Below are 70,249 nucleotides of genomic sequence, written 5' to 3' on the forward strand. Positions count from 1 at the left end.
CAGCTGGCTGGGGACATACCTAAGATCCCTGACCCTTGCCTGGAAGGGAAGGGTCTATAGGGTTCCTGCCCCAGGTACAGACAGAGGTTCTCACCTCTAAGCAGATCTCTCCTTTTCCTTCCAGTTCACACCTTGCCAAGTGGTACCCTAAAGTATTGGCTTCTGTTGCTTTTGTTGCTTCTGTGGACCCACACCTCAGGCCTTCCCAAAGTGCTGTGGATCATTTGGGCAGCTCGTGAGGCCCATTCCTATTAGAAGAATAAGCATTCAATACAGCTGCATGCATGTGAGGAAGAGACTTGGGAAGCCACACGCCCGCTGGGATTTGAAGCTCAGCTCTGCCTTATTGTAGCTATGAGGCTGGGCATCACTTCAGTTTTTCTGTTATAAAATGGGATAGTAACATTTCTTCCAGGGGTTGCCTGAGGGTTAAATAAGACACCACATAGTTTGGGGATTGTTTTGTTTTATGCTTTTGAGAGAGGGTCTCAGGACAGCTTTTGCTGGCCCCAAACTCAGTATGTGTCTGAGGATGGCTTCGAACTCCTGATCCTCCTGCTCCTGCCTCTCAAGTGCTGCTGTTACAGATCTGTGCCACCACTGTTTTGGGTTTGTTTGTTTGTTTGTTTGTTTTTTGAGAGTTTCAATACATATCCCAGGCTAGCCTGGAACGCACAAACCACAAACCTCTTGTTGCAGCCTTGCAAGTATAGACTGAGGTGGATGGAGATGGCATCACACCCAGCTTACAGAAGATAATATGTGTAAAGCCTTCTGCACAGCATCTAATCAGGACACACAGAAATGTAGCCAGGTTTATTATTTTAATTGGTCACAAGTTGAACCCCTGTTATAATCACTCCCTGACTGAAAACAGACCAGAGCAGCTGAAGCAGTAGAAAGGGTGAAGGGTGGGTGGAGTCAGATCACACTGAACCCCACACATCAGGAAGGGTCTGAGATGTTTTCCTTGCTTAGAAACAGGAGTGATAGGTATCTCTGTCAGCTTTTTTATTGTTAATGAAAAGAATTCCCAGACTTGAGTGGGGCTGTGGTAGTGCTCTAATCTTAGCTTTGGGGATGGAGAGAAAGGAGAATTGGAAATTCGAGGTTAACTTCAGCTACACAGCAAGTTTGAGGGCCAGCCTGGGCTACATAAGATTCTATTTCAAAGAAACAACAACAATAACAACTATGAAAACAACATCAAAATAAAAGGGCTGATGAATGCATCTCCACAGGAGAATGTTTGCCTACCATGCACAGGCCCCTAAGTTAAATTCCTAGAACTCCAGATGGATATGTAGATAGATAGAAAGAAAGAAAGAAAGAAAGAAAGAAAGAAAGAAAGAAAGAAAGAAAGAAAGAAAGAAAGAGAGAAAGAAAGAAAGAAAGATAGACAGATAAGGAGAAGGAGAAGAAAATAAAGAAGGAAGAAGAGGAGGAGGGAAGGAGGACTAGGAAAGAAAATTGAAAAGACAAAGTTAAATTTCCAACATAACCAAAACCAGAGCAGTATAATATAGTGTGTGTATAGTATATATACTATAATATATAGCACATACATAGCTATATTATAGTGTATATAATATAATACAATGTAGTTTAATAAAGTGTAATCATCAATGGCCACTTTACCTTCCCAATCCCCAGTATATCCTTTATTCTCTTGATTACAAGTAAGTCCCTAAGGTTCCTAAGATTCAAAGGAAGGGGAATTTGAATGATCAGGCCAACCTCTAACCCAGCAACTGGGAGGGCTAAGGAAAGAGGATGGAGAGTTTAGAGCCAGCCTGAGCTATAGAGCAAAACCTATCTCAAACAAAAAGAGGAACAGGGTAATTAAACCTCAGTGACGGACAAGTGGGGTGGGAAAGAAGTTGAGATATTGTACAAATCACAATAAGAAGCAAAAGGCAGAAGAGTCGAGTCTCTGTCCCAGGAGTAGCCAAAAGAACAGCCCAATTCTTGGGAAAATATGACTTTGTCTTATAGAGAAAGGTCAAACATCTTTTTTTTTCTCAATTCTTTCATCCTAACATTTTGTTTATCTATTGACCTAACTACCACCTATTATCTATTATCACCTACCTACTATTAATCAATCAATCTATCTATCTACCTACCTACCTATCTAACTACCACCTATTATCTATTATCACCTATCTACAATCAATCTATCTATCTACCTATCTATCATCTACTTTTGTGATGCTGGGGATTGGACCCACAGCCTCCTAAGTGTGAGGCAAGTGTCCTACCACTGAGCTACATCCCCAGCCTCCTGCACAACATTTTAAATGCTGAATGTATACTTCATGCCAGATGCCAGGCTGATCCACAGTTACCCAGGGGAAAGCCAAGCCAGAATCCTGATGCTTCAAGAAAGTAGACAGACAGATGAGATGGGAGACACTTGGAGAGACGAAATAGGACCGACCATCCAGGGCTAAAAATAGAAGAGGTTGCTTGGGAGAGAGACCTAGAAAGACAAGGAGTCTTCCAGATAAGCTGTAATCTAGCAGGATCAGGCTGAGAGATCTGGGTAAGCCAAGAGGAGGTAGAGAGTGCTGGGTGTCTCAGCCAGGGAGAACAGAAAGCCCAAAGCCTTGATAACATTCTAAAAACACTCTTCATGATGATGGCAGGGAGGAAGGCCAGCCTAGGGAAGAGGAATCTGAGCTCTCAACCAAAGGATTGTGGGAGGGAACAGAGGAGCAACAGGTCAGTTGCATCTGACTGCAGGGGCAACCTCCATTTGGAGCACAGAAGTGATTTGGACTATCCTTAAATCTGGGACAAGAGGAGCACAGAAATTACAGAGACCCGCAGGCTGTGGCACTGGCCATAAAGAGCGGAATAAGAAAGGATTGGTTAGATTTACTGGGTAGTTGTCAGAGGAAGCCAAATACATTGAAGACAACTTGTCCAAGTGGCAGCCACTAGACACTACCTGCAACCTACCCCCTCCTACTCTGGCAAGCCTGGGTTTCAGCAACCCCTTCCCCATAAAGCAGGACTGGATGGCCTCCGCACCAGACACAGCCTTTACCCTAGCCCCCACTTAATGTCGGCCCCAAAGGTGCCCAGAGTCCCGTGTGTGCGCGTCTTCCTGAAGGTATACCTGGCTACACTCCAGGGAGACTCCGCTCTATTTGGAGTTTCAGGATTCAGAATCAGCTCGGGAGAGTCTTCCTCGAGCCAGCTTCTGCAGGCACCAGCACAGCTGGATGGCGACATCTAGAGGCAGCCTCTGTGTCTGTTATTGCCTCATAACCAAAGCCGACCGCTCCCTATCTCAGTACCCTTCCTATCCCAGTACCCGCATCAAGTAGTGAGCCAGACACCAGGTGGCGCTCAAGACACCCTATTCTCTCATTCTTCCAGGCTACAGCCCTATTTAGGAGCAGCAAAATTCCAAGTAAACTTTAGATCCTCTTCTTTCACAAAGCCAGAGGCGTTCCGGCTGAGGATGACAGTCCCACCACCTCACCCACCCACCACGCTGCTTTGTCTCAGAAAGCCTTCCTCTCACGGGGCCAAAGATCGCTCCCCCGCTTCACTATCTAGACAAATGCGCCGTCCCGGACCCAAGTGAGGTTATGATTCAGCCCTCACCTCTGCGGTGAAGCTTCTCGTATCTAATTGGCCATTTCTGTCCCTCTGTGGTCTGATACCTCACGGCCAAACTCCTCTCTTCTTTTTGCTTCCACACCTCAGCTGGCTGTTTTCCCCCTGTTCTCCGACCTCCTCTTTTTTTCAGGTCCTTCTCTTTTCCTTGATGTCTATCCAGCCATCTTTCCTAACTCATTTCACAACCAGTTTTCATATCGCTGGGGTGGAACAGGAGTGACTATATGGGAGGGGCAGGAGGTATTTAACGGGCGACTGAACATGACCTTGACCTCTTTATGCTTGAACCTCCAACACCATGCCCAGATTATCCTGCACAATCCTTTTCCGTCCAGGGAAGTCACCTGAGGGCCCCTCTTTGCCTACATGTCCACATTAAGAAAGCTTTGTCTCCACATTCCTAGGACTATCCCACTGTCACTGTCTCAGAAGCCCGGACTCCAGACTTGACTGGATCAGATCTCAGACTTCAATGTTTGTGCTCCTTTCCCAGGTTGTCCCTTCCCTGTTCCAAGTTGAGTTTCTTAGCCCCTAGCTAGCCTAAATTACTAGCTCAGGAACACCTGAGCAAGGTTTGTGCATTGTGAACAGAACCACAGCCCTAGGAAAACATCCTGTTTCTCTACTGCTGGGATCTGGGGAGAGATGAGGGCTTCAGAGAGTCTGGGAAAGGCAGGCAGAGCTGTGGGCAAAGATACAGTGGGCTCCAGGGTGCTCCTCCACAGACTGCTTCCCGGGATCCCAGCCTGCTTACGGCCCCAGCAATGAGAGTCAAACGAGGAGCCCTGACAGCCTCACTCTGTTCCGATGCCCCGTCCAGTCCGTTGTTCAGACTAAGTCATGTATGTAGAGAACAGAAAAGGTCAGAGGCCAAGGACACCAAGACACTCCAGCAAACAGTCTATAAGACTTTACCAGTCCCAGATGGAGCCCGGGACCTGGCCACTGACAATTCAGAGGGCCACCAAGCTTAGGGACTACTTAGGGGAATTTAGTAACATCAAGTAATAGAATAAACATTCTAGAGATGAAAGGTTAAATCTGTGCATTTAATATTCCAAACTGGGAGGTGGTATCCATATCTGTGATCCTAATGGTTTGGAGATTGGGGCATGAGGATCTAGAGTTCAGGCCTGTTAGCAAATCTCCTGTCTCAAAGACAAACTGGGGGTGAGGGTGTTGAGGGGGTTAAATGTGGTGGCCAGCATTCAGGATGCAAAGGCAAGTGGATCTCTATGAGTTTGAGGCTAGCCTGGTTAACATAACAAGTTTCAGGCCAGCCAGGGCTACATAGTGAAGTCCTGTCTCAAAAACAACAACCAAGATTTTTTTGTTATCTTTATGGTTCTTTTTTTCCTTTCTGGTCATTTTTAGAGTTTTTAAATTTTCTCTTATCTTTTAGTGAGAGAGAGAGAGAAAGAGAGAGAGAGAGTGTGTGTGTGTGTGTGTGTGTGTATGTGAGAGAGAGTGAGCGTGTGTGTGTATATACACGCACATGCAGGTGCATTCTTGCAGGTGCACCAATGCAGAAACACCTATGCAGGTACACTCATACAGATGCACCCATGCAGGTACGCTCATGCAGGTGCACTCATGCAAGTGCATATTTATATGGGTATGGATGTGGGCATCTGTGTGAAGGCCAGGAGAGAATCTCGGATGTCATCCCTCAGAAGTAACACACCTTGTTTTTTAAGTCAGGTTGTCTCTTGGTTGGCCTGGAGCTTGCCAATTCAACTCACTAGGCAAGGTGGCCAGTGAGCCCCAAGGACATGCCATGTCTGTCTCCCCAACACTAGGATTAAAAAATGCTTGTTGTCATGTTTTACCTGTGCAGGATCTAGCCCAGGTCTTCATGCCTGTACAGACTGAGCTTTCTCCAGCCTGTGTCCTAGTTTTATGTTCTAAAAAAGTGGGAAGTTGGAGTGTGTACATTGGGGCTTTATAAGCTGATTCCTAATAGCCAAAGCAGCATCTAGAGTTAGCAGAACTTTTGATTTTATTATCAGCAATAATGAAGGGGGAAAGACTAAGATTTCTGTGCATGCATTAAAAAAGTTAGGTTTATTTTATGTATGAGTGTTTTGCCTGGATGCATATATGTACATGGTGTGTGAGGTCAGAAGAGGCCCTAGGGCCCCCTTGCCCAGGTCTTCATGCCCATGTATTAACCCTAGGATGATAGGGTTAGGGTTGGGGTTAGGGTTAGGGTTAAGCACCATGTGGGTGCTAGGAATTGAACCTGGGTTCAGATCCCCAGTGCTGCCAGGCATGGTGTGGCACACTTGTGTTCTTAACTGAAAAGCCATCTCTCCAGCCACCACACCTACAGTTTTTAATAAGGACCCACTGAACAATATCATTTTGGGTACACTGAGGCACGGTGCCATCTTGGAGTGGGGTCTTCTGGTTCCATAGCATATATGCATCCAGGCACAGTAATCTAGACAGCAGCCTAGACTTTCCCCCAGGACTGGCTTTATACAACTATGAACACAAAAAAACTGTGTTTGCAAGTAGATTCTCAGTAACGATGAAATCCTAGCAGGCCTTGTGCCAGAGCACAAGTTTCTTTTCAGTTCTCTGCCCACATGGCTAACATAAAAGAATACTCCTGAGGTTGGAGAGACAGCACAGTATTAGGCATGCTCCTGAAGAGGACCTGAGTTTAGTTCCTAAAATATAATGGGCAGCTCACAACTACCTGCTGCTCCAACTAAGAGGGCCAATATCCTCTTCTCCCCTCCCTGAGCATCTGCGGTCACGTGACATACCCACCTAGAGACACGCACACACTTAAAAATAAAATATTAAACATAAATAAAAACAAACAACTCCCCCTGTGCTTCACGGCAACTATAAGCTTTCGTGCAGTGAGCTTCTCTTTGGAGCAGACTCTTAAACAGCCCAAACTCTTCCTTGGCCAGATAAAAATGCTGAACCCAAAAGCTGGCTTGACATCCTACAGGCTTGAAAAAATTAACATCCAAACTCAAGGAAGCCAAATTTCATTTTGCCTCTTTTATTTAAAAGTTCTACTTAAATATCCTCAAAGGTTAGAAAAATCAGTGTCAGATAGGAACACCGGTACACAGTTTAAAATACAAATGCCAGTAATTATTAAAGAACTTGGTTAATGATTGTTCCAAGAAAATGCTTAGTAAGAAATATTTTCCAGGAGGCAAGTTAGACACCAAGAACCAAAGGGAGAAAACAGAGGACCTCAGAAGGCTCAGGAAAGTTACACAGTTGCCTAAACCCACCTCCTCCACCAGGCCACACAGGACCATTTACTGCACGAACCGTACCACTAACGTGGATCCTCAAATCCAACACTAGCGATGTGCTTCTACAGTGGCTGCAGCACTTCAAAGACTTGGCACCGCAATGGCTCCATTCCAGAATATTCTGGTTTAACCTGGGAGGTTACAGACATCCAACGAAGAACAGAAACTGACGGCCAAAAGGACAGAACCAGCCTCCTTTTGAATGTTGCTGTTCGACATAATTATACCCTTCTTCATCTGAAGGTCCAGTTGGCTGCATTTTTTTCTGTTTAAAAGTTGTCAACTTGATTGTGTCCCAATCAAGTTCTGTGCCTAAAAGCTTTTTTATTCTGGGGGAAAGATCCATATATTACAGCATCTCAAAGTTTACATTACAATAAATTAGCTTTAATGTTACAAATAACTTCTCAGAAAACCGAACCTTATTAACGTGATCTAATATACATTCAAACTATCGTCTTTTCTACAGCTTTATTAACTTTGGAAATCAATAGCACTGCACTGTCCACACATCTAAATTATACCATTTCCATCTGTTCCTTACCCCCTAAATCATGTCACTTTAAACACCAAGACATACTTCTTTCAAAAATTACATCTGCAATACTAAAATGGTCAATCTCATTATTTAAATTTTAAAAGTCTAAAAAATCAAAATCTCTATATGAAAGGGATGATAAAAGTTTTGGAAGAACTAACAAGGACCATGAAATCTCCTTCCTAATTTCAGTGTCCCAAAGCAAAAGCTCAAGGGAGCCACTGCCAAGACCCACAGCCAGCAAGACAGAGGCAAGTAGTAACCAGATCTCACTGGAGCAGGCGGACAAGCTGAGCTCAGAGGCAGAGAAAAAGGTAGACTATAAATTGCCCTTTCTTCTCTCTCAGTATTTCAGCTGAGAAGCAGGACATCTATTAGACAGTGAGAAAACACAGACCTCACTTGGAGATACAGATGAGAGGTCTGTGTTCTATCAACTCCAGGATAAGTTAGCGGAATCAGAACCTTTTATGACCCATGCCAGCCTCCAAAATAGTGCTCAGACACTGATCGCCAGTTAAGGCTCCAAGGGTGCTCCTGGGTTTAGCCAGCCCAGAAAGCAAAGGGCAAAGGAAAAAATTGCCAAATAGTGTCTTCCAGGCAAATAACAAGCCATAAGTCTAGAATAGTGCTTGGGGTTGTGGTTTGTTGTTCTGTTTTTCTGAGGCAAGGTCTCTCTGTGGAGCCTAGGATGGCCATAGTGCCTGGATGGGACACACTATGTTTTGTGGAAGGGTCAGCCATATCTCTCTTGAACTTCTGATGGTCTTCCCTCTGCCACTCAAATGCTAGAATTAAGACACGCGCCACCACACCCAAGTTTTTCATTTTCTGCTTTATTTTAAGGCAGCAGAGTTGGGGTTATTATTTAGGGTAGACATAAACATAAAGGTTAAGAGAAAGAGGCACTCAGAAGGTAAGCCACACCTGAAAGTGTAAGTGTGAGCCTCTCAGAAAAGTGCCACAAAAAGTATACACACCCAAATGGGTGCAGGCCCAAGGAGAGCTGCCTACATTTTACTTTAGAGTAAAAACCTAAGATATCAGATTCAGAATAAAAGGACCCAAAAGAGTTCTGTTTCTTTTTCTTTTTTAACATAAAACCATATCACTAAACAGGTACTCTAGGAAATATACAAAAGCATAAAAAAAATCAGCATATCCTGATTCTTTTGGTGGGGGTGGGGGTCAAGACAGGGTTTCTCTGTGTAGCCCTGGCTGTCCTGGAACTCACTCTGTAGACCAGGCTGGCCTCGAACTCAGAAATCTACCTGCCTCGGCCTCCTGAGTGCTGGGATTACAGGCGTGCACCACCACTGCCTGGCTCTGATTTTTTTTTTTTGACTGGCAGTCTTTACCCACTTAGCCGTTTTGCTAACCCAGTCTGAACGGGACAAAGCTGAGGGGACCAAACCTAGTGTGTGGATGGCACAGTGGCGAAGCAACACAAAGGGTCAGCTGAAGAGCTTTGCCTACAGCGAAGCGCTGACAAAAGACAGGAAATTAAGACAGCCAAAAAAAAAATATGTGTTTCCATTTAGGGATACATTTCCTGCAGTTCAATGCCACAGCCACTCCAGAGAGGAGGAAATTTATCCTCTAAAACGGATTCGTGCGGATGATTTTCAAGCAACCACCAACAGCCCATGAGGACTATGACCAGATGCTTTTTAACTTCCAATTAACTATCACACTAAATATGGTCTAGTCCCCGAGGCGTAGCGAAGGCAACTCCACAGGCAGAGGCAGGTGGCCCATCTGATAAGTCTCCCTCCTCCCTTCAAGATGCAGAGAAAGCCTCAGCTCCTGGCTGTTCTCAAAGGACCTTACTTTCACTTCTCTAGATCCAGGCTGAACTCTCAAGTCCACAAACCACTGAAAAAGTCCGTCCCGTCTAAACGCCCTCAGCTGCCACCTGACCACATCATCTTCTTTCCTCCAACCTTTGGATGAGAAAACAGGTAAGATTTTCCAGTAACGTCAGGATGAGGCTAAGCAGAATAGCAGAGGTAGGGCTGTGTCACGTGGAATCAAGAGTGTTTGAAGGCTATAATCAAAAGGAATCTAAAATTATAAATTACTAAGCAAAAATGCCAGGAGTTACGGATTAGACAGAAATCACCTCCCCGGACGGCTCAAAGGTTCAACCTGTGAGGCTCACCGGAGGGGAACAATAGCTGCACAATTAACTTCAGCTGGCCCAGGGGCCTAGCTCCTCTTGTCCTCAGCTGAGGTCCCAAATGTGCTTCTGGCAGTTCTACTTGTGAGCTTGAGGATTCAGTTTTAAAATAAACTTAACCAGTGCTAAAAGCTAAAACGCAAACAGCACAGAATATCACAGTCATTTCAGAAACACACACACACACATAGAAATAGAATAAAACATAGAAAAGTGCCCTGAAGATTGCTTTGTAAACCTAGGCTTCCCAAACTAAAAAAACAAACACTAGAAGAACCAGTGAGCCTAGAAGTCGTGTATAACAGAGCTCAGAACGATCACATCTGTAAAATTTGCAACTGGGTCTCAGAAGATCCTGAAGTCCTTTATTCTTAGACTCATGATTAAATTTATCCTTTAAAAGCACAGGGTGACACAATTTAACAGTCTTTTTATAAAGGACGTGGGCTACGTGAGCCTAAGCCAATTTTAGTCTTTATTTTGTCAGCCACAGAAAAGAGCTGACCAGCACTGACAGGACAAAAATCTCCCCTAATGTCTTTGTGGTTTTTGTGTTTGTTTTATTTATTTATTTATTTATTTGCACTAAGGCTGGCTTTCCCTCCCTTCTTTTGTTAATTACTCAGCAACCTATATCTGCCTATTCTTTTGCTAAGGTTTGAATTGCTCACTAAGGAGTGAACGTGTTCTAAAGGGCATTCGCGTTAGCCTTGGCAACAGAGTGAGACTCTTAACCCTCCTTAGGATAGGTAGCAATAGAGTCTGAGTTAAAATACACCACCATGACAGTGATGTCATCCCGGTACATCCTGGCCACATCCTCTGGCAGCGTCAGCATGGCGGCCAGCCGCTCCGGCTCCATCTCGCCATACTCATTGCTCCCGATGGCATGTCTGATCAGATGCGTGGCTGTGTTCCGGTCAGCGGCGTGGAGTCCGCTGGCTTTCCTCTGCAGCAGTAGACTCTGCATGAGGCCCAGGTTGGCCGGTCTTTGGTCCAGGTCCGGCTTCTGGCGACCAACCTTGGACAGGTGCCCCACCACCAGCCTCACCACATCCTCATTGCCCAGCATGTCCCACAAGCCATCTGAGGCCAGCACGAGGAACTTATCTTGGGGCCTCAGCCTGTGGTATGTCACCTCAGGCTTGGCAGTCAGGTAAGGTGGAGTGTAGTAGTGGGGTGGGGTAAACTGGTATATGTTGAGGGCCTCAGTATCAAAGCCTCTCTCTAGGACATTCCGCTGCAACTCTTTACTCCATTTTAACTGGACATCCCCGAAGGCCCTGCAGGGTATGAGGACACCCAGCAGTCTGTCATCTATGATGAGTGTCCTGTCCTCAGACTCAGGGTGTTCTCTCTTAAGCCGGGACAGCTCAGCCTCATTCCAGGCATTGTGGTCACAGGTAAGAGGTAAACATGACCAGGCACCATTGTCTTCCTGGACGCCAAGGATAGCCCGGCAGTCACCAGCATTTGCTACGTGCAGGTGGACTCCGTTGACGTGGGCCATGCAGGCTGTTGCCCCAGAAAAAGCAACCTGGAGGGATAAGTTCTTGGTCACCTCATCTTCCAGAGGAGCCTGAATTTCAAGTGAGATGTCAGAATCCAGTCTCTGGAAAGAGTATGTCAAGGCTTCTTCGATGCTTAGCCCGGTTTCCATATGCAGATCAAGGAGTTCCTGCCAATAGACGCGGAGGTGGTCCAGATGCACGGATGTGACATCCTGGTAAATACTGTGTCCTGGGTGCTTGAGCCACTGCAGGATGGGCAGCAGAGGCTTCATGTTCTCCACTGCTTCCTCCATCCGCTCCAAGGTCTGATGGGACATCAGGGACACAGCCGTGTAGTAGAAAAGCCTCTCGCTCACCGCCTGTGCGCAGGCGTGGCCACCGTGTCCGTCAAAAATACCAAACATCATCCCGCTCGTTTGGACGCAGGAAGCGACACCCTGTCGGTCCTCCACTGGGGAATTGGCAGCCAGCTGGTTGCTCTCAAACCTTAACACTGAGTTTGGGACTCCATTGTTGAAATCAAGAACTTTGTGGGATGACTCACCGGCCCGGAGCAGGTCATTGACCTGGTCAGGGCTGAGCTGTAAGTGGAAATCCTCTTCCTCGGTTGATGTGTGTCTGAAGGCTTTCCGCAGAGCAAAGCCACCACAGGGAGAGCTGTCCTTCAGGGCTGATGGTGCTGGAGAAAAGAGCCTCCATCTCAGCTGATCCCTACCTGAGGCAGCCCTGGAGTATAAGCGTCTCCCCCCTCGTAATATAGCAATGCGATTCCTCGCAGACTTGAGGATACAATGGGACACGGTACTTGACATTCTGAAGCAAGAGCCGCAAGTGGAGATGCGGTGGTTTTCAGCCTGAAAATTAAAGAGTTTATAAAAGCTTCAAAGTTCAAACCATTAAAAATACTGACTGAAGCTGGGCGGTGGTAGAGGCAAGCTGATCTCTAGGAGATCTCATAGATCAAGGCCGGCCAGAGATCGGCGTAGATCCAAGGTCAGCCTGATCTACATAGATCTACATAGATAACATACAGTTACTTTGTGCATTATTCTAGGCCAGCCAGCTTAACAAAGTGAGGCCATGGGAATGGGGGAGGGGGATAGGAAGGAGTGTGTGTAAGCCTTTTTAATCCCAGCATTTGGGAGAGAAAGGCAGGCAGAATTTGAGGCCAGGTACACAGAGAAACCCTGTTTCAAAAAAAACAAAAAACAAAAAACAAAAACCAACAACAACAACAAAAGGAGGGAGTCACTATTTTTGTCCTTGGGGTACATTCTGTACAGATTTTTATATCATTGGGCCAACTACTTTGAATATGAATTCCTATTAAAGACAATGTTTGCAGTGATAGTACTATTTATGGATTTTGGCATAAACATTCAAAATTACTGGTGACTTGGAGTTGGTTTCCACTAACCTGGTACCAAATTACATGGCGTTTGCTGCCACCTTTCCCTTACTTATTTCCAAAATCAGTAGGTCAAAGGGTATAAACGCACTGTCAAACCCATTTCCCAAAGCCAATACCCATCCCGCTGAACTTGGGACAGAAGAGGTCGGTCAGGGGCAAATGGCCTCAGACGCCTCTTGACCCTGCAGAAAGGACAGGCAGCCGTGCGCAATGAAAACCGTTCACCTCCAATGGGGCAGAATTTAGCACCCCTAAAGAAACCCAAGTCTCTTGATTTCTTAGCTGGACCGCAAGGCTCTAAGAACTCCCAGCCCCCACTTAGTGGGTGAGCCTTGATTTTCCAAGGTGTTAGAATCCAGTTGCGGCGTCCAGCTTAAGGGTGCTCCAGTACTAAGGAAGCTGGTGCAGGGAACCGGCTAAGCAGCCGACTCCTCTACCAGTGCGCGGGCCCACGTGGCGCGTGCGCGCGAGTGGGGTGACCATGACCAGGGACCAGCTCGTCCCGCCCTCTCACCTCATCCCCTCTCCCTCTCCGCCCCATCACCTGAGGCACCCGTAAACCAGGCTGGGGAAGACGTCCGCACCCCCATTCGTCTCCTTCCTTACCTCGTGTCCTCGTCCTCTCCTCTCCAGCTGGCGCCGCTGGCACTGGGCAAATCCTCTCAGCTCAGGTCCTGAGCACAGTTGCGCGGTTGCTGCGCCTGGGTTTTACTTCCCTGGAGAGGCCCCCCAGCCGAGGAACCAGCACTAAAAGAAAGCTCCCGCCCGCCATTCCTGATTGGCTTATCTGCGGAGGCGGGCCCTTGACGGACATTGAGATTACCCAATGGATGAAGAGGGCAAAAGGAAGGCAGAAGGGCGGGACCGGGAGGCACCACCCTGCACTCTACCCCCTGGGGTTACCGTAGCTTTTGTGCCGCCGCTGCACCAGTAGGTCGTCACGTGGGACTCTTCCCCAAGCCTGCCTTATCACCACACCCTGCAAGGCCAGAACCAAGAGACCTCTGCAGTTCCTTACAGTTCCTTCTCTCTTTTATTCAACACGGGTTTTGTTCTGTTCCCTCCAGGCGTCTCTCCAAAGTGCCACACCCTTATTATCGATCTTTTGGACACCTACCTTGAAGGCCTTTTGGGCGACTCTAGGTTCTACTTGCCCTGACCTTCTTTTCCAGCCAAACCTGCTCTTCTTCCTAAACCAGTAATGGCTCCGCCGGCTCTTGGAGACCCAAGTCCAAACAGTAGGGTCAATTTGATACTGTCACACACTTTAATCTTGTCATTCTCACCCATCCATTCGCCAGTGCCAGACTCCAAGCCTCTCCAGCGCCCTACTGCCAAGTTACCCTTAGTCCTAACCGATTATCCTTCTTTTACAGACAGCTAGAATGAGCCTCCTAATACTCAAATTTCTGATCTAAAGAGTTCATTAGCTCCTTACTAACTACCACTTTGAACTCACAATTGCATTGGCTTCTTAGTGACAAGTGATGTTCGCTGGCACCTTTACTTGTTGATAGCTTGGGAGAGTCAGAACCAGAGGTCCAAAGCTTTCCCTCCGTGCCTTCTGGTCCTAACAATAGCTGACTCTGATCTTCACCTTGAAATTGTTTTAATGGAGCCTTCCTAAATGAGTGAGTCAGTAGAGTCCTTTCTTGAACTCACAGAGAAATAAGAGATAGCAGAAAGGCCTGTGAATGCTGTCTCTGGAAAGAAAGGCACACTGGCCTACCCAAAGCCACACATGAGGTAAAAGTGTTCCTGCTATATTTCTGTGAATGATGTGCCTCCTCACTCAGTCTCAGGCCTCTTAAGAAGGTGACTGCTTGGGAATGTTTGGTTTTGTGTTTTTGAGGTAGCATCGTATTACGTAGCCCTAGCTGGTCTAGAACTAGCTAAGTACAGCAGGCTGGTCTCCAATGTTCAAAGATCCACCCACTTCTGCCTCCCAAATTCTGGGATTAAAGGTGTGTGCTAAAGTCTAGTTTTTGTTTTGGGTTTTGCTTTGGTTTTATGAAACTGAGGATTGAACCTAGAGCCTCCCAAGTACTATCAAACACTGTCATAGATAAGTCTTAGTTCCTGTACCCTGTCCTCCCCCCTCCCTCCCTCCCCTCCCATTCCACCCCAACTCCTTCCTCTTTTTAGGCCTTGAGACGGATTCTCACTAAGCTGCCAAAGTCAACCTTGAATTTTTGACCCTCCTGCCTCAGCCTCTGGAGTATCCCTGAGGTGGTTATATAAGCCTGCACCAAGAGGTAGCACTTTCTGGAAGTTCTAAATAAGAATTGGTACTAGTACTGAAGAGATGGCTCAGAGGTTAAAACTGTTCTTCCAAAGGTTCTGAGTTCAATTCCCAGCAACCACATGGTGGCTCACAACCATCTGTAATGGGATCTGATGCCCTCTTCTGGTGTGTCTGAAGAGAGTAATGGTCTACTCACATACATAAAATAAATAAATCTTTAATTTTTCTGTACTAAGTTTCTTCTGGACACTGTAGGGTCGCTTTCAGGCCCATATTAAAACCAATTAAGTAAGCAGGCAGGAGAGAACAAAGAGGCATGCTTTATTGTGCTGTGCTTTTAGTTTGTTTTACAAATACTATATCTGAGAGTATAGAAGGTTCTTCCTCACAACAAGGACAGGAAGTTGCTGCTGCAGTTGGAAATTAATATAATCAACATTTCTCCCTTCCTTTTCCAACCTCCAAACTCTCATACATGCCTCTTCTTCAAATTCATGGCCTCTTTTTATCACTAAGTGTTACCGTATGCAAGTGTGTATGTATACATACATATATGTTCCTGAATACAATCTTCTCAGTCTGTACAACGTTACTTGTATGTATGTTTTCAGGGCTGACCATTTGACATTAGACAACTAGTTAGTGTGCTCTTCCCAAGGAGGGGGAGAAGGAAGGGAAGCCACCTCTCCTGCTCCCAGATCTCCCAGATTTCCTGAGTTAACTGAGACAAGAAATTTTAGTTGTTCAATCTACAATATGATTGGTCCTGAGCTGACTCTTAGAGACATACAGATGTACTCCCTTCCCCAACCCCAACTTTCTTGAGAAAAATTATGTCATTTTGATAAGTCTGAACCCAGAGAGTTTTTCTTTTTACTTTTTTTGTTTTTTTCATTTTATAAAAGATTTGAGGGCCAGTTGTGACAGTGAACACCTTTAACAACAGCATTCAAGAGGCAGAGGCAGGCAGATGTCTGTGAGTTCAAGGCCAGCCTGGTCTACAAAGCAAGTCCAGGAAAGCCTGGGCTCAGTGACACAGAGAAACCCTGTCTTGAAAAAAAAAATTATTTGAGGTCAGGGAGGGTGGTATTTAAGTGTGTAGTGCAAGCAAGGCCAGAAAAGGGCACGGGATCCTAGGAGTTGAGTCTGTGGGAGGGGTGCTGCGCTTGCTTGTGTAAGTACTGGGATCCAGACCTAGTCCTAGTGGCTTTTCAGCAAGTGCTCCTAACTGTTGAGTACCTCTCTAGCTCCCCACTACACTGTGTGTGTGTGTGTGTGTGTGTGTGTGTGTGTATGAGAGAGAGAGAGAGAGAGAGAGAGAGAGAGAGAGAGAGAGAGAGATTAGGAACTGAACCTATGGCTTCTCACATGCGAATGTTCCAATGCTGCATTATATAAGTCCCGCTAGTTTTTCTAAGTGACTGGAAACCCCTACTTCCAAAGTAAAACTGCATCCATGAGGATACGACATACGATGCAACTTTCACTTACAAAACTATAAATAAAGGCCAGGGAGATGACTCAGTGGTTAAAATTACTAGCTACCAGCTCCGACAACTTGAGTTTGGTTCCTGGGATCCACATGGGGGAAGGAGAGAGCCAGTTCCCTTAAGTTGTTCTCTTACCTCCACAAGCAAACTATGCTCTACACGAGCCCCCTTCTCACAGGTAACTAAAAGTTTAAAAGAAGCTGTAAGTACGCCCATCATATTACACATGATTGGCGGCACAAGAAGCCTGTATGATCTATTTGTCCAAAGCTGTCGTAAGAGACAAATGAAAGAACAGGTCTTGTTGGGGCTGGAGAGATGGTTCAGTGGTTAAGAGCACTGGCTACTCTTCCAGAGGACCCAGGTTCAGTTCCCAGAACCCACATGGCGGCTTAACCCACAACCACCTGTAATTAGAGTTTCTGGGGACCCACTACCCTCTTCTGGCCTCCACAGGTGCACACATGATACACATCATCATCATCATCATCGTCAGCAGCAGCAGCAGCAGAAGAAGGAAGGAAGGAAGGAACGAAGGAAGGAAGAAGGAAGGACAGGTCTTCCTATAAGAAAGGGAAAGCAGGGATCAACTCGAACTTATAGAAAGGGGAAAAATTACAGCAACATTCAGCCTCACTCAAAATCAAATAAAAACTAAAACGAGCTATTGATTTAAGTCAATCCTCCAAACAAATATTAAACTATAATGTTGATAGCCGTGTGTGGTAGAGGACACTGATCATGAGTTAGAGGACAGTTGGGCTACATACCAAGACTTTGTGCCAAAAACAAAAAGCATCTAGGGTGGTGCCTTTAATCTTAGAACTTCAAGGTGCTCTGAGTTCAAATTCAGCCTGGTCTACATAGTCAGGACTACAGAGTGAGATCCCCCCATTTCAAAAACAAGCAAACCAAACAACAAAAAACTAATGATTTTATATATATATAAATAATGATTTTATATATATATCCTATTAGCTCCTCACTCTCAGTTTTTACAATGTCCCCCATTCCAGACCTCCAAAAACTGCCAACAAGCTTTCCAGTCATTGTCTTAGATCTGCAATCATCTCCATTCCTAGGACGAGCACAGCCTCAGACAGGTCAACCCCAACCAGGAATATCGGACAGTCAGAGTAAACAGTGAGAACTTCCTGACACCCTACAGAACCAGAACAGAGTCAGACTACAGCCTGACCAGGATTGCTAATGTATGCATAGTCTTGCCTCGCACCCCAACTCTTCCTCTAGTTCAAACCTAAGTCAGTGCTCAGACGGACTGAATTTCCAGTTTCCATCTTTGCAACATGGCTACGCCGACTGAACCCCTTTCGACCCTTTCATCACCACCAGGTCTGAAAGCTTTGCTTTCTTTTGAGTGAGTGGTCAGACCTGACAAATTGGAGCCTTGAGAGTAAGGTTTTCTGTATCATAGGACTGTGCTAGGCTTTCAACTTGTAGTAAAGACACAAAAGTGAACATTACAATGTTTCTTTTCCCTTTTTGTTGCTAACAATTTATTATGATTTAAAATCCAGACCTGCCAGTTGGTAGTGGCACACGCCTTTAATCCCAGCACTTGCGAGGTAGAGGCAGGTGGATTTCTGAGTTCAAGGCCAGCCACCATTGGTCTACAGAGTGAGTTCCAGGACAGCCAGAGAAACCCTGTCTCAAAAAAAAAACAAAAAGTAAAAAATGAAAAATTTTAAAAATTAAAATCCAGTCCTGCATTTCTAAGGAATCTCAGAACTTTTTCATATTTCATACAGGATAAAATCAACATGAGTTTATTTTACTTTGTTTAAGGGAAAAATCAGGGCCATTGAACGGTGCCACCTAAGGGCAGAGACAGCAGAGCGTGGGACTAGAGAATGCTTTAGCATTGTAGCTAATGAAAGTTCTTTAGGTTGTGAGCCTCACTGAGGTGGGAAAACACACACATGCCACCCATAGTGTGCATCTAACGTTATTTGTTGTTGTGACGTGGGGAAGCCCATTTCTCCCAGTCTTAGCATTCCTTAGGTGCCTACAGTTCTCTTCCCTCTTCCTCGATAGCATATCCTCTGTGTCCTCCTTGTTCACACCTTTTTTAGGCAGTCATGATGAGACTTCATAAGCGTAGCTTCTGACATTTCTTCCCTTTTTTTGTTTTGTTTTGTTTTGTTTTGTTTTGTTTTGTTTTGTTTTGTTTTGAGACAGGGTTTCTCTGTGTAGTCCTGGCTGTCCTGGAACTCACTCTGTAGACCAGGCTGGCCTTGAACTCAGAAATCCGCCTGCCTCTGCCTCCCAAAGTGCTGGGATCACAGCCATCACTGCCCGGCTGCTTCTGACATTTCTAGATGAACTTGCACAGCACTTCCTGTCCCTCTGGCTCTTACGAGCTTCCCTGCACCCCTTCTCTAGTGATTCCTGAGCCTTAGGTGCAGTTGTGTTCTATTTCTCTTTCCTAGGAAGACCTATCTGTCCCCCACCCTCACCCCTCAGCCTCTTACTCTATACCTAACTGGAGCAGAACCACTTTAAGCTGATCCCTGACTGACTTACAAATAAATGAGACTCCGACTATGGTTATTTTATTTGGCCTTAACAATTATTAGGGTAACCCCTAGTCTACTAGTGTACTTCTCAATTGGCCTGGCTACCTCCCCAGCAGTCTACTGTTGTAACTCAACAAACCCCTCGGGGTCTGTCCTCAGGCTCACAACCCCTCAGCACACAGCTTGACATAGATTGATGCAAAAGCATGAGGTTTATTGTTCCATGTACATGGGGTCACTCATCCTCGCAGGGAGAGTCAACTCTGAACACAGAAAGCACACATCTTTTATACCCTTTTTGCAAGGAGGGCTGGATTACTATGAGTAATATATTTTAAATTGCAGGTCAAGAGGGAACCTTGGTAGCAAGATTGTTACTACCAACAATCAGTTTGTGGAACCCAGTAGCAGGAGGGGCAGGAAAGTGATTCAGGGAACTGTCACTTTTATTTTGTCTTGTCTTGGTCAGAACGGTCAGAACAGCTTGGTCATTTTGCTCGTTAAAACTTTGTTTCTGTATTCGTAGAGCCTTGTTTAGATGCTCTCAGAAAGCTCTGTTCTCTACCCCCCCCCCCCCGAAGGTCAGAGCAGGAGCTTGTCAGCTCTTCAGCCAGGCTGACTGGATCACTCTGCAGAGCAGTTTCCCTGCCTCTCTCAAGGGGAAAGAACCTTGCTCTGCACCATACCCCAAATAGATGCTGTTTGTCCTGGCTTCATGCTCATGGTCCATCTCCTCTCGTGGAGGCTTCCTCCTCTTGTCTCCTTCTCCACCTGGTCTTTTCCTCTTCTGTCTTCTCCACACACCTACTTTTTTTTTTTTTTGGTTGTTTTGTTTTATTTTCTTTGAGGGTTTGTTTGTTTGTTGTCTTCCCCCCCCCCCCAGACAGGCTTTCTCTGCGTAGCCCTGGCTGTCCTGGAACTCACTCTGTAGACCAGGCTGGCCTCTGCCTCCCAAATTCTGGGATTAAAGGCGTGTGCCACCACTACCGGGCACACACTTACTTCTAATCCCTCTGGTAATTGGCTGTAGGCAATTTTATTTAACCAGGAGTTGTAAATCAAGGAACAAAGGTTTGCTGAACAAAAGCTTGTAAATGTGAGAATTCACTCACAACCTAGACCTTCCCTACAGGTACAGAATTTAGTTTTACAATGCATAGTAACAGACCAAACCTCAATACCTAACCTCCAAGGTTTTATGGATATAGTTTGGTTATCGTTGACTTAACAGCTAATACCCACTTACAAGAAAATAAGAGCTAAGAACCTTATCTGTCACTCTGGGTATGGGCTACCTCTCTCAGGGTAGTATTTTTCCAATTCCATCCATTTACCTGCAAATCTCATGTTTTTTTGTTTTTGTTTTGTTTTGTTTTCATTTTTTGTTTGAGACAGGGTCTCATTATGTACCTCTGACTTGTCCTGGAACTCACTCCATAGACTACCCTTGAATTCACAAAGATCTGCCTGCCTCTGCCTGCCAACTGCTGGGATTAAAGACGTGCTCCACCACCACCACCACCACCACCACCACCCAGTTTATGATTTCATTTTTTTAATGACAGAGTAATATTCCATTGTGCAAATGTACCACATTTCCAGAGTGCTGGGATTACAGGCGTGCGCCACCACCACCCGGCTAATAAAGTAGTTTTTATTTGTACTTCCCTGATCACTAAGAATGTTGAACATTGTCTTTAAGCCATTCGAGGTTCTTCTTTTGAGAGTTCTCTGTAGGCTTATATTTTTCAAAGCCTACTTTAATAAGGGTTCTTAAACACTTCAACCTTCCCTATAGCTCACTGACCAAAGGGGGCGTGGAAATGGCTAATGTGACAAGAGGGATTTGAACCTGTTTAGAAGTAGATTCCAATCTTCATTGTCTGCAGTCCAGTCTACTAGCAAAACACACACACACACACACACAAATCAGTAGCAGCAACTTAATCCAGAAGAAACCGAGCACTAAAGTGGCAAGAAGCACCTGGAACGCCACCAGAAGTCCTTCAGTGTGCTTCTCTCTACAAAGCCACAACAAGCAAAGATCAGCAAAGAAAGCAAGAAGCAAGGTGAACCAGTGCAATAGTGCAGTCAGTGAGGACCAGCATCAGCAAAGCCCGATGAAGACAAGCAATACCAGAGCGTCATCCACTGTTGATTGGATTATAGTTACACTCTTTCTAAACAACACGTGTCTCCTCAAGGGTCCACTCCAGCAAAGCATCACGTGTTCCTTCACCGTGTAGTTTCCAGAAAAACACCATGATTGTTCTCAGCAAAGCATCCTCTCATAAGACAGCTTCCAGAAAAACATCACGGCACAAATGAGTCTCTTAGGAAACCAGAAATTCCCACTTCAGTTCTCTGTTTAGATCTGTACTCCATTTTTAAATTGGATTATTTGTTCTCTTGATGTCAGTTTTTGTTTTTTGTTTTGTTGTTGTTGTTTTAGTTCTTTTATATACTTGGCATATTATCCCTCTGTTGGTCCTGTTCCATAGGCTGCCCCTTGATCTGACTGCTGGTGTCCTTGGCCTTACAGAAGCTCTTCGGTTTCATGAGGTCCCATTTATTAACTGTTGACCTTTGTGCCTGAGCTATTGGAGTTATTTTCAGGAAGTTGTCTCCTGTGCCAATGAGTTCAAGGTTATTTCCTACTTTCTCTTCTATTATCAGGTTCAGTGTGTCTGGTGTTATGTTGAGGGCTTTCAACTTAGAGGTGAATTTTGTGCAGGGAAATAGGTGTGGATCTGTTTGCATTCTTCTGCATGCAGCCATCCAGTGTGACCAATTCCATTTGTTGTCTATGTTCTCTTTTTTTTCCAATGTGTATTTCTGGCTTATCAAAATCTGGTGTCCATGTATGTGTGGGTTTATATCTGAGCCTTCAATTCAATTCCATTGATCAGATTGTTTATGTAGATGTGTGTGTGTGATGCCATGCTGTTTTGATTACTATCGCTCTGTAGTACAGTCTGAGGTCAGAGAAGGTGAGATTATTTTAGCTGGGCTCTTTAAAAAAAAAAAGATGTATTTATTTCATGTATGTGAGTACACTGCAGCTGTCTTCAGACACACCAGAAGAGGGCATCAGATCCCATTACAGATGGTTGTGAGCCACCATGTGGTTGCTGAGAATTGAACTCAGGACCTTTGGAAGAGAAGTCCGTGCTCTTAACCACTGAGCAATCTCTCCAGCCCTTAGATGGGTTTTTTCTGTTTTCATACGAAGCTGCAAACTGTCCTTTCAAGTTATGTGAAGAACTGTGTTGGAATTTTAATGGGGGGGGGGCTGCAACTGTGGCAGGGGAGGGGTCCAGGGGGCAGTGTCTGAACTCATTCTGTCCCAAGCAGGTGGAAGTTCTGCCTACAAGGTCATAGGTGGAAGCCCCCCAACCAGGTCTCAGGGATTTAAAGTAGCTGCTCTACCTAAGACTAGGCTGCCTGTGGACAGATCACCTCCGAACTTGTGTGTGTGTGTGTGTGTGTGTGGTGTGTGTACTCATATATATGTGTGTATATATGAATTGCCTCACAAACCATATACTCTCAGTCAAACAGGGATAGTTTATTGCACATACACCCAGGACTGGTTGACCAGGGTCATGGTTCAGTTCCCAGGAACTGAACCATGACCTGTAGTTATGATCCTATAAGGTTTTAAAGTCCAAAATCCACAAACATCTGCGCCAACTTACTTCACCAATCAGGACTTAGGGATAGGAAATTTCTTTAGGAACATGTCTTTGTTGTACATTTATCTTGCTCCCATTGGATATTTTAGTGGACCACACAGTTAAGAAAACTCTGAATTTTTAAGAGACTTAATTTTAAAAGATATTGGACATTTTAAAGGGGATTGAACTTTTAATATGTAAAGACTATGAGACTTTTAAAGTTATTTAGATATTGGGAATGAATAAGAAAGTAAGGGTTGAGGCTTAATAGTGTGTGTCAAGTTGACAAGGGGTCAATTGTACTGGCTGGTTTTGTATGTCAACTTGACACAGGCTGGAGTTATCACAGAGAAGGGAGTTTCAATTGGGGAAGCGCTTCCATGAGATCCAACTGTGGGGCATTTTCTCGATTAGTGATCAAAGTGGGTAGGGCTCCTTGTGGGTGGTGCCATCCCTGGTCTTGGGGTCTATAAGAGAGCAGGCTGAGCAAGCCAGGGGAAGCAAGCCAGTAAGTAACATCCCTCCATGGCCTCTGCATCAGCTTCTGCTTCCTGACCTGCTTGAGTTCCAGTCCTGACTTCCTTTTGTGATGAACTGCAACATGGAAGTGTAAGCTCAATAAACCCTTTTCTCCCGTTTGCTTCTTCGTCATGATGTTTGTACAGGAATTGAAACCCTGACTAAGACATACCCGTACACATAAACTAATAAGAAGATATCGCTTTTATTTATTTTTCCCCCGAGTATGGGCATTTTGCTTGCATACATAAATATGTGCACCACGTGCATGCCTGGTGTCATGGATCACCTGGAACTGGAGCTTCAGACAGATGTGAGCTGCCATGTGTGTGTTGGGAATTGAACCTGGGTCCTCTAGAGAAGCAGCCAGTGCTCCTAACCGCTGAGCCATTTCTTCAGCCCAATAGTGCATCTTTTGTTTTTTGTTTTGTTGTTGTTGTTGTTGTTGTTGTTGTTTTGTTTTTTGGATTTGTTTTTTTCGAAACAGGGTTTCTTTGTATAGCCCTGGCTGTCCTGGAACTCACTTTGTAGACCAGTCTGGCCTCAAACTCAGAAATCCACCTGCCTCTGCCTCCCAAATGCTGGGATTAAAGGCGTGCACCACCACCGCCTGGCTATCCCAATATGTCTAACCTTATAAAAACACACAAAGAAATGTCAGAAGCCATCCTGGTTCTCCGACCTGCGACCTCAGCCTCTACTCCAAGCTCCGCCTCCCCTTTCCTGTCCAATCACAGGCCTTCCCCTGCCATCATGTGATTGGACAGGAAACATCCTGCTACACCTTGGCGTGATTTCAATAGAGGGTGGGGGATGGGTAACCGGTTTTTTTATTCATACTTTGGAGCCACTTTTGTATTCCATAATATAGAAAGGAATCTACAAGTACACATGGAAAATAAACTTTAATGTATATACAACCGTCAGTGGCTTGCTTGTTCTGAGTTAACTCTATAGCTCGGATGGCCCCGGAGAAATATGGGTTGTTAATTAGAGACTAACTAAAGAGCCTCTCTAGAAGTGACCAACCCCGCTTGTCTCCAGACTGAGGGAGGAATTAGCAATGAGAGACATGGGTGTCACAGGTCTCAGAAATGTGACTGACCGGAGAGGCAAGCCTGTGGCCTGAATGCCTTTGTGTCCCCTGCCTAGAAAGCACACGCTGACTGAAGGTAAGAGGGGCAGTAGGCCTTAGGGTGCTAACCCACGGCTTTCTCTGACCACTGACTCTGAAGAAAGTGCAATTTAAGGATTCCGTTCTTGTCCCTGCTCGTTGGCATTGGTGTTGCCAGGCAGCAGGAGCCCCAGTATTCCGGTTACCATGCATCCTCCCTCATCTTTAAAAACAGATTATTTTCATATATTTTATGCATATAGGTTTTGTATGTACGTCTGTGCCTGGTGCCCTCAGAGGCCAGCAGAAGACATTGAATCTCTGCAGCTGGAAATACAGATAGTTGTGAGCCACCGCGTGGGTGCTGGGAATGCAACCCCAGTCCTCTGCAAGAACAATCGGATGTCTTGACTACTGAGTCTTCTCTTCAGCGCTGCTCCTATCTCCCCAACAGCTGATTGGCTCCTCCTACTCTAGCAGTTAAAGATGGTAGTTGGAAAAACTCAGTTGTCGCATATTTCTGCACAAGCTTAGGTTCATGCCTAGAGGATGAACCTAACCATGTAAATTTAGAGGAATAGGTTAATAGCTTATGGTAAACAGCACAGCTTTTGTTCAATGTCCCGTCCTGTTTTGGGGGATGCTATTTTATTTAATGCGCCCTTCTTTCCTTCTTTTCTTCTTCCTTCCTTTCTTCTTCCTTCCTCCCTTTAGATAAGATCTCCGTTAGATTTCTAGTCAGTGCAGAGACCATAATCTGACCTCAGCAGAGGAAACTTTATTTCAACCCCTTCAAGTGGAGAAGTCTGCGTGGTGGGAAGAGAATACTTGGAGTTTATAGCGAGGCTTGGCGGTGAGCACGTTAAATGCAGTCTCACAGAGCCACCTGGGAGTCTGCAGTCTCTCTTCCTGGGATTGTCCGCTCAACCGAGACAGAGCATTTTCCTAGAGAGGCTGTTTCAGCAAAAGGCCTCCTCTCTGGGGCTGGCTGAGACTGGTGTGAGCACAGCCACCTGGACCCTCCCACGAATTCTGTTTTGACAACCGCAAGGCACTCTGTCAAATCTCACTATGAGGCTCAGGTTGCCCTTGAACTTGCTGGAGTTAGCTTCCTCCCAAGCTAACTCTGGGCTCACGATTCTCCGGCCTCAGCTTTCTTTCTCTGTGTGAGACTACCCAGGAGCAAAGGCAGACCCGCTGGGAAGCATTTTCTGCCTGGGCAACCAACTGTGGTGGTTTGAATAAGAAGGGCCCCTACCAGCTTGTTTATCTGAAGATCTGATCCCCAGTTAATGAGAATTGTTTGGCAAAGATTAGGAGGTGTGGCCTCACTGGAGTGGATGCAACCTTGGGGGAAGTTTGTCGGTAGGGATGAGTGTTGAAGCTTCAATCTCATACCAGGTCTAATCTCTCCCTCCCCACTCTCCTCCTCCTCCTCCTCCTCCTCCTCCTCCTCCTCCTCCTCCTCCTCCTCCTCCTCCTCCTCCTCCTCCTCCTCCTCCTCCTCCTCCTTCTTCTTCTTCTTCTTCTTCTTCTTCTCTCTCTCTCTCTCTCTCTCTCTCTCTCTCTCTCTCTCTCTCTTCTCTCTGCCTGCTGCCTATGAATCTGCCTGCTGCCTATGGAGGTAAAGCCCTCAGCGACTGCTCCAGTACCACGCCAGTCCGGCTTGCCCTCCATGGTGACCACGGAAGTCTCTGAAAATACAAACAAGCTCCCAATCAAATGCTCTCTTTGATGAGAGTTGCTTTGGTCGTGGTGTCTCTTCACAGCAACTAAACACCAACCAAGTTGTTATTTGGTCTTCTGAGGGGAAGCCAGAGTAATAATAGGTTAGGGTGAGAGGCTAAAGGAGACAAGGGCTCAGCCCTTTTCACATGCCTCCAGGGGGCTCAGTAACCTCTTCCGCAGCGTCTACACACGCATGCGCAGGACGCTCCCCCCCCCCCCACATACACATACTTTAAAAAAATTGTAAAGACTGTTATCTTCTCTTATATGTATGAGTGTTTGCCTGCACGTGTGTGTGCATCACATGTGTGCCTGGTGCCCTCAGAGGTCAGAAGTTCCCCTAGAACTGGAGTTACAAATGGTTGTAAGTCACCACGAAGGTGCTGAGAATTGAACCCGAGTCCTCTCCATGAGCAGCACGTGCCCTTATCTGCCTAGACATCTCTCTAATCCTATCAGAAAATAAAATAAAAACTAATAATCTAAAAACTACAAAAAAAAAAAACTACTTGGAAGTGACATAGTTGGATGGGTCTTGCGGTTATCATTTGCACTCCAAGTTACAAATGACTCGTATCCTTCCATGAAAGTGGGTTTGGAAAAGAGTAAAAGAACGGCCTTGGAAATTTTGGCATGGGAAGAGGAAGCACGAGAGGCCCTTCTGAGCAGTTGAAGTGTGTGTGCCCTGGCTGCGCTTTCTCTTGCAACGTCTATAAGCAGAGGCTGCCAGCAGGGGACGCCTCAAGCTCGCTTATCGAACGGTAAAGAGTCCAGCTCAGGAACGCACACACACCCCCACCCCCCCACCCCCCGCCCCGCAGTGCTCATAGGTCAGCAAGCAATGGTCCCCAATTCCAGTTTGTGCTTTTTAACGAGACAGTAACTCCAGGAAATTGCGAGTGCCAGAGTCCCTCTCTGCTTCTCCTAGGGAAGCCCTGGCTAGAGCAAGCCCGTAGGCAGCTCCAGGCACAGCTAGGGACCAGCTGGCAGCCTGGGATGTGCATGAGGATGGGGACATGCAGGGTGTCAACGTCCCAGCCTTCTCTGGCTGGGGTAACACGGCCTTGGCCTGAGCAGCCGCACCCTGCATCTAGATGTAGGTAGAGTGTGGGGCTGAAATTGGCCAGGACAGAACGTGAAGTAGAAAAGGCTGATTGTGACCAAGAAGAAAGGACGCATTGATAATGGGCTGTGCTTCCCCGCTCCCTCCCTCATTGTGCTAGTGTATTTATCTGGAAAGAAACGTTTAACAGGGCAGGAAGTTAACAATGCTTGGATCCTGAGAACAAAACTGTAGGAACTGCCACGTTACCTTTTCATTTCGTTGACGGCCTTGCAGTGGGGAAATGGGGTGGAACAGAGCCCTAAGCCCTAATGGGGTGGAACACGGAAGAAATGGCTCAGGAGGGGCTGGGAGAGCCCTGGCCCTCGGGATGGAGACTCTGTCTCCCTGTCTTTGTCTGTATCTGTGCGTGTCTGTCTGTCTGTCTGTCTAATTCTGTGTCTGTGTCTGTCTGTCTCATACATATCCTTCCTCTACCTTCCTCTTTTCCTCTTTCTTTTCTTTTTTTCTTTCTTTCTTTCTTTTTCTTTCTTCTTTCTTTCTTTCTTTCTTTCTTTCTTTCTTTCTTTCTTTCTTTCTTTCTTCCTGCTATTTATATTCATGGGGAGGGGCTGGGCGTGCAGTGCGGCAGCTCACTCTAGAGGTCAGAGGGTTTGCAAGGCTTCCCTCCTTCCACCACTTAAGTGGAACTCAAGTCCTCAGGCTTAGAGGATAGAGCCGTTCCTAGCTGAGCCCTCTGGAGGCTGGGGCAGCTTTTGTCCTCCGAGAAATCAGGGAAGACTCTCTGGTAAGGCTTTAGCAGAGATCTAAAGTTAGAGGAGGAGAAGAACATTTCCTACAGAGCAAACAGCCAGTGCAGAGGTCATGACTTGGGAGGCCTCGGATTCTATGGCCTGCTCTGTCTCCAAGCCGGTGGGTGGGCCGGCATTGGCTAAGACTTCAGAGCACAAGCCCTCAGTGCTTGCCCTGAGTTCTGCTCTTGTAGGACTTGATCCCACAAAGTGCTCTGAGATAAAGGGCCAGGGCCTACTCCTTGGGAGGAATGGCCGTTGGGTGGATTTTCTGCTTATTATTCCTGGTTACACAATGGCCTGGTTCAGGCTCTATGGAATTCTGCAGCAAACGAATTCCAGCCCAGTTCACAGCAAGTCTGAATGCTTCGTGGTGGGATGTCTTTGTGGTGAAACCTCTCACGTCGATGGAGCTCGTGTACTTTATGCTTGGTAAGGTGCCTGTTGTGATTTTAGTTACTGTTATTAATCTCACTGTTCAGGCTGACTTTGGCCTGGCTATGTAGTCCAGGCTGGTCTTGGCCTGGCTGTGTAGTCCAGGCTGATCTTGGCCTGGCTGTGTAGTCCAGGCTGGTCTTGGCCTGGCTGTGTAGTCCAGGCTGATCTTGGCCTGGCTGTGTAGTCCAGGCTGGCCTTGGCCTGGTTGTGTAGTCCAGGCTGGTCTTGGCCTGGCTGTGTAGTCCAGGCTGGTCTTAGCCTGGCTGTGTAGTCCAGGCTGGCCTCTAGCTCATGATCCTCCTGCCTCCATCCCCTAAGTATACAGGCTAGAAGCTGGTGTCTGTCATAGGGCCTGGAGTGATGAGTGCTATGACTGTCAACCTGACTGGTGGGATGCACCCATGAGTGGCTCCTAATGGTTTTCTCCACAAAACCTAGAGCATGGTGGCCAGATGAATGACTCCAGGCCTTAATGGCTTTGTAATAAACTGGTGTTACTGAGAGCTGCTGGAAGGTGGAAGGTGGGACTCCTCTTGAGGTCTGTATCCTGCCCTCGCTCCTTTCTCTGCTTCCTGGGTGTCTTTCCTGAGTGACCTGCCCTTCTCTCTGCCATGACAACTGGACCTCGAAAACCATAAGATGAAAGAAATCTTCCCTCCTTTAAGTTGCTTTTCTTGTCTGGTTTCCATTGCTAGGAAGAGACACCCTGACCGAGGCAACTCTTATAAAGGACAACGTTTAATTGGGGTTGGCTTATAGTTCAGAGGTCCAGTCCATTATCATCAAGGCCAGAAGCACAGCAGTGTTAGGGTGCTGGAGAGTTCTTGATCCAATTGCAAACAGGAGAAGCCTCATAGCCACCTGTATTCTAATGTCTATTTGGGTCCCTCAAAATTAGTTTACACGAGAGGGTGTACATGTAGCTTCTGGGAACCTGCCCCCAGTCAATTCTGTTTAGTATATAAGGATGCCAGCAGCCAACACCTGGGGAGGAGAGAGGTGGGGGAGTACAGTTCCTGGGCTTGGGACTGGGGGAGAGAGAGAGAGGGGGGGGGGAGAGAGAGAAATAAAAGGATTAAGTGACTCGAACTGACTTCACCAGATTCCCCTCAATAACAACTGTAAATTGATGGATCAAATAAATGAATCTGAGCCCTGCTCTTTGGACTTCAAATCTCCTGGAAGTTTATCTATGTACAACTAGTCGTCTGAGGGGCAAGTTTGAGTATTTCAGAGCACTCCAAGCATCCCACAGTGGGAAAGAAGAGAGCTCCACTCCAGCTGAGGTCTCCCTGCCTGCCTTAGGTAAAGGCTTTAATTCAAATAGGACAGTCACCTCCTGAACACTAATAACTCAGTGGGTGTTCTTCTGGGCCTGGTCCCCACTGGGAGACACATGGGTGGTGTGTTGTAAGCATACCGTTTGGAAAGCCAAAATTCATTCACCAACCAAAGGCCAAATCCAAAGCCTGCAAGCGTCTACTTGATCAGGCCTCCATAGAAGACTGAGCACCCACTCTGGGTACTTTTTCTCCGCCGTAGAGGACTAGGGTGACTCCATTGACTGTGAAGCTTGTGGATGGACAGACAGACCCTTAACCACAATGCACACTTGATTCTCCAAGAGTTCAGATGCTCAGGCATAGGCTACCCTGTGTGGTGTGAGAGCTTATGAGGTGGGGCCTTAGGTCCAAATTGCCATTGGCCAGAGTCGTGAAGTGGGCAAGGGACCTCCGCTGGATTTACAGTCCCTGTTTCTTCATTCTCGTGAGTGCTGTTGGGCAGACACCTCACCTCCAGCTGTGGGGTGACTGCAGAATGGGGAGGGCATGTATGTGGGGTGTGAGGGTGGAGCTGGCCTCCTTTCCTTGGCTCCAGAGTTATTTCTGTCTGAAGAATTGGGACCTGTGACTGTAATCAGGGCACCCCCATCTCCAGGCTATGCTGAAGACTGGGTCAAATGTAATCTTTTTTTTTTGTTGTTTTCTCACATTAACCTCCAGTTTCACAGAGCCACCTCCAGAGCTTTCCTCTTCCTGTTCCTCTCCCTGGAATGTCCTCTATCCCCCATGCCTTTGGAGGATACAGCCATTGACTCTGCTCCATGCGAGCCCTTTCAGTCGGTGACACTGGCCAGCAGGCCACCATATCCACCGTGGCTACCTTGGCCAACAGAGGGAGCGAGAGCTGAGAACTCCAGAAAAAGCAGAACCAACAGCAAGAACATAACCAACAGCAAAAATTTGTCAATAGCCAACTAGCCAGTAACCTGCTGGTTCTTTCCCTGCATAGCCAGGCTCTGCAGAGACCCCTAGCGGTGCCTTACTGCCAAGGATGAACCAGAAACAAAACAGCAGCTTTTTATGTGGCCACTAGAGGGCGTAAACAAGGCAAGAAGCCCCAGAACAGCTCACTTCACAGAGTAGGGCTGTGGTGTGTGTGTGTGTGCGTGCTTCACCTGCTGCCCAAACTGGCTAAGCACTAGGAAATGACATCATTTATCCTGGTACAACATAGCAAAAAAAAAAGGGGGGGGGGAGTTTTTTCCCTTCCTTTTAAGGACACTAAAGAATGACACCAACTGAGACTTCACTTTGAGATAAGCCAATCCTGTCCCTATCTAAAGCAAGATCTTAACCAATCTATCCTCAGAGTGTCATCTGAAAAATGAGAATATTATCTTTGTCTCCACGTATGCTGGTATATGCCATTAATCTTGGGAATAAGGCGAATTCTAGGCTGGCCTGGGCTACACATCAAAATACTGTTTCAAAGAAGCAAACTGGCCAGGCAGTGGTGGCACACGCCTTTAGTCCCTGCATTTGGGAGGCAGCGGCAGGAGGATTTCTGAGTTCGAGGCCAGCCTGGTCTACAGAGTGAAGACAGGACAGTCAGGGCTACACAGAGAAACTCTGTCTTGAAAAAACAAAAAAAGAAAGGAAAAAAACACCTGTTTCAAAAAAATCATGACACACACCTGCAACCCAAGCCCTTGGGAAGTGGAGGCAGGAGAATAAGGAATCGGTTAGTCTTGTCTACACAGCAAATGTGAGGCCTTCTTCAGCTACACAAGGCACTATCTTAAAAACAAAACCAAAAGAACTAGGGGCTGGAGAGATGGCTCAGTGGTTAAGAGCACTGACTGCTCTTCCAGAGGTCCTGAGTTCAATTTCCAGCAACCACATGGTGACCCACAACCATCTGTAATGAGATCTGACACCCTCTTCTGGAGTGTCTGAAGATAGCTACAGTATACTTACATATAATATATATATATATGTATATAATATACACATTTACACATATGCACATATACACATATATTACACATTATATTATATACACAGATACAATTATATAATATCTTTAAAAATGGGGGGGAAAAGATTGTGGGTCCTGGAAGGTGTTCTGCAGGGTATCCTGTGTGATGGGCAGCAACACTCACATAGGATTTCTGAGCTATCTGCCACCAAAACCAACCTGTTCCCTCAGGACCTTGCTAGGGAAACTGAATCCTCGGAACTCTCCCCTTCCCCTCTGCTTCAGGCCAGGCCAGGGCTCCCCTCAGTCCCTAGAGTCTATCCTAGAGTGTTTAGGAGAACATAGGGGGACTGGAATATTGGGGTTGGAGAGACTTCTGGAATTTGGAGCAGCCAGGGGTGCTGGGCCCTGAGACTGTGTGGTTGCGACCTGATAGTCAAAGGAGCCATTGAATGGTCTCATGGCTGACGGATCTGGCTGTGGGGACCAAAGCCTAGATTTTTCATTCCACTTAATTTGGAAACACAAAGTAAGTTCCCAGTTTCCACAGAGAGCAAATTCTACAAGAATGCTCTCCTGTATGGTAAGAGGACCATCTAACTAGGCTTTCAGTACGGTTTGCCCTGTCACAACCTATGTAATAAGGTGTTGGCGCGTAATGAAACCTTTGTTTATTTTTCTCTTTTTGAGGCATGGCTTCACTGTGTAGTCCTGACTGGAACTCGTGATTTAGATCGGTCTCAGACTCACAGACACCTGTTTCTACCTCCCTCCGGAGTGCTGAGTGTAAAAGAGGGAGCCACCACACCTGCTAAGAGCTGATAACATTTTAAGATGTAATTAAGGGCTAGGAGTGAGTCTCCATCAGGAGAGTACTCGTGTGGTGCTCACAGAGTCCTAGGTTTGATCCCAGCCCTTTAATAACTGGACAGGATAGCATACAGCTGTGATTCTAAACATTTTGGAGGTGGAGGCAGGAGGATACAAAATGTAAGGTCATTCTTGGCTACATAATGAGTCCAAGGCTAGCCTGGGCTATATGAGACCCTGTCTTAAAAAAGAAAATTATGGTATGGATATTCACCTTCGATGAAGGATTGTCATAGTACCAGAGAGCTAACTATACCTCAGAACGAGCGGTTAAAATAGTGACCCTTTGTCTTCGACACTTTGGGGGAGGGGAGTGAGGGGAGTTGAGACAGTTTTACTATATAGTTCTGGATGTCTTAGAATTCACTAGGTAGACCAGGCTGAACTCCAACTCACAGAAACTTCTCTGCCACTACCTCATGAGGGCTGGGATTAAAAGGTGTAGTTACAGGCAGTTGGGAGCTTGGTGGGTGCTGGGAATTAAATTTGGGTTCTCTGTAAGAGAAATATGTGCCTTAACTACTGAACCATCTCTCCAGCCCCAGTTTTCCTTCTTTAACACTTTTCTATCTTTGCAACTTTTGCTATTAGTTTAATCAACACAAGGCCCACACCAGAAGTTGAGCAGATACCAGCTTTAGATTTTATTTCTTTCAGCTGTCATAACCATCAGCCAAAAGAAACTTGATTTATTTATAAACTACTCAGCCTTGGGGCATTTATCATAGCAATGAAAAACCGGTGTTTAGAATTTTACTGACTTATTCACCACCTGAGGTAAACACCCAAGGGAACACTCGTACTCTTCTGATAGTCAGCTGCTACGTAATGGAAATCTTGAATATGAATAAACATTGAGTGACTTCACTGTGTCACCTTACCATGTCCCTGCACATCACATACAAATGACATCATTTGTATATGTAAATACAGTTTTGATTATGGCTGCCTAATTGAATGTCTATGTTGTGGAATAGCATTCTCCAGGTATAACATGACCTTTGACCTCTCAAAATGAGAGCGGCCATTACTACCACAAGAGACCCTTAGGAAAATGATCCTATTAACCTTTGCTTGTGGAAAGGAGGAGGGATTAAGTGAGATACAAAGTCTGCATGAGGCCTCCATTAACTGGGGAGATAAAGGCTTTCTTTGGTGGTGTGGCCACAAGTAATCCACTCATACAATTAAACTCATTGGTTCACCAAGTTCAGCTGAGTAGAATCTTTTTCTCTGGTCTGTCCTACCATAACTAGGGTGATTAGACATTTGTTTATCTCTCCCCAGAAAAAGTAATGCAACAATATCTTACTATATGTCAGAAATTACTATTCTTGCTATTACAAATAAGACATTAAGTTGTTCTTTAAAAATGTATGTATTGGTAAATTATATATTTTGAAATTTTCATTTGAGGCTCCTACTGGGAGACAATGCAATTACTAATATAAAGAAGCATTGGAGGGGTCATTTCTCTTCAGTGGGGTAGCCACTGGTAAATTGTATATACTCCAGTAAGTAATTCCACACCATGTTCATGCAAGGAGCTGTTGCAGGATATCTGATCACACTGTGAAACCTGAGATTGTGTTATTTAGTGGAAAATGCTGTTTCTAGTTGTGGTATGACTCAGACCTAGGACACAACTTTGATCCCTCTGGCTGGAATACAGACACACCCTTAGTAGACACCTATAATCCCAAACAATGAAGATAAAGTTGGGTTGTAGAAAGAAGAACCCATGCTTGTGATGTCTAGCTGAGTGGCAGACAAAGTGACGAATCAGAGAAAGATTTGACAGAAGAAAGAGGATTTCAGGAGACGAGGAAAGGGAAGTTACTTAAGAAAGCTGTGCAGAGAGAGGAAAGGAAGGAGAGAAAGAGGTAGGAGGCAGTTTTACCAGGAGATTTGTACAGAGACAGTCTAGAGAGAGAGAGAAAGGAGGCAGACAATGAGGAGCCAGAAGATCAGAACAGATTGCTACCGTTAATTTGAGGCCAAGCAGAGCAATTCAAGAGAAACTGAGAGAAGGCAGCTTGAGTCAGTCAGCTTGGAGAGGAGGCTGAGCCAGAGCAGCCAGCCAGAGCTCGGGAGAGCTACAAAGGGTGAGCTTACCCAGCAGTAAGTCTCAGAGGCTGAGAACATTCTAGGCTTAAATAAGATAGGGGGGCTGGAAGCTTCCAGGTTAACAGAAGGAGGGAGCGAGCTCCAGAGACAACAATTACTTCGGGAGAATAAAAGTTATGTTACAAGAACCCTAATTAAGGGGCTGGAGAGATGGCTCAGTGGTTAAGGGCACTGGTTGCTCTTCCAGAGGACCTGGGTTCAATTCCCAGCAACCACATGGTGGCTCACAACCATCTGTAATGGGATCCGATGCCCTCTTCTGATGTGTCTAAAGACAACTACAGTGTACTCAGAAATAAAATAAATCTTTTTTTAAAAAAAAGAACCCTAATTAAATTCAGTAAGTCATATAAACAAATAAATAAATAAATAGCTATAAATAAATAAATAAAGCATGGAAGAAGGAGGGGAACTTGTTGGTAAGGAGCGGCCTAGAAGGAGTGGGGAGGGGTCACGGGAGGTCATGAGGTAAACAGGATCAAAATGCATCGTCTACATGTACAAAATGGTCAAGGAAAAAGAAGAAATAAACAGGCACCTGAAAACTCTAAAATAGGCTCTGAGCACCCCACACACATAATATAATGAAAGAGCTAGAACCTAAGAAATGCTGGCGTGAATGCCCTCCCCCATTGCAGGTTCAAAACCAGGCAGATGGGATTTATGCTGCTGATGGTGTGCTAGGAAGCATTGGTGAGCCCCAAAAGACCACCAAGGAGCAGCCTCCTGTGTCCTAGCGTTAGGGTCCCTTTTTTTTTTTTTTTTTTTTTTTTTTTTTTTGGTTTTTGGTTTTTGGAGACAGGGTTTCTCTGTATAGCCCTGGCTGTCCTAGAACTCACTCTGTAGACCAGGCTGGCCTCAAACTCATAAATCCACCTGCCTCTGCCTCCCAGAATTGCTGGGGGGGTTCTCTTTATTCCAAGCTCAGCTTGGGCTCCCCTTCAACCCAACCCTGACACAGCAGGACAGGAAGGAAAGGCAGAGCAGCCTCGAAGCCTCAGCAGGACAAGGTTTTAGAGGGAACGGGAGTGAGAGGGCGTCTAGCCAGGCAAGTATGGAATAGAATAACTATTGTAGGCTGACAGGTGGGTGCGCTGGAGCAAGACCACCAACAATCACAAACAGTCTGACAGGACATCTGAAACAATCAGACTAATCTTTGATTAACTGTTGCTAGGAAGTAGCTAAGGAATAGCTCTGGGGTATGGGGCAAGGACAAGCCGTGGGGTCCTTCCTGGTCCTTGGGTGCAACTTGGGTTCAGCTGTGGGTCAAGTTCTCAGGATTTTTCTTTTCTTTAAGATGGAGGCCAGACCCAAGATGGAGTAGGTTTGGCCTCTCAGAAGTCAGAATGGGCACTTCTTTGAGGAAATAGCTATTTACTGGGACTATCATAGAGCTGAATTACAGGAAAAACCTGGGTGTTGGGTATACAGGTCTGTTCAGTTTGTAAATGTTGATCAAGGGATGTACTTTTCTGTATGTAATTTAATTTACACAATTTAAACATTTTAGAATGATCAGGGAGGATATACTTGCCAAGGATGTAGGAAGCTCTGGATTCAAACTCCAGCACCACAAATAAACAAAAGAATGAATGATAAATAAATATGAAATTAATAATGCTACAAGAAATGAATCAATATTCCATACCATTGATATATCACATTTAAAATAACGTGGGGACCATTTTTTTTCTGACAGTCTAACTCTCCTTTTCTTGTTGCTATACTGTAATAAATACCTGACCAAAGCAACTAAAAGGGAAATTAGGTTTGTTCTGGTTCAAGGGTGCCGTCCATCATGGTGGGAGAGGTCAAGATGTCAGGAGCTTGAAGCAACTGCTCGAATCATAACCACAGACAAGAAGCAGAGAGCAACGGACGCATGATGGTGCTTAGTTCTCCGTTCCTACAGTCCAGGAAACGCTTCCTCCCACAGTGGGTAGATCTTCCCACCTCAGTTACACAATCAAGATCTCCCACAGGCGGGGCAAGACGTCCACCAAATTGACACCAATCATCAGACCTTGAGACTGAGTGTCACTATATAGCCCTGGCTGTCCTGAAACTCACAATCTAGATCAGGCTGCCCTTGAACTCACAGAGATCTGCTTGCCTCTGCCTCCTGAGTGCTAGGATTAAAGCCATGGGCCACTACACACACACACACACACACACACACACACACACACACAGAAGAGAGAAAGACAAAGAGAAGGCAGAGGAGGAAAAAATTAAAAGGATTAAATTGCAAGTCCTCCGGTCTATAAGTATTTGTTGTATTATTTCAACTTTACTGTAAGTCCAAAGTATTTAAAGGGTTTTAAGTACTATTTTCAAAGGTTTGTCAAGGAACACTGGGTCTGATTGTGTTCCTTTCTCTGTTTCCACAACTAGAATGGCATTTTTCCCCCTGAATATCAGTATAAAGATGGGAGGAAGCCACACTGTCTAGCCTGGCATGGTCTGGTCTTAGCAGCTGCAGAGGCTGAGGACCCATCTCTGGGCCTCTTGCCTCACACAAGGACTCAGCAAAGCTGAGAGTGAACTGACTCCTGACCTTTTTTTTTTTTTTTTTTTTTTTAATTTTTGCTCCAGGCTCCCTATCAAGCACTTCTCCCTATCTCCCCAGCATGACCTCTGACCTCAAGGATGCCAGGCTCCAGATAGGCGCCATGGAGACTGAAAAGCATAAAGAACTGGACGTTCATGCCCTGACCTGGACCTCCAGGAGTTACCAGAACTGTCAGTTAATGCTAACCTAAAGTGGCCATGTTGGCGCTGAGGTCCCCAGCCCACCCCCTTCTCCGGGTCAAAGGTCACATGTGAGTAACTCTCCTCCCCAGAACCAGAGCAAAACAGGGGTGAGAAGCTTCCCCCAGGTCCTTTGAAGTATCCCCAGAAACCACAGGCTTCTGGATTTAGCGCTGGGGCCAGACCTCCAAAGGCTTGGCCACCCCCCAAAATGTTTTTAAGCTTACCTGTCCCCACTCAAAATAACGCCATGAGAGCACCACTCTCTGGGGAAGTAATCATTTCCAGGCATTAGCTTCTTCGAAAGCACCGACCTCACCGCTGCATGGGTCAGGGTTCACAAACTTGGCTGTGTGAAAAGGAGAACAATGTCTTTGTTTTCCGTAAATGAATTAGATTTACCTCTGAGACAATGTTGCCAGAAGCTGGTGGGAGGGAAACTCAGCCCCAGCATTCTCTTCAGGGATTGGCAAAGGTCTCGAGGTCTTGACGGTGGCTCTTCCAGTTACCAAGAGGCAGCTGACTTGCCTGGCATTAGGCGTCCTTTCAATTTGGGGGTGCCCAGAGGGACGGCTCACAGCTAAGATCCGCAGCTGCTTGCCCCAGCTCAGCCCTTCATCTCTCTCTGTCTGCGGGAAATCTGGTTTCGCTCCTCCTGTAAATCCTACTTTTCCCGAGCTCTATGCGGCCCCCCCCCCCAACCTTTTTACAAGTGGGGAATCTGGCTGGGCCAGGTTCCCGTCTTTAATCTCAATACCCTGGAGGCAGAGGTAAACTGAGGCCAGCCTGGTCTCATAGCAAGTTCCAAACCAGCTTAAGCTACATAGCAAGATCCTGCCTAAAGAAAAAAATTCAAAGTGGAGAAACTGAGGCCTACGGGGCAAGCCACACAGCAGCGGCGTACAGCAGACTGAACTGGGGATGATAAAATCACCCTGTGGAAATGTTACTGTGTGTTCCTCAGGGGCCTTAAGTTCATCCAAAGCCCATGTCTTCGCTGTGAATCAGGAAACTCAAATAGAATGATTTGAGGCCCCGTGGCAGGCAAGCAGGAAGCTGTTTGGGGACATGAGCCTTTCTGATACAGAAGTCATTCCTGATGGAATGAAGAGAGACTAGGAATCCAAAACCCTAGCTCTCCATGACAGCTCAATTCATCAGGTTTTGTTCCCTTCACGGCCTCTGCCTTTATGATCGTCTGGTGTCGGGCTCGGATGCTCACGGCTATGTTCACAGCTTTATCTGGCTGAAGCCATTATACACGCCCCAAATTCTACCCCTGAATGTTAGGGAGCAGGGGTAGCAATGTCTCACTTCCCCACTTCACCAGGGAGCCTTGCTAAGCAGAGACAGGGTAGGGTGCCCTCCGGAGAACTTATAGTATGGAGTCAAAGCAGAGGGAGAAAAGGGGAAGAATTCCAAGTCCTCCTTCACGAAAACCTGACAGACCCCAGGGCTCACTGGCCCTAGGTGGTCCCCTGCTCACTGTCCCATAGTCCTCAAGACAAAACTATCTGAGATACAGCTGGAGCGATTTAAATTGCCAGGCAAGACTTGAGTCCCTCCCACAGGTTGAGAAGGGGCGCAGTAGAGTCGGCGACTGTACCTGACCAGATTGCCCTGCAGTTTCTTGTTTATATAATAGATATGTGCCAAGCAGTGACCAGTACTTCCTGAACCTTGGGAAGGGCTCTCTTCCTTCAAGCCAACAGTCCTGCTATTCTTAGATTTCTGGGGCTCCCATGGCCCATGACCAGAAGCAAAAAACCTCTACTTGGTCTGGGAGTCCCCAAAGCCTGGGAGTCTCTGAGTGCCCCCAGGCCTCCTCTTAGTAAACCCCTGCTGTGGGCTAGAGCTCTTAGCCTGTCTGCTCCATGTTCCCACCTCTGAGACTTCCATCCATCTACAAGGACGCCTCTACGCTTCCATCCCTCTACTAGGACGCCTCTACGCTTCCATCCATCTACAAGGATGCCTCTTCGCACTCTTGGCCTCTCTTCCCAGGCTGATCAAGTTGTCTCAACACAGGCAGGATCTCTTCGGGGGGACACTGCCACCACACCAATCCCCAACAGCCTTGTGTAGTCTGCTCCTTGCCTAGTCTTGGTCTTTCTACAGGGGAACCAGTGTTCTGCCAGGTGCAGAGGCAGGGTTGGCAGGGCAGGAATGACGTAAGAGGATGGACGTGTGGAGCCAAGCCTTGACACTAAATGGCTGCTTGTGAAGGGGACAAAGCCCAAGAGCAGGTCTAATTCCTGTTTACAGCCATTTTGCCTAGTTGTCTTCCCAGAAGCTGTGCCAGCCAATGACCCAGTCATGAGTGATGTATTTAAGATTGCACTATCACCTGGTGGTGGTGGCACATACCTGTAATCCCAGCACTCTGGGAGGCAGAGGCAGGCAGATTTCTGAGTTCGAGGTCATCCTGGTCTACAGAGTGAGCTCCAGGACAGCCAGGGCTACACAGAGAAACCCTGTCTCGAAAAAAACAAAACAAAACAAAACAAAACAAAACAAAAAAAGCTCGCACTATCTAATACAATCGCCCCCTGGCCACATGTGGCCTTTGAGCACTTTAAATAGAGCTCCTTCAAGTAGAGAAAAACCAGATGTATAAAGCACAACATATCTCAAAGGTTAGTACAGAAAATAATGTAAAATATCTCAATAACAGTTTATGTTGATAATACATAAAAATTGGTATGCTCGGGATACATTTTAAGTTAAAATAAAGATTTTTATTCTTTTTGCAGTGGTAGGAATTGAACCCAGAGCCTTAGGTAACTGGGCAATTGCTCTACTACTGAGCTACACCTCCAGTTCTAAAATTTATTAGTCAAATGACTTGTTTGACATATGTTTAGCATGCTTGAATTACTAGGTTGTATCTCCTGTACTAAAACAAAAGACTACTTCCGTTTACATTTTTTTATATTGCTCTAGGAAAATCTGAAGCTACAGACGTGGCTCATGTTACGTCATTTCCATTTGACGGAGGAGGAAACGAGTTTTGGAGATCTTGAATGACATGTTCTACAATGTCTGCTCTGAGATTTGTTCCTCAAAGGGACGAACATGCCAAAATGTTTCCTGCTCACAGTTGTCTTTCTCTTCTCACTGGCTCATGACAGTCTGCTTTGAGGACAGTCACAGCATTGGTGCTGAGACCCCCATGTCCCCACAAGAGCAGCCACTGTCATTTAGGATTGAACCTAGGCTGATACTATTGTTGGGCCCTTCTTCTCTGTCCCAGCCAACCCCAGCTACAGCCCAGGGGCCTCTGCTACCTCGGCCCCTATCAATCAGGACACCAGCTACTTCCAGGCGGCGACTCTTGTCAGTTTCCTTGCCACCTCACCCAACAGGAGCACCCTAGAGGGCCAAGTGTCCACAGCCAGCCCAGTCCTCAGGGCCTATTCCCAGGTTTCTGCAGCAGAAGCTATAGTAGCAGCCATGACATTGGGAGCAAGTTCTTTGTGATAAGAGCTTCAGGGGCTGTTAGCTTCATGGCGACCTCCCCTCTCCATCTCTCAGAGAAAAGACCTCCTCTGGGATCCTGGACTTGGTTCCTCTCTGAAGTATTTGGGAGGGAAGCCTGTGGCCCTAGCCAGGACACAGATTCAATAATGCCTCACATGGGCCTGTGTCTCTGAGGTCCACCCTGACTGGCCAGGGAGGGCTTCTCTGGGTCTTGTGAGCAAGCAGAACCTATCTTGTCTTGTGTTCTTGAAATGTACTGAGGAGCTTTTTCTGGATGAAGATTTAGGACCTAGTCCTGGGTCCCTGGGGGCATTTGGCATCTGGCTGGGTCATCCCATTTGGATGTAAAAGGGTCAGATTTTAGTCTGTGATTGTAACATAAGGAGGCCACATTGGGTTTTTAAATAGTTTTAAATTTAAAATGAATTAAGAGAAAGGACTTGTGGAGCGAGGATTCTTGGCGGCCTCGGGATAATTATAAAACCAGCTCCAATTTTCCAAGTCCTTTGCAGTGCCAAGCCTGAGGTGCCACAGTCCCCTGAGGAGCTGGCTGGACCGGGTCTTTGGCACACCCAACAGAATGGGGCTATCCCACCACCTCCAGGAGGACACCATCTTTCCCCACCATCTTTCTCCTCAGATCCAGATGCAGGAGGGTGGTCAGACATATCTGTTCCATCGCCTGCTCTGCTGCTTGTCTTCATAACCTCACCCATAGAATGGAGTAAGGGCAGTTCTCAGACAGCACAGAGCTGGGCCTCTGCCCCAGGCTTTCCAATGCTCTTACAGCTCACCTGCTGGCTTCACTGCCCTCTGCCAAAGCCTCCTGCCCCCACCTGGGGGAAAGATGCCTCCAGATACATCAGTTCCCCCTCCCCCCTCCCCCCACCACCATTTCTTTCCTCCTGAAACCTGGAGAAAGAAACCAGTCTGAAACCAGGGCACAGCGATGCCTGACCCTGTGTCAGGGCAGCCACTGCTGAAGGGCTTCCTCTTCCCTATTTCCCCCAACCCCGCCCACTCTGCAGGCAGATGTGTCCTGTGCGTGGGAACAGGACGGAACAGAGTAAACTTTACTTTTATCTTTTTTCCCCCTTTATTGATATATTTTTTTTATTTACATTTCAAATGATTTCCCCTTTTCTGGGTCCCCACTCCCGCAAGTCCCATAAGCCCTCTTCCCTCCCCCTGTTCCTCCATCTACCCCTTCCCACTTCCCTGTTCTGGTATTCCCCTATACTGTTGCATCGAGTCTTTCCAGAACCAGGGGCCACTCTTCCGTTCTTTTTGGACAACATTTAATATGTGGATTATGTCTTGGGTATTCAAAGTTTCTAAGCTAATATCCACTTATCAGTGAGTGCATACCATCATTGACTGTGTTACCTCACTTAGTATGATGTTCTACAGCTCCATCCATTTGTCTAAGAATTTCATGAATTCATTGTTTCTAATGGCTGAATAGTACTCCATTGTGTAAATATACCACACTTTTTGTATCCATTCCTCCGTTGAAGGGCACCTGGGTTCTTTGCAGCTTCTGGCTACTATAAATATTATGTAGCTGCTATGAACATAGTGGAGCATGTGTCCTTACTGCATGCTGAAGAATCCTCTCGGTATATGCCCAGGAGTGGTATAGCAGGGTCCTCAGGAAGTGTCATGCCCAGTTTTCTGAGGAACCGCCAGACTGATTTCCAAAGTGGTTGCACCATCTTGCAATCCCACCAGCAGTGGAGGAGTGTTCCTCTTTCTCCACATCCTCACCAACACCTGCTGTCTCCTGAGTTTTTGACCTTAGCCATTCTGACTGGTGTGAGGTGAAATATCAGGGTTGTTTTGATTTGCATTTCCCTAATGATTAATGATGTTGAACATTTCTTAAGGTGTTTCTCAGCCCTCAGAAGTTCTTCATGTGAAAATTCTTTGTTTAGCTCCATACCCCACTTCTTAATGGGGTTATTTGGTTCTCTGGGTTCTACCTTCTTGAGTTCTTTGTATATATTGGATATTAGCCCTCTGTCGGATTTAGGGCTGGTGAAGATCCTTTCCCAATCTGTTGGTTGACGTTTTGTCTTTTTGACAGTGTCCTTTGCCTTACAGAAACTTTGTAATTTTATGAGGTCACATTTGTCAATTCTTGATCTTCGAGCATAAGCTATTGGTGTTCTGTTCAAGAACTTTTCCCCTGTGCCCATATCCTCAAGGGTCTTCCCCAGTTTCTTTTCTATTAGCTTCAGAGTGTCTGGCTTTATGTGGAGGTCCTTGATCCATTTGGAGTTGAGCTTAGTACAAGGAGATAAGAATGGATCGATTCGCATTCTTCTGCATGCTGACCTCCAATTGAACCAGCACCATTTGTTGAAAAGGCTATCTTTTTTCCACTGGTTGCCTCCCTTCGTCCTCCTCCTTGTCTTCATCCTCCTCCTCTTCCTCCTCTTCTTCCTCTTCCTCTTCTTCCTCCTCTTCTTCCTCCTCCTCTTCCTCCTTCTTCTCTTCTTCCCCTCTCCTCTCTTCCTTTCCTTTTCTTTCTTTTTCTTTTTTTTTGGTTTTTTTGGATTTGGTTTTTTCAAGACAGGGTTTCTCTGTGTAGCCCTGGCTGTCCTGGAATTCACTCTGCAGACCAGGCTGGCCTGGAACTCAGAAATCTGCCTGCCTCTGCCTCCCTGAGTGCTGGGATTACAGGCATGTGCCACCACCGCCCCGCCTCTTCCTTTTCATAATATTGTGGATTGAACCTAGAACCTCATGCATACTAGGCAAGTGCTATAGCTAAGCCACACCCCCAGCCTTCTTTTTATTTTTATTTTATTTTATTTTTACTTATTCTCTGGAAACTTCATACATGTATACAATTGTGGGGCCAGGGAGCTGTGGGACCCGGAGGAGCAAGAGTGGGGCTGAAGTGTGTCCAAACCCAGGAGATCTCGCCTGAGGTCGGTAGGAGAGGATCGCTGTCCCCCCTTTCCCACTGCCCTAGGCCCGCATGTCCCTGAACGGGTAGCCCTGTGCCAGTATCCGGGCTAAACTTCCTTTCTCCTTATGAGGTCATGTCCAGCAGCACCTGGAATTCCTCCTTATGCTAATGAGGCATTCTTGGCACCCTGGCACCGGCCAAAGATGTAAACTTACCCCAGTAGCCCCTCCTGACCCCCCAAAGGTTTAAATAGCCTTTGTTCCCCCACCCCCACCCCCAATATACTGGCCCAGTTCTCCAAAATTGCTCCTCAGTGTGTGTTTTTTGCCTGTGCACTCCCCCCTCATTCATTGTCGACCAAGATCCTGCCTGCGCCCATCAGCCTGGCTAAGCTTCTTTTCCTCCGGTGCAGCTGGGGTGTGCAATGGGCCAGACTATCCCAGGGGAAGCGGACACAGGGTGGCATAGAATGGATTTTGATCTTGTTCACTCCCTCTGGGACCTACCAATCTATCTAACTCCAAACTTCATGCCACTATTCCTACTAGCCCACTGAGTCCCACGAATGTTGACCACTTGAGAGAGAAGGTAGAGTCCTAGAGTCATCCATTGGACCAAGAGCTGTCTATCAGTAACCACGCCCCCAAAGGAAAATGACTTTCCCCCTCTCATTGGCCAGCATGCCACAGCTCCCCAGAGAGGGATGGTACCCTGGGGGCCCCTCCGTCTTTTTTGCTTTCTACGTTGAGTCTTAGACTTACCAGGCTGCCTTTGCATCTGCCGTCCAGGCAGATCTTAAACTTGCTATTCTTCTACATCAGCTTCCAAAGTTGTTGGGTCTATCTGCCTGCACCACGAGGCCTCGCAAGCTCCCGCCTAACCTTCCAGAATGCAGAGCTAGAGACGCCCAAGGCCCAGCCCCAGCGGTCCCTTGTGACCTGAAAGTGCCTTTCTCGGAAGGAAAGTGACAAGAACTAGGGATATGGCAAACAGGTGACCTGCGGTCAGACTGTCAGGCCTGCTCCTAGCCAGCCTCTGTCTCCGGTGGAGCCCCTCAGCTGTCCCTCCCCACTTATGTCAAATGTGTACTATCCCAGGTCCTACCTCCCCAGCCCTCTATGCCTGGAGACACTGTCAGGCCATGCCACTCACTGAGACTCTAAACCCCGAATGTGAGCCCCCCCCCCCCCCCCCAGGAGCTAGCTCCCAGGACCAGAACTGAGACTGGTAGGAAGAGAAGGAAGTGCTTCCGGTGTCAATTTAAGGGGACACTCATTTTCAGGTTTTTGTAAATACAAAGTTTAGAGCTAGATTTTGTGCCACCTTAAATTTTCCTTCCAAGAGCTGATAAATATGGACATCTAACACAATCAATTCCTCTCAGGATTGGTCGCTTCTTGGTCTCTGCTTTTGTCTCCTTGTCACAGGCCACTGCTTCCTCCCCTCATTCTGCAGTAATCTGTCCGATTTGCACACCGGGCCCTGCCATGGCCCCTCAGTAGCCCCACCCCCACCCCAAACCCTGGCCCTGTGGATCGGTTTATAGTTAAGCTCTCACCTGGGAGCCTCACCCTTGCTTTACCTCAAACTCCTCGACATCTCACAACACTGGTTTTCTCCCAAAGAGGGGGCTTCTTACTCTGCACCTTACGCTTTTGGGTAACTGGTCCTAGCCCTGCCATGACTCCTCCCACAGCTCCTGGGTAACTGGTGCTAGCCCCTCCTTGACTCCTCCCACAGCTTCTGTGTAGTCAGTGCTAGCCCCTCCTTGACTCCTCCCACAGCTCCTGGGAAGTCAGTGCTAGCCCCTCCTTGCTCCTCCCACAGCTCCCGGGAAGTCAGTGCTAGCCCCGCCTTGACTCCTCCCACAGCTCCTGGGAAGTCAGTGCTAGCCCCGCCTTGACTCCGCCCACAGCTCCTGGGAAGTCAGTGCTAGCCCTTCCTTGACTCACTACCACTGGCTCCCTAGAGCCCACAACAGTACTGGACAGAGCACTGGCACTCAAGAACTGGTTCTGTGAATAAGTGAATTTATTCGCTAGTACATGAGTGGATTGTTATGTAGGTGGCTTTGGTGGCTGGGTGGGAACAAAGGGAGATAGTATATAAGCTATAGCCAGGGCCTGCCCGTGGCAGCAGATGGCTGGAGGAGGCCACATCGCCTCCAGCATCTGGGTGCTATTGTAATGGCCTGGCAGTGAGGTGCATGTATGGCAGAGGCCTGCAGAAGAGGTAATGCAGAGAGGGCAGCTCTGCCCACCTCTAATTATTGCTTGAGTCTTTATGGTAGAGACAGCTGCCTACCCCTGCCCCAGGGGTGGGGGGCGTGCTGTGTCTTGGCCATCACAGTGTGAACTCCAGTTGAGGCTACTGATACAGCCAGCAGGGAAGACAAGAGGAAATTCTCAGGGCCTTTGGATCTGGGAGAACAGAGGCAGCCCAGGCTTGGATTCTGCTCAGTTCCTGTTCCTCCAGCCCCCAGGGCAGCAGGAGGGTACCCCCCAACTCAAGGGATCCATCAAGAACCCTTCAACGTGGTCAAGGAGCGAGCCAGCTGAAGGAGGGCCCCGTAGCACCCCTCCCCCAACTGGGAGCGAGCCTCAGATGGTTTGGTGTCCGCTGAGCTGACTGGAAGCCCTTGGGAGGAGGATGGTGCCCCAGTGGCTGGCTGGGGAGGTGGGGAGTTCAGGCCTGGAAGGATGCTTTGACCACTCGGCCCTTCAGCGGCTGCGGTGGCCGGAAGTTGTTCACCATATGAATCCTCTCATCGTCCTCGGAGGTGAAGAGCAGGCTCCGAAATTTCTCCATCTTAAGATAAAAAGGATGGTCAGGGCGGGGACGGGTAGGGTGCTATTTTCCTCTATGATCCCAGATGGCGCTCAGGGGCGCTACCCTTCAGCTTCTGCCTGACTCCAGTCTCCCTGCCCTTTCTTTTCTTTGAGAGTCAGCCTTAGTTATTTGCCTCTTCCTGGACTCTTAAACATGAAACCAGAAGGCTGGTTCTGATCTTGTCTGGCTGAGGCATTTGGGCAACTGCAGCTTTCTGACTGAAACACAGAGATCCCAGGATCACTCCCTGCCGTGGTTGGGTCCTCAGGACTAGCAACCACGTTGACATCAATCAAAGATCCTATGGTTTAGTAGTCAAAATGGTAGCCAAATAGAGGGGCCCAGACCACATCATCTTGTTGGCTGGGAGTCAGCCCGCCAGGGCTGAAATCTGAATGTTCCCACTCGTGCAACTCTGGGAGGACTCACCTGCCTCTCAGAGATTCTGATGGGCTCCCGGAGCACAATCCAAGTGACGCTCTCACTGAGTGGTGGTGTGGTCAGGGAGCCAGGATAGGTCCAGTAGTGCCGGCTGGTGGGCAGCAGGCACTTGGGGTTGAAGCAGTTGAACTGGGCCTTGGTGTCCTGGGAAGGATGGGAGCCCAGGAATTAGCACAGAGCTTCTAACCAGGATCAGCCCAGGGGTTTCCCTGCTCATTGCTGTCAGTAAGATTTGGGCCTCTTCTTGACATGATGATTCAAACTGTAGGCAAATATCTGTGACCCTAGGTGCTACCCTCCCAGCCAGGGCCAGGCCCTCTCATTTGCTTACATGTGGAAACTGTGGCTTCAGGGATGCTCTGGTCATCCTGTTTATACCCTTGCCTTTGGACGCCCTCACTGGGGAGATGCAGGGGACCACCATGCATATGATTAGATATTGTGTGCTAGGCACCTATGGGGTCCCAACGAAGGTGGTCAGGTCCAGTGCCTGAGGAACCAGCCCTCACGCTGGGACTTAGCTAGGGGTGCAGTCAGAATGCAAACGTAAATGGGCCACTCATCCTCTCTCTCCACCCGGCTGCTCCAGAGAGGAACTGCAACCCCGGCTCGGCCAGGTCTCACCTTAAACCGGACCATGTAGAGAGCGTCTGTCAAGCGGTTCATGCTCGGATGCTCATCTCCTGTCTGTCAGGAAGAAGACAGTGTGAGCCCCCAATCCCTTCATTCCAAAACTAAGGCAGCGCAAGTCTCCCATACTCTTCCCATCCCTGGGGATCCACCACCCACCTCCAGGAAGACACCAACCACAGCCAGGCCATCAGGGGCTGCAGCCGCCTCCCCAAAAGTGCTGTACTTCTTGGCATTCCAGTGAACCAGATGGAGCTGGAGAGGCAAGAACAAGCCAGGCCAGACCAGGGCTGAGCGCCTCCAGAAACAGCAGGGGCCTGAAATCAGTTCCCCCTTCCTCCCTCTGCAAGAGGTAGGAGCTGCAAGTTCCCTAATCTCAGGATCCTAGGAAGTCCCTGGAGAACCACAGGTAGTGTCCATCCCATTCTGGGTCCTTCCTAAAACTCCAGGTGTGTAGGCAGCATGCAGACAGGGAAGGAGGTCTCTCCCAAAGGCCCCAGGTGCTCCTCCATATGTTATTCAGAGCCCTTCTGTGGGCATCCTTGAGCCCCACCCACCCCCACAGCCCCATATACCCTCCTTCCCCAGGCAACCAAACTGTAGGCATTCAGAGGGATACAGTGAAAAAGACCTCACCTCGCTGGGGAAGGACTTGCCGTCCACTGTGTGCTCTGAGCCCACGTCGTGCTTCTTACCCCAGTGGAAGTGGAGCTGCTTGAGACGATAGGGCCCTTCCAGGGGGCCCCCAGCCACCACTGTGGGTAGAAGTGGGATGTAGCCGTTCATATGGAAGAGCATTCAGCTTGGTGAGTGGCAGTGTAAGGACCCAGGCAGCCCAGTTAGGGACTCTGCGTGTGTGTGTGTGTGTGTGTGTGTGTGTGTGTGTGTGTGCATGCGTGCGTGTGTGCGTGTGCATGCATGATGTTGGGGATCAAACCCATGTTAGGGAAGCAGTGTTTTGCATGTTAGGCAAGCAGTGTATTGATGAGCTATATCCCAACCAAAGGCCTTTTATCTATTTTGGTCATCTTGGAGATTGAATTTAGGGCCTCAAATAGTCTAGGCAAGCACTCTACCTCTGAGATAATCTCTGACCCTCTTTGGACTTTATTTTGAGGTAGAGTCTTGCTAAGTTGCTCTGCTCTCTTCACACCTGCTATTCTCCTGCATCAGCCTCCAGAGTTGCTAAGATCATAGGCCTATACGACCAAGCCTGGCTATGGTCTATATTTTCCATGTGGAAAACTTGCTGAATAGGACATGGGTTTTTCCTACCAGCCCCTATAGTCTGACCCCCAAGTCAGCCTACAGAATAGTTAAGGAGCCTGTTCTGATAGAGTAGGGCTTTATACTGGTCCCTCCCTCCTGACTCCAGCCAGATTTCCTATAGAAGCTGGCCTCCTGTCTTTCAGACCCTTTGTTCCCACAAACAATAGGCATCCCATTTCTGGGCCCTGACCCGTGGCTAAATGGGAACAATTATTTTTTTGGTTATCTTGGTAGCTCAGGAGGGACAGAATTTATTTTGGGACCAATTTTTATCTTGCTTTTATTATGTGTGTGTGTGTGTGTGTGTGTGTGTGTGGTGTTTTGAGACAGGGTCTTACTAGATATCTCAGGCTGGCCTTGAACTCACAGAAATCTGCCTGCTTCTGTTTCCCGGTGCTGAGATTAAAAGAGTGTGTCACCTTGCCTGGCTGGACCTATTTGATAAGGGAGGAAACTGTGGTAAGACCATATACCTGAGGTACAGAGCATACCCACAGAGCAAGCCCATAGCTTCTGTGCCCCAAACTCCTAACCACCAGCCAGGCCACATTGCTTCCTTCCAACATGGAACTTTGCCAGAACATTCCATTGCCTTGGAATAGGAGGCCACTTCCTGAGAGCCCCTACATTCCCAGTCAGTTTCAGGGCCTCCTAGGGCCATCCCCTGTACAGAGAGATTCTTTGGAGGGCCCAGCTGTGGTGATTTTGTAACTTTCTCACCTTGATAGCTGGTGATCTAGGGCTACACATAAGGCCTCTTGGGACTGATAGAATTTCCAGCTGAAAGAGATCTGTGGGTGGAAAGGCCCTAGCTAGGCCTGAATGTGAGCTCTTGGATCAAGTGACATCTCTAAGCTCAATTCCACCAGGCCACTTCATGATCGGTGACCAGGACAAAGTCCAGAGGTCCATCGCTGCTGTTTGATGTCAGAAGCAGGCTACCCAAGGCCATAGTACAGGTGACAAAAGGAATCAGGACCTAGGCTTGGTGGCTCTGCACGGAACACTAGGCTGTTCTGTGGTCAGGAGATTTCCGGATTCATCTGCAGGGATCTACTTGTCTGAGTTTACTTCTCCTAGAACCCTGCAGGATGGTGCCGCCAGAGGGGTACCCAGCGTCTCCCTTTGTATCACTGGTTCTCAACCTCCCTAATGCTTAGACCCTTTAATACAGTTCCTCTTGTTGGGCTGACACAGCCTCCCCCCCAACACAAAAACACACCATAAAATTATTTTTGTTGCTACTTCATAGCTGTAATTTTGCTACTGCTATAAACAGTAATGTAAATATCTGTGTTTTCTAATGGTCTTAGAGGACCCTTGTGAAAGAGTCGTTCAATCCACAATTCCAAAGGATCGGTACCCACAGATTGAGAACAGCTGTCTGATATGATTACAGACGCTCTGCTGTTCACTGTGCATTCTCTATGTATTTGATGTTCTGTGGGAATCAGCCCACTTGACCTCCAGAGTAACCTATTCTGGGGATGGTAGAGCCTCACCTACCTTCTTCCTCTTTCCACTGGGCCCCTGGGGAAGCAGAGCTCCAGCCAGGCCTCTAGTGTGACTCCTCAGACCAGTTATCCAAACACTCACTAGAGACTGTTCCCTAAGGCCTGTGCCTAGGAATTTGCCTTGGTAGCCGGTCCTTAGACAAAGGCTTGTCTGAGTTGAACCTTTGAAGGCTGTTCTAAGGGACAGCCACGAAAACTGCTCTCCTATAACTGCCATCCAGGGTCATCTACAGTCCTATGTTACCTTCCCAAGACTCTTCTTAGAATACAGAAGTAGGTAATGCATTGTCTCTCTTTCCCAAGGCTCTGCTAGGCTTGCTTCTTCCAGCGAAAACTACAACCGAGTCTTTTTCCTTTTTTACTACCCAACCCGGGAACTCAGAGCTAAGTAACTGAAGTCACTCTCCTTGTGCAAGGCTTTCTTTTCTCTTGATTTTCAGCTAGACAGCTAAGTTCTCCTGAATGCTTTCACTGAGTAGGGGGCAGGGAAGAGTAAAAATAAAATTAAAAAAATCACATTTCCTTACATTAAAAAAAAAAAAAAAAAAAAAAACCTAACAGTTTCTCTTCTTACCTGGCTCACTCTCTCACAGAGCCTGTGATAAGAATGTTCCTTCACTAAAGCATTTTTTCCCTAAGGCCTCTACCTAGGAATTTATCTTGGAAACCTGGACTCTGGTCTTAAAGCAAAGAGGCTTCAGAAGGCACAGTCACAGTATTCTGCAGACTTCACTCTGCTCCATGATGGTGAGGACCTTGAAGGTCATGGATAAGCTGGAAGCACCCATGTTTCAGCAGATGTGTTTCCGGCCTACAAACTGCTTCTCCATAAGCTGACCCCTTGTCTGCGTCTGCGGCTCTGTGTGAAGAGTCAGTCTGAAGGAGTGCTTCGTCCTTAGCTCCTTGGGGATCTGCTAGGCTTTCTCTGCTCTGCAGCAAGAGCAGAGGCTTACTGAGGATCTGCTAACCCCTCTGATTGTGTGGCAGGGAGGCCCTGCTTTAGATGGGGTCACTAACCCAGGCTGGCCTCAAACTCACTATGTAGCCAAGGCTGACCTTGAACGTCTATCCTCCTACCTCCATGTCTGGAGTTCTGGGATTACAAGTATGTACTATTGAACCTAGGTTTTATGAGATGCTGGGGCTCAAACCCAGGAATTTTGCATTCTAAGGAAGGGCTATACTAACTAAGCTGTGACTCCAGCCTCCAGCTGCAGGGCTTTGTGCATGCTGGGAAAGTGCTCTACTGTTGAGCCTCAGGCATTGTAATGGGTTCTTGGGAAGACTGAAGGAGAGGCTAGCAGAATTCTTTTCATTTATTTTTGTTTGAGATAGGGTCACTCTGTGTAGCCCTTGCTGAAACTTGCTCTGTTCTAGACTAGAGTGGCCTCCTATTCAGAGATCTGCCTGCCTCTGCCTCCAGAGGAATTAAAGGCATGCACCATGAATTCTAGCAGGCACTTGGGTACACAGAGCACCCCAGTCTCCTCCTCTTCTTTTGTGGGCCTGTTCTGATCACGGTGAAGAGGGCTTGGGCCAAGGCCACAGGTCAGTGGGTAGCTAGGAGTGAAACCAAAACTGATCTGAAGCTCTGAGAGGAACGGAAGGAAGGGAGTTAGCATTTCTTAAGCATCTGTTTTATGCAGGACTACAAACACCATTTCAATTTTTCTCACTGCTTCCTCTGTGGCCCTAGAGAATAGATCTTATTGCTCCATTTTATGCAATGAGAGGCTGAGGCTGAGCTCCAGGATTTACCACAGCTGGTGAGAGGGAGAGGTTCCATTCCCTACCACAGCAAGCTGCCCTTCCTTCCTAGGACAGCCCCACCTGTGGTGCTGGCCCAAAGGGGATTGGATTAGTGTCAGGTTTTGGCAGGCACCACTTACCCGTTCTGTCATCACTGTCATTGAAGTCCACCTGGACAGAGTGGCCATTGTTGGTGATGCTGAGGGACATGCAGGCCTCATAGAAAAGCTCCAATGGCTGCAGGTTGGGTGAGTACACAGCCTGGCTGGATATGATATTGATGGGTGACTGGCGGTCTCCCTGGGCAATGGGATACAGCTTGTGCCAATTTGAAGGGCCTATAGGTAGAGAAAGGTCAAAGACTCAGGCAGCCAAGTTTTATGGGACAAGCTGAGCTGGGGGGGATGGGGACAATGGGGGGGATGGGGGGATGGGGAGGATGGGGGGACAACCCCTAATCCTAATGCCACCCTTTCATGTCTTCATTCATCCCCCCCCCCCCATTTCCTTGTTTGGGAAAGAGCTTCCAAATGTCTCCCATTCCCTTCCCCAGCATCGTTAGCAGCCCAGAGAGGCACTGTAGGGCAGGGCACATAACCCAGTCATAAGCTCAGAGGTGATTCCAGACAGTAATTCTATTCAACCCGAGGCAAACATTCAGGGAGGCCCTTGAGCCTCTGAAGCCACTCTATTTTACCTGATCCTGTCAGCAATCTAGCGTCTTCCTGTATCCCAAGGAACTTAGTGCAAACTTGGCACTTGGAATAACAAAAACTCTCATCAACCTGGCTGTCGGTAGGGGGATGTGTTTTCTCCTCACCACCACAACGTGATGGGTTCCCCACAGCAGAATGGGGTTCATGTCATTAATGAAAAACAGGTGGGGGATCAGCCATGCATGCTCACATGTACATATATGCACCAGTATAAGCACAGAGCATGCTATGTCCACTGGTATAAACATATAGCATGTATATGGACTGCCTCTACCCGTCTTCTCCAAACATGTGCTGACTGGTCCATATAGATCTTCTTGTGTACATGCATACATGTATGAATATGCAGTGACCTGGACTCAGCAGATCATGAGGGTCCAAGCTCCCCCTGCACACACACACACACACACACCCCGGCCCTGTTGATTACACCTGACACACACATATGCATCCTCATACACAAACACCTTCTATTGGGATCCCAACGAAGGGACCACAGCAGGCCACATACCCATGCACACATACTCCCAAGAATGCATGTATGTATACACACACACACACCTGCATGCACACCCACAGGCACCCACCACCTGCCTCCCAGAGGCTCCATCTGCAGTTGGGAGGCTCAGCATCTCCCCGGGGAACATCCTGAGAGGCAGCCTATTTTTAGAACTACTGCCGGCTGGTGCTTCTCCCCCTTTTTGGCTTCTTAAGTTTTCCCGAGAAAACAGCAGCAGGTGCCGACAGAGCTGTGTCCCCAATGGATGACTCAGAATGGTGGCCCAGCCCTACTGGGTTATTTTTGAAGCCCTGTGAGCGATGCCGCATTTGGGCACCTCTGTCCTCTGTCCTTCCCTTTCCTGAGCTGGAGCGCCCAGGTCTGACTGCGTGAGGGGTAGGTGCCTGGAGAGAACAAGCTGTTCAGGATGCTCGAAGCTCAGAGCTGGAGGACAGGGTTAGTAGGAAGGTTAGGTCGGGCACTGGGACTACGGGGGTGGTGGGGCGGCACTTAAAAGCGGATCCAGTGCATTGCAGACAGAAGATGGTCTTTTATGAACCTGGCTTTTCTCTCACCATCTCTGACGGTCTCTGTCATCTCCTTTTACCCTGAATGTTCCTGTCCAGTTTAGTATGTCCAAATCTAAGGTTGCCCATCCAAAACCACGGCCATTAGTCTTTGGGCGTCCCAGAGAGGGCAGAAATTGCATCAACTATGGGATTCCCTTTGGTCAGCTGCAACTTCCTACCACTGACAATAAATAGCCCAGGACGTTCGCTCGCTCTCACAAAGTGACAATCCCTGGAAACCGTGGGGTTGGAGGGATAGTACCCCCTCCAGCACTTGTTCTCCTCTCCACTCGCCTTGCCTGGGTTCCCCTCCTGACAATCAGGAACCTGTGTGATCATCTTTCTTCTCTGGGAAATGGAGAAGCCCTTCTCTTGCCCCACACCCTATCCTTGGCAAGCAACACATCCAAACGGAGCTGACCTGCCCCAGACCCACACTCAAGCTGGCTGGCTCACAGACTTCTTCATACTCTCTCGGTTTGCCTAGGAAACTGAGACAGAATGGAGGAGCGGTCCACCTAGCCAGACCCGCCGCCCATGACCCCATTCACTTAGGACGCACTGAACCACTCTCCCGGGTGTAGACACCCAGACGTTCCGGTTGTGTCCCGAAGTGCCCTCCCTCTTTCCTCGCGTACCAGCCTGCACCGCAGCTCGGACACTCCACCGGGGAAACTCTCTCGTGGGGACACGGAGCCCAGCTCCTGGGAGGTCCCTGCATACCCGTGGTGCGCTCTCCCCTCAATGACACCCGCGCATGGCACTGCGACTCGGCCACCCCCCCTCCCGCCCCCGTCGCCCTAAGCCACCTGCAAGCGCTGCGCACGCCGGGGGAGAGAGAGTGCGGAGCCGGGTGGGAGCCAGCGCTGCAGTCCCGCGCTGCGCGGAGGCGGCGGCAGGACGCGCTCAGCGACCAAGTGGTTCGCGGGCGGGCCCGGGGCGCAGCACGGACTTTGCGCCTAGATCAAAGGAAGCAGGGCAGGGGTTGGGTTCTGGGGACTGCACGAGAAGAGAGAGGTCCGGGTGGGTTCTGGAGCGTGGGGCTTGCAGGCTCCAAAAACCTAATCGGACGCGCGGGTCGCAGTGAGTCCAGCTGGGTGAGAACCAGGGGTCTGTGCCTACCGTCGTCCTGGCCGTAGCCCCAACAGTGGTGGCCGGTCATGCCGCTGCTGTCTCCGCGGCCCTGTACCTGCCGGCTCCCTTCTGTCCGCTCGCTCCGTCTGCGGCTCCGGCCCGGCTTGCCGCGGTGGAGCAGCCTCTTAAAGTGGCGGCGGGCGGGAGGAGCGGTTCCCAGGGACCCGCCCCCCAGCCCCCATCAGAGCCAAAAAGGCTGGTCCTGCCCTGCCCCCACCCACCCACTGGCCAGTGAAGTCCCAGGTCGAGATAGGAGGTCATGAAGAGATAAGCCTATTCCTCGTCTCTTATCGGTTCTGGGTCCCCACCACCCTCCTTCCTTTTTGAGCCAGCACATATATGAACTCTGGGACCGGAGATACCATCCACGCTGAGGACTGGAGGATTTTTCACACTGAATCTTCCATCCCATGTTTGTCCTTCATTGAAGACCTGGATGTTAGGTCCCCAGGTTCCCTGCTTCACTGACCAGCAAGTGGCCAGAACTGAAGCTTAGCCTGTTTTCCAGATGCTGTGGTGGGGCTGGGTCAAGCTTTAGCTGTGATATAGCCACCTCTACCAGCCTCAGTGCCTAAACTGCTGCTCTATAAGAGAATAGGGGACTGAGGCAGAGGAAGGTAGGATGACTTGCCCAAGGTCAGCTAACTGGGGCACCAAGCATTCATTCCCAGTTTGTCTCATTTCAGAAGCTACGAGGACAAGGGGACCCTGTGGATGTGAGGGTCTGGGCATCTTGGAGGAGATGTGGGAAGTAGGTATAAGATTGGCAATCTTCAATCCCTTGGCCCAGGGGCAATTAGAAGTAGAAGCAGAAAGTAAGCACCAACCAGTGTGCTGGCAGGAGGCTGGACCTGCTGATGACGTTCTAGTGGAATCACGTGTGAACTCTTGCCTCCTGGCCTGGCCTCTTATTCTCTGGAGCCCCCCTCCTTCAGGGAGTTTCTGCCAGCCTTGCTAAAGCCTGCTATCTGTGCCTTCTCTTTGCCTCTGCATAACCATCAAAGCACCTGCAGGGCACATAGGCTCTCCCCGTTATAGTCAAGGTACCTTAATACCTGCCTTGGCGCGACCTACCCCATCCACCAGCCCTGTCCTTGCCGTTCCCTCTTCTTGGTATGTCTCCTGTCTTCCACCCACTGGCTCCAATAGGCACAATCTGATTCATCTTAACATGTGGCCTTGTGCCAAGGATAAGGCTGTTTCTGGCTAGGCCTCAGCAGACAGTTTGGGGAAGATTAACAGATGGGTGGATGCAAGGACAAATAGTTGCTGCACCCAGGGCCCTATGTCCAAGAAGAGCCGACGAACCCTTTGTACAATCTCTCTGCTGGTCAGACAGTGGCCAGGGGCTGCTGCTTCCTCTTCTGCTCCTGACTGACCACTCATCTCATCTACCTGACCCCCCTACAGGTCTGACTCTCACAATTTCCTCTCCCAGGTTCCGTAGATAAAGTTGTCTCATTAATGGGTAGCTCGTCAGCTGAGCTGACCTCAGTGATTTGCTAGTCCTAGAAAGTCGCCCCTTTGACCCAAGAGCAGACAGGGGCTCTCCATACAGATCTGACCTCAGGGCAGGGGTAGAAGACTCACGCGCCAGGTATAGGGGGTGATCAGCGACCACAGAGATTCTAACATTTGTTTGCTGTTTGAGACAGAGGGTCTCTCTGTAGCCCTGGCTGTCCTGGAACTGGCTCTGTGGACCGTGCTAGACTTCAACTCAGAGATCTGCCTGCCTCTGTTTCCCAAGTGCTGGGATTAAAGGTGTGTACCCTCACATCTGGCAATCCCAACATTACTGAAGTCCTAGATCTCCAAGCCAGAAACACTGCCTACAGCTTGGCAAGGCAAAGAGGACAGCTTGGCTTTCAGGGGACATGTAGAGTCCTGTCACCTGCAGGGGATACTCTTCCCCTGAAAGAGCTACAATGCCCTTCAGGATCTTTGGATGGTACAGAATCTGTTGTCCCTTCCTCTTCACAGTAATTGAGACCTTTTCTAAATGTATTTATGATACTTAAAGAAAAAGATTGGGTGGCTGGATGGCTCAGTTAAGAATACTTGTGTTTGCAAGAGGACTTGTGTTTGGTTCCTAGCCCTGACATGGTAGCTCACAACTGTTTCTAACTCGCAGTTCAGGGATCCAACATCCTCTTCTGCCTCTTAGAGGCACCAGGCATGCAAGTGTATACACACACATATTTGGAGGCAAAAATACTCACACACAAACTATGAAATGAAGTAAAATGAAATAGTCTTTAAAAAGCATAAAGTTGGAGGCAGGTGGCCGAAGAAATAAATCAGCGGTTAAGAACAAGTATGGCAGCCGGGCAGTGGTGGAGCACGCCTTTAATCCCAGCATTTGGGAGGCAGAGGCAGGCGGATTTCTGAGTTCGAGGCCAGCCTGGTCTACAGAGTGAGGTCCAGGACAGCCAGGGCTATACAGAGAAACCCTATCTCGGGGAAAAAAAAAACAAAAAAACAAAACAAAACAAAAACTACGTGTGACTTTTGCAAAGAGCCCAGGTTGGATCCATTACACCCACGTGGTGGCTCACAGCAGACTGTAACTCCAATTCCAAGTAATCTGACACCCTCTTCTGGACTCCTCTGGCACCAGACATGCAAATGGTACACAGACATGCATGCAGGCAAAGCACTCATACACAGAAAAGAAAAGTTTAAAAAAAAAGAAAAGAAGAAAACTGGAAATTTTTACATCAACGTGCATCCAGTACCACCTGCATAGTACTCCTGGGAGAGAAATTTACACTCCATTTTACAGATGAGGATAGCAAGGCCCAGAGAGATTGAGTGATGGGCCAAAAGGACACAGCGAATGACAGCAGAGATGAAGATCTAGGCTGCTGGGCTCCTCACTCATGCCTTTGAAATCACAGCAAGGGGGAAAGTGGATTTCACATTTGTTTCTCATTCTTAGAGGCACGTGCAAGGAGTCAAGGAAAGCAAGAGAGATTCCAGGGAGGAGACCGGAGATGAGAAGGGTGGAGGGAGATACAAAATGAAAGTGGAAAGAGCATTTATGAATTCCTTCTCTGTGCTTAGAAGGTTTAGAGATGTACAATGTATCACACCAAGCAAAAGATCCAATTCATTCTCTCCTGCAGACTTTCCCAGTAATTTCCTGCTAGTGCTGGGAATTTAGGCAAGTATGAAGATCCAGTGACATCTGCCCTTTCAAGTGAAACCCCAGTGGCCCCAGCAGCCCACTCAGGTCAACTTGGGGGAGACTGTCCCCCATTGGGACACCTCCAGGTTCAGTTACGTGTTCTCTTTAAAGCTGAATTGATTTCTTTGCTTGAGAGTTTACTCTTTGGTCTCAAAGACATCAGTGGTGCAGGGGATATGGAATGTGGGAGTATGAGAAAGGGCTGAAGGAGGAGAGTGTGGGCCGCCTGCAAAGCCACATCTCACTTGTCACATAACCTTGGCCAGGTCTCACTTCCCTTCTCCAAAGTACAGTGCTCTAGAGGCGAGTGAGGGGTTGCCCCAGCCTTGCCCGTCCTTTGGGGATCTCTGTGGACACATACTGCAGCAGCAGATGTCCAGCTCCACACCAACAGGCAGAACAATGCCTCCACCTCACTCCTCGCTATATATAGGGCTCGTGGGCTAGGCTGGAATCCTTACTTTTAGTACTAAAAAGAAGCTCTTAGATTTGATCCCTAGCAACACACACACACACCACATACACAGTTCCACTCAAGTCTGAGTGTACGTGTATACACAAGGTGTGAAATAATGAGCCTGGATTTGTAGACATAGACCAGACAGATGTTGTTCACGCTCCCAGGATCATGGCTGTGCAACCTGGAGCAAATAGCTTCACCTCTTTTGAGTCTGAATTTGCACTTCCTTTATTTATTCATTAACCTATGAGATAGGACAAGCCAGCCTAGGAGGCCGTAGGGATGGTCAGATGAGATGGTAACTGCGACTTCTGGTGCCCAGGATACAACACATACATAAATAAAAGTAAGTAAGTAGAGCGAAAGTCTTTTCCTTTATCCTTTCGTTCAACACACATTTATCAAATACTTTGTAAATGCTAAGCCCGGAGACAGTTGTGAGGGATAGGACTTCGGACATTAGAGACGGCTGCTGCCTCAGCTGCTTATGCGGAGAGGCCTGAAGCAGGCAATGAGCCCCTGGGAGAAAGGCAAAGGTGACAATGACAGGCAGGCCAGGCTGGAGGTCAAGCGGCACAATATATATATATATATATATATATATATATATATATATATGCCGTTTTCTTTCTTGGCTGGTCTCTCGCAGGTTACAGGCTGTCCTCAGCTTCCCCCAAACCTATAGACCCAATGCCACTGAAGAGCAATCAGTAAGGATGGAGGAAATAACAAGACTTGAACTGGGTCTGACCAGAAATGTCAGAGTATTTCTTTTTCTAATTCTTAAGTTGAGCTGTTTCCCTCTCCCCAATACAAGCCTATTCTCTGTGTGTGTGAAGTAGGTTGAACATATAAAACCCATTAAATATTAGACTTTTCCATAAGACACTATAGAAGTTTTGCTTACAAAAGGGAATTAAAATCTTTTTACCACCCCTGCGTTGTGAAATCTCAGTGCAAATGTTTTAACCCCATCCCCCTCACACGTGGGATAAAGCTTGCTTCTAAAAGGCCCTGCTTCATTGTTTTTTGGGTTTTTTTTTTTAAGATTTATTTATTCTATGCAGATGAGTACACTGTAGCTGTCTTCAGACACACCAGAAGAGGGCATCTGATCCCATTACCGATGGTTGTGAGCCACCATGTGGTTGCTGGGATTTGAACTAAGGACCTCTGGAAGAGCAGTCAGTACTCTTAACCTCTGAGCCATCTCTCCAGCACCCCTGCTTCATTCTTTTAGCCAAAGTGACTACAGCGATAAACTCTTTAATTTTTTTCTTCCCCTTTTTCTTTCATTTCCTTTGCACCCATTCCTTTAAAGGGCTGGGGAGAAGGCTCAGCAGTTAAGAGCATGTGTTGCTCTGCAGAGGATCCAAGTTCAGTTCCCACACTGAATGTTTCACAAACACCTGTAACCCAAACTCCGGGGTGGGGTGGGTGGCCCATGTTTCCTGCACTCATGTGTGAATCCTCACACATATACACATTTAAGAATAAGTTTTCCTTAAAGAAGAGGCAGCAAAATGGTTCAGCAGGAAAATGCCTAGCTGGAAGATTGAGGTTTATCCCTGGAACCTGTGTTGAAGAGGAGAAGTGACTTCTGCAAGTTACCCTTTGTCCTCCATGAGTGCACGATGACATTCTTGCACTCACAACACCCATAAATAAATAAACATTAAACAATTGTAAGAAATGCATGCTCTGAGGTGTCCTTGTACAGTTATCAACAACTGAATGCTTCTCAAAAATCACACATTAAAAAAAAAAGCTGGGCAGTGGTGGCACACGCCTTTAATTTCAGCACTTGGGAGGCAGAGGCAGGCAGATTTCTGAGTTCGAGGCCAGCCTGGTCTACAGACTGAGTTCCAGGACAGCCAGGGCTACACAGAGAAACCCTGTCTGGAAAAAACAAAAAAAACACACACAAAAAAATCACACATTCGCGGGCAGTACAATCAATACCCTCCGCCCCGCCCCATGTAGTTATTTCCAATTACATTTGTCGATCTTTCCTTTCCTGGCGCCATTGTGCATGAGAGGCTATCTAGTGAACCTTCACCTCTCACTTTTGATCTTCTCACATTCCCTGAGTGTATATTTTATTATCTCTCACGTTTCAGCTGTCTGACTGGAGAAGGAAATGTGACAACAGATGCACATGATGAGCTGGGAAAGCCTCCTGCCTGTCTCTCCCATCAGTTGGGTTCCATAGGGGTTGGCGAGGGAGGTCACAACAGATTATGCTCTCACCCTGGTCCTGACACTGTGCCCAGGGGAAGTGCATTTGTTAGCACTGCGATATTACTGTCAAACTGAGCCATCTCTTTCGTCCCCCACCCCACAAGGCTGGAAAGATTGTGGATGTGGATGTGCGCTGATTATGTGCTGGGGTAATAATCTCAGGATGTGCATGCGGGCAGATCTGGCGATCATTAATCTGGAGACTCCTGTAGGATTTGGGATAGAGAAAGGGAAGCCTTACTTGTCAGCAACCCTGTTGTTACCTCCTGTCCTCAACTTGCTCGCAAGCTTCTTCCTTAGCATTCACCACAGGCCACCACAGGGTAGTCATCCTGTGTCGCATGAATCGATGGTGGCAATGGCAGCTTTAATTTCCTCCTTGTTAATGGGCTTCACAGACAGCCCTAACTGCTTCTCAGACCCCCCCCCCCATCCGCTTCTCGTTTGTCACCTGATGCTGTTTCATCTTCTTCAAAACACCTTTTCCACTATGTCAACACGGGGAACATTCTTGGAGGGAAGAAGAGGGGTGGAGCCCCTCTGTCTACCTATTAGGGTAGCTTCTCCATAAAAATAAATACCATATACAAGTATGCTGTGTACTGTTCCTCTTGGCGGACTCTCAGGAACTGTGAACTCAGTCAGAAGAGGACTAAGGTTTATCAGTGATAAGGATTATCACTTGATTTAAAAGACGGAGTTCTCCACAATTACTGCAGGCATGGAGAAACGTGCGGTGGAACTCCTGGTTTCCCTAGCTTCCCATTGACGCGTGCGCAGTGCAGCGTCGGCGCCCCCTACTGGCGGCGCGCGGGAGGAGGGCCACTTAAAGGCGCTTAGTGCGCCTGCGTGAGCACGAGTGGGTGGCGGCCTACTTACGCGGCTTTGCTGTTCGCTGGGCAGGCGCGGCCATGGCGCAGCAAGGGAAGATACTCAAGGAGCAAAAGTACGACCGGCAGCTGAGGTGAGCCGGGGTTTCCTAGTGAGCAAGCCGGCGGGCTTGCAGGCTCTCCGGAGGCCGACGGGGCCTAAGTGCCTAGGCCGAGTGGGCCGGCCTCCCACAGGCCTGCCGCTGCGCCCGGCCATGCGGGGCGTGGGGAGCCGGCGCCCTGGGCTCCCGCCGCTGGCCAGAGTGCGCGGCGAAGGCCGGATCGCCCAGTCCCGCACGGCCGCGCCACGCAGTGCGCGATGGGAGGTGCGCGGTGTCTCCGCGAACCTGGGCTGCGCGGTCCCGGCAGTCCCCACTCGTTCGCTAAACGAGGGGGTCGGGAGTCCCCCATCCCGACCCCGTCCGCAGTGTGCTGTGCCCTGTTGAGGTTTTGTTCTACGCTCGCGCTGTCCAATAGAAATGCGTAGGGCTAGCTTCATCTGAGCGATCTTTGTTCGTAATTATACATTTTACAGTAGGCACCTTTAAAATAAGTTAAAAGAAGCCAGACAGTAATTCCAATACTTGAGAAGCAAAGGCAGGTGGATCGGAAATTGAAAGCCAGCCTGGGCTCCATTGGAAGACCTTGAGGACCGGGAAAATGAAGAGACAGGAAAATAAGTTTTGCTGCTAGTCCCCTCCACACCCCGTTTATATAGAGTATTGGTCTTACGTAGTCCAGGCTGGTCTTGAACTCAAGCGTCTATGTCCCAAGTTCCTAGTGCTGAGATTGCAGATGCTCACTACCAGGCCAGGCACGACTTGTTTTTTGCTCTTCTCCCTCCCCCGCCCTCCCTCCCCCCTTTTTTCTGTCTTTTACATTTGAGAACCCGGACTTGCTATGTGGAGCAGACTGTGCTCAGACTTGCAGCAATCCTCCTGCCTCTTTTACCCAACACTGAGATTACACGTGTGGATCAGTACACCGAGTTTATTAATAAGTATTGAAGATGGAAGAATGGGCATCATGTCTGCTTGCCAAATTGACCTACATCCCCAATCCCAGAATCAAATTTGACAGTGTATGTTTAGCCTAGTATTCCCAAAATATTACAATTCCAACGTAATTATTGTTAAAGTTACCAAGCTATTTCTACACTTGATCTTAGCCAAAAGGCCGAGAAGCGATTTTTACCAAGTTATTTTTGTTGTTGTTGCTGTTGTTCACAGTGTCTTATAAATCAGGTATCACACACATTATAAAAAAAAGTCTTAATTCATGCCAGCTGCATTTCTGGTACTCAGTAACCATTTGCGAATACCCTAATGGACAGGGCATATCTAAACCATCAGGTGATTCCAACCGCTTCTCCTTCCTTGCCCCTCCCCACCGTATTCCTTACTTACTGATATATTCTGTGTCGGTGGAGGTTCTAACAGGGCTTGCCACCCCCTGGCCTCTCTTGAAGTTAGGTAATTTGCCCAGAGTCACACATGTTTTCAACTTTGGAGCCACCTAGCTTTTTTTTAGACTCATCCTTTTCCCCAAGCTTCTAGAGAGAGAAACAAGATAGTAGAACCCTTATAACTCCTACCAGTTCTTATGTACTCTTTAGGTCTTGTGTTTGAGTGTAGGTAGAACAATAGGCAACAAAACTGACAAGAGACTTAAGGTTCCTAAGTATCTTGGTACTGGAAGAGGATTTTTATTGAGTTATTCCTTAAAGTACTACATTTTATCTGTCAAAACAAGAACTGCCTATTGCTGTAGACGGGTCAGAGGGAGGCAGAAACAAAGTCAGGAAGGCAGGTAGCAGCCAGTGATCAAGGCCCGGCTCTCAGGCCAGCAAGAAAATGGGCGCACCTGTCCTCGTAGGCTCATTCTCCAACTACCCAACTGGGAATGGCACAGGTAAGACTGTGTCCCATTTCCTTGGCAAAGAAAAAGTCTCTTTCTGGTCTCTCTGATTCTTTCAAGCTATTCCTCCATTTGCCAGCTCTTGAGTGATCAGTTCCTGTAGGCAAAGCCCTGTGCCAGCAGTGTGGTCTGGGACCCTTCGCAGTGAAGATAGGGTGCTCAGTAAATGGGAAATCAAGCGGTGCCTTTGTTGTGATAAGCTTTATTTACATAGGTGACATGGAAGGAGTGTCAAAGTCTTTGTCAGTCCCTAGGCTTCTAATAGTACCCATATGGCAATAGCATTTTCAAATAATTTGGACTTCCCCATATTTCCTGTTCTGAAGAGAAGATAGTAGATTGTTGGTTGGTTGGGATTTTGGGAGATATGTATGTGTGTCAAGGAATGGGGTAGTAAAGATGGCATGATTGGCCCAAAAAACATGGCACATGTGTGATCATGAACTTTGTCTTGTGATGTGCCAGTATCAATCAGGTTATAAATGTGTTTCTAATTTTTATTACACCTCTGTGTTGTTTTTGGATTTGGTTTTTTTTTTTTTTTTTGAGACAGGGTTTCTCTGTGTAGCCTTGGCTGTCCTGGAGCTCATTCTGTAGACCAAGCTGGCCTCGAACTCAGAAATCCGCCTGCCTCTGCCACCCAGCCTGTAATGCCCCGCATGTAATCGCCACCACCACCACCACCCGGCTACCTCTTTGTTGTTGATGTGTGCATCTCTTAGTCATCCTATTAGAAATTAGAATGTTCATTGGCTAGTATATTTTTATAGTTTTATTTATTTACATATGTATTTTTTCAGTTAAACATTGTATCATTTTTCCTTTCCCTTTCCTTCTTCCAATCCTCCCATCTACCCTCTCGCTCCTTCTCGAAATCACACATGCACATACACACACACACAGACACGGACACATACAGACACAGACACAAATATGTAAATACAACCTGCTTAGCCCACTTAGTGTCAACTATGTGTATATGATCTTAAAGCTGATCACTTGATATTCCATAATCAATTGGGCACCCGTCTATGAAGAAGACTATTTGATTCTCAGTATTCCTTAGCTGCCGTAGTTCCTTGTCTCTGGGTTTGGCCTCCTGAGATCTCCTCTTCCATGTTATCACTTGTGTAAGTGTTGTAGCAGCCTCATTATTGCCGTGTCATGGATGTACCTCCCCTGTCATTTCTAGGAGATGTAGTCTCCCTGCAGATTTCCTGGTCCTCTGGCTCCTACAGCCTTTCTGCCTCCCTTCCCTCCCTTGATGTCCTCTGAGCCTGAGGTACAGAAGTTGTGCTGTAGGTGTATCAATTGGGGCGGGGCACCCCATGCTCACTTGTTCTCTGCTTTTTGACCGGTTGTGCTTTTCTGTACACATGATAATGATTTCCATCTGTTGTAAAGAGAAACTCCTTTGATGAATAGTGAGAACCACACTTATCTGTGGGTATAAGGATAAATATTTAGAATGCAGTTAGGAATTAGCTGATTTAGTAAAGAGGTGGCAACAGGTTCCTCTCTAACATCCTCAGTGCCTTCAGCCCTGGGTCGTTGGCTGGGTCCAGTAACAGGCATGATCTCTCTTCTGCTGAGCAAGCCTTAAGTCCTTCAGAGAGCATAAGAGAGCCGGTCTCCCTCAAGGTTGTCATGCCATGCTGGTCATCGCCTTCGTGATTCATAGTCATCACAGCGAGAAGAACTACCCATGGCTTCTCTCCCTTGGAAGTTTGATTACAACAAAAGTTGGTCTTCCTGCAGAAGGCTTCTGAGTCAAACCCAGCTGAGGACCTCTAGATCTTGTATCTCAAGTGCATGGTGTCTTCAGCAACAGGGACTGAAGGCAGCCACGGGCAATAGTCATACCTGTTATTAAATTTTAAATCCCTTCTGCAGAATTCAGTGTGAGGCTTTTGCAGATAATAATAAGTTTCCTTGGTAAAATTCTTCCTTCTTTTTGTAGATGTCACAGGGGAAATGCCTATATCAAGATCTTAGATGTACTGGATCTATATCACTTGAAGAAATGAAATTGAGAACAGACTAGGTTTTAGGTGCAGGGTGCTTCCCCTATTTACTTATCTGTTTATGTATGTGTTTGTGTATGTATTTGAAAGAGATGGGGCGTCGCCTTGTTGTTCAGGCTGACCCCGGACTTGCATCTGCTCCAGCTTCCTGAATAGCCGGCAGAATGGGCGCACGCTGCCTCACTCGGCTAACAGTGCTTTAATGTTGACGATATTCCTAGACTTTCTGTTTTATGGAATTACCTGGTTTCAGAGAAGCAACAGAAAAGGTCGGAAAGGCAAAGCTTAGTAATACTGATTATATCATGCAAAGTACAGTTTATCAAAGTTTTCAATTGTGTCGTCATGTAACCCCCACATTAATATCAGCTCCTGTCCCACGTGTTTGCTGTGGTCGGTATATGTTATTTTATGAAGAAAGAATGCTGTAAATATCACTATTCAAATAAGGAAGTCACACTTTTGTGAATTTTTTAATGTTCAGTGTGTGTTTTGTTTTGTAGGTTGTGGGGTGATCATGGACAAGAAGCTTTGGAATCTGCTCATGTTTGTTTAATAAATGCAACGGCTACAGGGACTGAGATTCTTAAAAACTTGGTACTGCCAGGTAGGGTGACACCTGTGACTGCATTCTAGGTGACTTCTTTATGGCTCTGATACAAAGTTAGATATTCCTGGGCTGACAGGGTGGCTTAGTGGGTTGTTACTTGCTGCTAGGCCTGACAAGCTGAATTTGATCCGTGGAGCCTGTGCTGTGAAGAAGAGAACCAACCCCATTGGTTGGCCTCGACTTCCTCATGTGTGCACGGCACATGCACACTCGCATTCAAACAATAAATATAAAAGCAAGCAAACAAGCAAAGGGAAAAAACCTAAAACATGTTGTGACTGCCTTTTGTCTCCCTAAGGTATTGGATCATTTACAATTATCGATGGGAATCAGGTCAGCGGAGAAGATGCTGGAAACAAGTAAGTCTGTCTTTAAAATATGAGCATGTTAGAGGAGGCAGAACACTTGGGGTGAGGCCTGAGCATTTCCCCTTGTGACCACCGGGTGTTAGATGACGGTGAAGAAGTGACTAAAGCTGGAGTGCTGAGACAGGGTCTGGCAAGCCGGCCGATAGCAGATGGGCTCACTGTCCCTCAGTCTGGCAAGCCGGCCATAGCAGATGGGCTCACTGTCACTCGGGGTCTGTCACTGTCTTTACTGCTGTCGGACAAAGCAGTAGTAGCTTTTCTAAGTGCTTTCTAAGTCCTGGAGTTAATTCCTTAGTGTTAGTGTAGAGTAATGATTGTATTGGGGGATTATAAAGATAAGAAACTGGACTCAGTCCCAACTAGGGAGGCAGAGGCCGGTGGATCTCTGTGAGTTCAAGACCAGCCGTCAGCCAGAGCTAAACAATGAGACCTTGTCTTTAAAAAAAGGAATAAGAACAATATTTTTCATTTGTATCTTTTTAGTCTGATGTATTTCTCATTGTATTATGCTGCTAAACAAAAATGCCTCTTATAGATGATCTATGTTTTGTTCTTTACATATAGTCATACTTAGATTTTTAGAACATTTCCAAATTTGATTTCATACTTATTCTTTTCAAGTGTTTAGAGTTCTAGGGATCTCTCATTATATTTGTCCTAAACAATAAGTAAATATTAATTTGAGGAAAATCAGAATTTGGTTCATATTGCCTTTGATATGTTTTCTTTGAGGCATAGTGTGTTTCTGCTATCTGCAGCACAACTCTTTTATTGGTATCTATGAAATAATAAAAGTTGCATCCCTTGCTGACTATGCAGGGTAGTCTAAGAATAATAGAATCATTGCTTTGTACTGACATTAAGGAATTCTTTTTCCTATGGAGCCATGTGTTTTGCCACAAGATTGTGTGTTGCCGCCCGCGGCCACATGCGAACCGGATTACCTGGAAGAGAATTCTGGGGGTAACGGGAAGGGGGCGAAAGAGAAATGAGTCAAGAGGACAGTTGCCCATAGAGACTGACTTTACTATTATTTAGCCAATATTTATAGTCTTTGGAAAAACCACCCTGCCCTTGGCGGGTTGCCTGCTTCTAGTCACGCAGTTTTCTGCTGGTCTCCTGGTGAAACTGCGCTGAGGAGGCCCTGGTAGTTAAGGTGAAAGTGGCTGTATTGTTCCCAATGGAACAAGGGCCGGAGATAACGCCAGGGGAAGGGTGGAGGCTGTAGGCCAGGAATGTTGCAGCTTGAATAGGCTGGAGATAACGCCAGGGGAAGAGTGGGGTTGCCAGCCAGGAGGGTCACAGCTAAATGCTGTGGGGGGAAGGGACAATTGTGCCCTGACCCTCTCAGCAACCACAGTATGGGCCTTAGGGATGTGACCAGCATCTGTGTGGGAGGAAGTCTGAATGAATCTTTTATTATTTCCTGCAAAAGCAAATAGTGCAGTACAGCATTTCCCAGGTGTCTGTAGCACATTGCTTATAGGAAATGTTAATAGCTATTAAATGGAACAGCGGATTTCATGGTCAGACAAGTTTGGGGAATGAGTCAAAGAGGTTACTATAAACCTCTTTACCATAAAATGTTCTTTTCAGGTACATTATGACTTTCCAGGATATACCATGTGGTGTTTCCTCTTTTTCATTCTAGGAATTCTTTTCTCTCACGCATGTTGAGAAGCATGTGCCCTAGAGAACACTGATTTACCCATCCACTTCCTTCATAATAATCAGTTATGGAAATAGTGTTTGTGGGCTGGGGATAGCTCCGTGGTCAAGTACAGTAAAACACACACATCTGTTATAGCTTTTGAATGCAAGGTGCACACTATTATAAATGTTAAACAACTTTTGCTTTACAGCCATATAAATCTTGGCTTTTTTCTATCCCTTCAGTTTTTTCCTTCAAAAAAGCAGTATCGGCAAGGTAAGCAGTCCCTGTTGCTGAGTGTGGTTGTGTGTGAGCACCTAATAATGCCACTATGTCGTGGCTGACTTTAAGAGATCTTATTCTCTGAGGGAAAAGTTGATTTAGCTCATTTTCTAATCTTGGTAATTTAAGAATTTAGAGTACTGCCTGTGACTTTACACTGCCCTTTATTAAAGTCTTGAGTAGCATTGATGCTCAGTGTATAGAGTACTATGGTAGGAAATTAGTAAGTGGGGTTAGCCAGAACATTCTTTTTTTATACTTCAAATGAAAACCTTAGTTTTTATACTACACACACACACACACACACACGCACACACTTTTATACTTCAAATGAAAGCTGTGTCACAAGCTGGGCGGTGGTGGCGCACGCCTGTAATCCCAGTGCTTGGGAGGCAGAGGCAGGCGGATTTCTGAGTTTGAGGTCAGCCTGGTCTACAAAGTGAGTTCCAGGACAGCTAGGGCTACACAGAGAAACCCTGTCTCAAAAAAACAAAAACAAAAAAGAAAGCTGTGAGCTGTGTCGCATTCTGAATGGAGTGGTGCTTTAGTGATTGGCCACTCTTCTGTGGGATAGTAGATGTCGGTGGTAGGCGGGGTCCGAGCGGGGTCCAGCACATCTCTACTTGCTGCCTGTTTTTGTCTTTCACCTGATCAGAAAAGTCAAGGGCAGATAATGTGGTCATTTAGGATCTCTGTAAGTGATAGCTTAGTTCAACCTCAGCAATGTTCTACTTGAACCTCAGTTAAATTCTGAGAAGTAGAGTTGTCACATCTGTGGGTGGAATTTGGAAAGTTTTGCAGTGAGTTTTTCTTGATCTGTGAGTGTGGGGATCACAATATAGCCAAGAACTTTCTAATTCAATTCAAATGCTTTGTCTTTGAAAAGAACCGAGCTCAAGCTGCCATGGAATTCTTACAAGAACTAAATAGCGATGTCTCTGGAAGTTTTGTGGAAGAGGTATAATACATATACATTTTTTTTTTTTTGCTACAGTATGTTTCAAAAAATAATTCAAAACCCCAACTTAGAATTTTGAAATTTTGTGTCATTTATATTTAGTTGGAATTTAATTTGTCAACTCGTTTATATTAAAATAGCTTATGTGTTTCTGCCATGTGTAATATGTGAAACTGTTGAATTTTTCCTCCCCTTGTCTTTAGAGTCCAGAAAACCTTCTAGACAATGATCCTTCATTTTTCTGTAGGTTTACTATTGTGGTTGCAACTCAGCTTATTGAAAGGTAAATTTTCGATGTTAACATTTTTCTTAGTCTTACTTGGTTTAAAGATGCTTTTCATTTGAAACTCTTGTATAGGGGATAAATTAGATGTTTGGATATGTTTAGAGTAGTTTAAGTGAACATTGGATATTGCTAAGTGATGAGAAATTAATTAGAAGTCAGGTATGGTAGTATACACTGCAATCTCATCACTCAAGAGCCAGAGAGAGAGAGGATCAGGAGTTCGAGGCCAGCCTGGCCTACAAAGTAAGTTTCAGGATAGCTTGGGCTACATAGTGAGCTCCTCCTAAGTTTCTGAAACACCAAACCAAGAAAACTAAAACCAAAGTAGTTAAGTAGTTACTGACTGCAGGAGGACTGGTAGGAGCATGTGGGTTTTGGAAATGTTTCATGATCATGAAAATGTTTAGATGGTATGTTCACCAGCATTCTTCCTAATACTACAGACTAGGGTTTCACATCCGTTGAATGCAGCACTT

General features: G+C 47.2%; 3 protein-coding genes across 5 annotated transcripts in view; 1 reads left to right on the forward strand and 2 right to left on the reverse strand.

The window, feature by feature from the left end:
- Window positions 1-6,639: 6,639 nt before the first annotated feature.
- On the reverse strand, window positions 6,640-13,315 carry Pdp2 (pyruvate dehydrogenase phosphatase catalytic subunit 2). The gene is made up of 2 exons (XM_052166722.1): window positions 13,166-13,315; window positions 6,640-12,002 (listed from the first exon to the last, which is right to left on the reverse strand). Exon 2 carries the CDS (start codon window positions 11,958-11,960, stop codon window positions 10,368-10,370), a length of 1,593 nt encoding a protein of 530 aa, XP_052022682.1. The 5' UTR covers window positions 11,961-12,002; window positions 13,166-13,315; the 3' UTR covers window positions 6,640-10,367.
- A 32,268-nt stretch (window positions 13,316-45,583) lies between these two features.
- On the reverse strand, window positions 45,584-55,050 carry Ca7 (carbonic anhydrase 7). 3 transcript variants are annotated; one of them, XM_052166409.1, is made up of 7 exons: window positions 54,909-55,050; window positions 52,143-52,340; window positions 48,107-48,225; window positions 47,630-47,725; window positions 47,465-47,527; window positions 46,829-46,984; window positions 45,584-46,378 (listed from the first exon to the last, which is right to left on the reverse strand). In XM_052166409.1, exons 1-7 carry the CDS (start codon window positions 54,946-54,948, stop codon window positions 46,256-46,258), a joined length of 795 nt encoding a protein of 264 aa, XP_052022369.1. In that variant the 5' UTR covers window positions 54,949-55,050; the 3' UTR covers window positions 45,584-46,255. The 3 variants fall into 3 exon arrangements, with proteins under 3 accessions (XP_052022369.1, XP_052022371.1, XP_052022370.1); XM_052166411.1 differs by lacking the exon at window positions 54,909-55,050 and adding an exon at window positions 49,107-49,173 and having other exon boundaries at window positions 52,143-52,192; XM_052166410.1 differs by lacking the exon at window positions 47,630-47,725.
- A 6,614-nt stretch (window positions 55,051-61,664) lies between these two features.
- The window catches only part of Nae1 (NEDD8 activating enzyme E1 subunit 1), a 20,307-nt gene continuing 11,722 nt past the window's right edge, over window positions 61,665-70,249 (forward strand). The window contains exons 1-6 of the mRNA XM_052166738.1: window positions 61,665-61,772; window positions 66,122-66,225; window positions 66,527-66,587; window positions 68,493-68,523; window positions 69,416-69,487; window positions 69,691-69,770. Of these exons, the coding sequence (XP_052022698.1) occupies window positions 61,720-61,772; window positions 66,122-66,225; window positions 66,527-66,587; window positions 68,493-68,523; window positions 69,416-69,487; window positions 69,691-69,770 (401 nt within the window). The 5' untranslated portion in view covers window positions 61,665-61,719. The remainder of the gene's footprint in view (window positions 61,773-66,121; window positions 66,226-66,526; window positions 66,588-68,492; window positions 68,524-69,415; window positions 69,488-69,690; window positions 69,771-70,249) is intronic.

Source organism: Apodemus sylvaticus, chromosome 21 (assembly GCF_947179515.1).
Source record: "Apodemus sylvaticus chromosome 21, mApoSyl1.1, whole genome shotgun sequence".
Taxonomy (NCBI): domain Eukaryota; kingdom Metazoa; phylum Chordata; class Mammalia; order Rodentia; family Muridae; genus Apodemus; species Apodemus sylvaticus.

Excerpts from the sequence above, each read along its gene's own strand:
- Pdp2 (XM_052166722.1), bottom strand. The coding sequence starts at position 11,960 with ATGTCAAGTACCGTGTCCCATTGTATCCTCAAGTCTGCGAGGAATCGC.
- Ca7 (XM_052166409.1), bottom strand. The coding sequence starts at position 54,948 with ATGACCGGCCACCACTGTTGGGGCTACGGCCAGGACGACG. Across the intron at positions 47,528-47,629 it reads TGGTTGGTGTCTTCCTGGAG|ACAGGAGATGAGCATCCGAG; the intron begins GTGGGTGGTGGA and ends TCTTCCTGACAG. Across the intron at positions 46,379-46,828 it reads TCAGAATCTCTGAGAGGCAG|ATGGAGAAATTTCGGAGCCT; the intron begins GTGAGTCCTCCC and ends TTTTATCTTAAG.